At 42.6% G+C, this 60,948-nt stretch overlaps 1 long non-coding RNA gene across 1 annotated transcript; it reads right to left on the bottom strand.

Moving 5' to 3' along the window:
• Positions 1-29,938: 29,938 nt before the first annotated feature.
• LOC143411555 (uncharacterized) lies at positions 29,939-58,586 on the bottom strand. The gene is made up of 3 exons (XR_013092869.1): positions 58,536-58,586; positions 39,678-39,730; positions 29,939-30,002 (listed from the first exon to the last, which is right to left on the bottom strand). It is a non-coding gene; the product is annotated as an uncharacterized LOC143411555 (long non-coding RNA).
• Positions 58,587-60,948: the final 2,362 nt, after the last annotated feature.

Below are 60,948 nucleotides of genomic sequence, written 5' to 3' on the forward strand. Positions count from 1 at the left end.
AGTGCCTGGGAAAGGGCCACCCTCCTGTCCCAGGAGAGTGCTCAATGCCTTCTGGCTTAGCCACATCACCAGGCACAAGCCCTTAGCTTTTGAAATATTTAATAATATATTTGCATGGGAGAAGGAAATGTGTTGGAAAGGTGGTCTGAATAGGTATTGCTTCTCTCACGGACTTCTAGACTACAAACCATTCTGGCTAATGAATTTAGGGAAAAGAAGTAGAAAACAAAAACATTCTCATTGTGTTTTTCTCAGATGCTTGGAGGGAAGCTGTTTTCTTGGTTGGAGAGTTTTTCTTCCAATTAAGATGAATGCAGAGACTAATTATGAAGAATCCAGATAAACTAAGAATCTACTATAATGTCTTTTTAAAAATAAGGAAATCCATGTTGGAAGAAATAGGCTGTAGTTGGGGCTGAGGCTAGTGATCAAGTGTCTTGTGTCATTGACATTGAGATGTCAAGCTGCAGAACACATCGGCTTCCTATTGGGCATTCTTGGATGTGTGTGTGTATCTTCTATCAAAGACTGATATCTCCAAGAAGCCTGATATATCCAAGACTGATATCTCAGCAGGTATAACAATTATTCTACAAACGTACTAAGGATTGATGCTGTGTAGGTTTTTTTTCTTCAGACCTACCCTTCTGAATAACGTTCTCATCCTGAAAGCTTAACAACTTCTAATATTGGATTCTTGATTCAGGAAGCCTCTCTAAATACGAGTGTATCCTTTAAAAATAATGCTCACCAACTCATTTCTGCAGCTGGTGATATTAGCCAATGCAGGATATGAGAAGCATTAGGGAATTAACTAGCCCTGAACACCGAACACTTAGAACCAAGTCTTCAAATCCACACCAAAGCCTGGCTCAGGGGGAGGGAAACTTTTAGATAGACTCCTAACTGAATGTTGGGTTAACCTGCAACCACCCTGAGCGGCCAGGGCAAAGGTGTGTCTCAGTGCTTTGTGGTGTACCTGGAACTCCACAGCTGGAGGATTAGAAGTTGTTTGCTCACTTTGTACAAAACAAGAGGTGCAAAGGAAGTTCAGCTGCAACTGAAAGATGACTCTTCATTTGTAACCGGCTGGTTATGCTTGAGGAGCCCCGGTGTATTTATAGTTGCTCAGAGCCAAATGCAAATGTGCCTCAACCTCCTTGATCATCCACCGCCACATTCCTGTTTATCCAGGTGTTTGTCACCACGAAATCTAAACAAAAGTAAACTTTGCCTTCCTAAGTTTTTCCTGGTACAGAAAGAGCCACGCTTGAGCCTACCCGGGTGTTTCCCGTGGCTGGTGCCTGGGGGCTGTAATTGCAGAAGTGTAACCTGGCGGTTATACCACGTGGTGCCAGAAACTGCCAGCTTCCTGCCAGACGACCTCTGGCAGCTGGAGGCTCCGGTGCCCCATCTGCGGTCACTGGTCACCGTCTCTACAGGAGCAGTTCTCTGATAGTCCCAGGGCAAAAGAGAGGTGCATGTTGACAGGGTCAAGTCAAAGCTTGGAACCCTGAGTCCTGCCATTGTCCTGTCGCGGGAGTGGCTTCATCAGGCGTTAACTGGCAAGAGTTTGCTCTTGTTTTTTGTTTTTACGAAAAGAACTATTTGAAGGAGGGGCATTTCCTACCTTTAAGTTAGCTCAGAACATATTTCCTGCTTAAAAAAAAAAAATACAGCCACTGTCTAACCAAGGATGCAGAGCGTTTTGCCCAGGTCATGGTCTGCAAGAACTGTGGATACCTTTGCAGTGGTGACCTCAGAGAAAGGCCGGGACTTATGACCTAGCTTCTTGGCTGAGAGGACTTGGGTTGTGCAAGGGCCCTGTGGTTGAGGACATAGATGTTAGAGGTGCTCAGAGTGGGGCTGGTTCCTCTCTCCAGACTCAGTTTTCTCATCTGTAAAGTGGTTTCTCATCATAAGGTGGCTGTGAGGAGCCAATGTCCCTTGTTAATGATAACTATACTTTGTGCCGTCCTCACCAACCCAGGCCCCGTTCTTCCACGGACTCACTCTGCCTGAGAGCATTCCTGTAAGAAAGGTGCTACCGTGCTCCTCCCCGTCTCACAGAAGGAAAGCTGAGGCACCAAAAGACAGAAACTTGTCCAAGGCCCACACAATTCCTGAGTGGCAGACCTGGGATTTGAACCTCTGCGTGACTGTGGAGTTCTCATCCTTTCTCTTGACAAACTGCTTCCTGTAAGACAGACTGAAGGTGGAGTCACGTGGGAAGCAGTCAGTAAATATCAGAAAGGGGTGCAGAGCAGTTTGCCCAGTCCGGAAGCCGTGTTCTCACCTCCACTGGCTACGCTGGGCGGCACAGGTCTCCCTTTAAGGGTCCCTTGGTATCTGTGAACTCCATGGGGGTTGGTTCCAGGGTCCCCATGACTATAACAATGCACAAATAAATGCTCCAGTCCTCACATAAAATGGAAGAGTACTTGTGTAGAATCTACGCACATCCTTGAGTATGCTTCGCACATCTCTCGGTTATTCATCCTACCTGATCCAATGTAAATGCTATACAGGTAGATGTTATATTGCATTTTTTTTAGGGAAGAATGACAAGAAAAAAAAAGTCTGTATGTATTCATTGCAGATTTTTTTTCCCTGAGTATTTTAAGCCTGTGGTTGTTTGAAAACACAGATATGGAATAGGAGGATTTGGAAGTCCTAACTACTTATCAAAGGCTCAGCCTCTTCTCTGTGGTCATAGTAGGTTAGGACGACCAGAGTCTGGGAGGGTGTCAAGCTCAAAGTCAGCATGGGGATAGTTAAGTGGCCACCAGGCTGCAGTTACATTGGGCTAAGCCAATGTTAGGCTGTGGGGGGAGCCCTGTGGAGGGAGAGTGTGAATGGGGTTGTGGTTGTGACCGGGAGGAAGTGCTAGGCCTGTGTGCGTGTGTGTGTGCGTGTGTGTGTGTGTGTGTGTGTGTGTGTGTGTAGATATGAATGGGGGACTTTAGGTGACTCCAGGCCCTGGAAAAGAGAGCTGGTATCATCCTGGTTGGGTGTGTCAGAGACTCAGGAACTTTTGTATTTGGAGACTGAGAAGGAGAATCAGGTCCAAATCTGAGAAGGCAGTATGGTTCCTCCCATCCTCATGCCCCTGTTTTAGAGAGTCTGGGGATATTTTCAATAACAGACAGATGCCCCTGGGATGAGGAACCAGGCAGCGTTTGGGTGGTGATGATTTTGATGGGGCCTAGAACTGCAGGCAGGGAGAGGCAGAAGACACACGTGGGGAGGTTGCCCAGGTGTAATGCATCAAGGAGTTTGGGCTCTATTGTTCAGTCAGCAAGGAGGTGCCATGTCTGAGTTGCTTTATAAATTGACCCCCTGGATAGCAGTATGGAGGATGGAATTCCTGAGAGAATGCTGAATCATAGAGGCCTGTTACAGTGAATCTAGACAAGATGCTGAGGACTGAGATCCTAGGAAGCCACAAAATTCACTTTTGTGTTGCTGTAACAGAATACTGGAAACTAGGTAGTTTATGAAGAAGATACCTTTATTCCTCACTATTCTATAGGCTAAGAAATTACCAGCATATGGTGAGGGCTTTCACACTGCATTATCCCATGGTGGAAAACAGAAGGGAACAGGATTCTGAAGGTACACAAGCAAGAAGGCACCAAGGTCACTTTTAGAACAAGCCTACTCTTGTGATAATCAACCCACTCCCGTGATAATGACATCAGTCAGTGCCCGAGGGTGGAGCCATTAGACCCCACCTCCCAACACTGTTGCGCTGAGTACTAAGTTTCCATCGCATGGACCTTGGGGGACACATTCCCATTAAATACAATAAATGGGACTTGAAGTGCTACTGGTTACAGGGTGAGATATTGGAGGAGAAAAATTGAAAATGCAAGAATGTCTTCCAGATTCCTGGCTCAGGTGGCCAGGTGGATGGCGGTACCATCCACTGAGTTCAAAACAGGAGTGGGGTGCAGAAGGAAAGGGGGAAGGATGACTTCGAATGCCCTTTAGCCAAGGAGGATTGCCGCAGCTGATGGCTCCCAGCAGAGGATGGCTATGGTTGACAATTGATTGCGTATTTCAGAATAGCTAGTAAAGAAGATTTTGCATGTCCCCAATACAACGAAATGACGAATGTCTGAACAGTTACCCTGATCTGATCACTATTTACTCAGATCACATGGTACCCAGCAATATGTACAATCACTGTGCCTCAATCAAAAATAAGAAATAAATTGTGGGATGGAGAGCTGGGTAGCACCGGGAGATGACAAGGTCAGCCTGGAACATGCCGAGTTTGAGGTTGTTGCTGGATATTTAGGTGGAAGGTCGAGGAGGCAGTTCCAGAGGCCTTGGCTAATACTCCCAGTACCTAGTGTGTTGCTGAAACCATGGAGCAGAGATGGGCTCAGTGGAGGTGACAGTGTGGGTGGAGCAGACTCATGTCACAGGGGGACTCAAGCCTGGAGTGGCATCATCTCCTGGCAGCTAGCGCTGACCAGATCCAGTGAGCAGATGCTGTAGCCTTGACCAGCTTTGCAGAATGATTGGCAGCAAGGAGCCTCTTTTCAGGCCTGGAACATTGGGGTCCAGTGCTGGTTGTACTATAGGTCTGGGGAGAGAGATGGGCTTGGGGAGCAGGGAACAAGAGTCATTCTCTGCTAGCCACGGGGGTGCTTGAAAATAGAAACATGTAGTCGGACATGGTGGTGTGTACTCCTGTAGTCTCAGGAATCTGGAGGCTGAGGTAGGAGGATTGCAATTTTGAGGCTAGTCTGAGAAACTTAGTGAGATCCTCAGTAACTTGGTGAGACTCTGTCTCAAAATAAAAAGATAAAACGGATTGTAGATGTAGCTCAGTGGTAGAGCACCCCTGGGTTCAATGTTCAATCTTCAGTACCAAAAAAAAAAGAAAAAAGAAACATTTAAAATGTTGAAACATCTTTAGAGACCCTGTTCATGGGGGGTCCAGGCAGTCCTTCCTACACTGATAAGGAGTGGAAATCGTATCTATCAGGCCTTTTCAAATTGTGCCTGCTCTCCTCCTCCCTTGGGCCTCCCATGTCATAGGCCTGAGTCAGGCCTGGGAGCTGTTCCCAGGGGAGGCAGCAGAGGAGGTCCACTTGGTGAAGCCAAAATGCTTCCGATACATTTTCACCCGGCGGAGAACCAGTGCAAATGGCAGAGAAGGTGTGGGACCCTCCTTTGTATTTCGTTTCCCTAAATGGAGCCATTTTCCATCAGCACTTCCAAGTACCTTCTTCCAGTCCAGGAGCAGCACAATCCCACGACATGGAATTCCTACACTGTAGTCACATTGCAGTGAAATAATTACGTAATCACACTCAGTCACATGCATATGAGGAAGGCAAGGGATGTCACCTGAAGCCATGTGGATCTTCGGAGAACACCATGAGCTATTGAAGTATTTATTTCCATTAAATGATCTAAAAACAACTTGACATGCAAAAAGTATGTCTCTGTAACATATGTATGCAATTTTAAATTACCACCAACTGTTCATGAAAAAAAAAATCAAGTTGTCACACCGAGCCTAACTGGGTTATTTCTGTGGTTTTCTGCTAACATTAGTTAGCTACCCTCATTCATTTGTTTCATTGTATTAATGTTTTCAGCAGATAGCTGGAGCAGGTGCCAGAGTTTTAAGAAAAATTTTCAGAGAAAAAACTTACCGATGGAAGCTGAGAGGCCTGTAGGATATTCATATAAAGTTGGTAACAACGGCGATTTTTAAATTTTTACCATGGAACCTCCAAGTCCAGCTTGTGAGAGCTTATGAAATAAATTCAGGAGCATAGCTTGAGAACTTCTGTCTTGAAGGATCACCTTTCTCTCATCTTTCTCCAGCAAACACTGGCTGTGTTGAGGTGAGCCGAGCATCACTTAATGATTTGTTCCCAGAAATGCATCGTTAGGCAATCCCACCGTTGTGCCATCACCCCAGGGTGCACTGAACACGAACCCAGATGGTGTGGTCTACGGCACACCTAGGTTGTATGGTGTGGACTATTGCTCCTGGGCTACGAACCCGTACAGCTCTTCACTGCAGGCAACTGGGCTACCTAATGGTAAGTGTGGATCTAAACATAGAAAGGTACAGTGAAAATACTGGGCGATGGGAGTTTTTCAATAAAACCTTATGGGACACTGTTGTATGTGACGTCTATGTCATTCTGCAGCCCGTGGCTGTCTACATTCCAGATCCAAGTGGTGGGCGAGCTTTGTGGCCGAGATCGTCTCTGGTGCCCACTATGTGCTCAAGCTCTGGAAATTTGATTCCTGGCTTCTTTTTACCCCCAAACCTTCTCCCTTCGACCCCCACATCAAGAGGCATTCCTTCTAGGCTCTGCTCGAAGGCCACTGGTTAGAATCATCATTCCAGGTCCCAGGAGGTCTCTGGAGGCCTCCGCCCTGTGGGCACTAGCCCAGAGCCCCCGGAGAGCTCCAGTTTCTGCTTTAGGGCCAGGAACTCACAGCCTTCCAAAGGAGAGGTTCTTAGGATACCCCTTTGGTTCTCATTCCCATCCTCTTAGACCCTCCATCTCTTCATATCTGCTGTTTCTGCTATTCATACTCTCGCCCTTGTATTATTGTCATTTGGGCATTAAACAGTATCTCACAGTAGTAAGGGTCCAGGTTTCACAGGTTAGAATTCCGTTTCCATATTTATCTTCATTATTTACCAGCTGTGTGACCCTGGCAATTGACTTAACCTCTCTGAACCTCATTATCCCCTATTTCAAATGGAAATAACATTAGAGTCTATTTAAAGGATTATTCTTATGAATGGGTCTATTTGACAATTGGAAATCTATAAATAAGATATCATTATGATGCTCTTTCCTAGATGACAGAATCTCAGAGGGCAGAGGCCTCTTCTCAGGTAGCTCGGAACCCCTCCATAACAGCTGCAAGGTAAAGCACTGTCAGAAGAATTTAATGCACACATGACATGAAAAAGATTTTGTAGGACAAGAGGGACAGGAAGTTGGGATAACAATATATCTATAGTCATCAGGAGGCTTAAAAATGTAAAGCCACGGTTCCTGCAAAAGGAATGGGCAGAGTAGAAAACAAAACCCAGAGCAAGATGCAAAGAAGGACCGGCAATTCTGAAGAGGTAGGGACAAGTCACGCAGACTCATGGCTGGGCTGACCCGTCACAGGCACCTCGTAGAACAGACAGCCGTCTGTCTTTCCACCCCGTGGATGGTTTGATGAGCCCGCACACGTCATCTTTTCTCCTATTCTTGTGGCCCCTTGGTAGGGGTATAATATGGCAGCAGAGCGGCAGCCTGTCCTTATCTAAGGACTGGAGCTTGCTCCGGGCTCCCACGCTGTTTCCCTGAGCAGAGCCTCTTCCTGCCCCTCCATTCCTTCCCCGGCTGCACAGAGCTGTGGATGCTCATCCGGGAGCAGGAAATGAGGACATTCTTGTGTTTTTCTGCAATTAGTCTTCTGAAGGGAAAACAAAGCAAAACAAGAAAGCAAGCTGGATGTTTAGAGAGAGCCTCAAGAGTTTAAAGACGAGCTGTTTATGGAGGCCAAAGAAGAAAGGTGGAGGCTGGGCTGGTGACGTAGCTTAGCAGGAAAGCCTTGGCCTCCCATGTGCAAGACCCGGGGTTCCATCTTCAGGACCATAAAGAATAAAAAAAGGGGTTTGTGCTGGCAAGCTCGGATTCTGGATGGGGGGTGTGTGGGAATTCATGGCAGGCTAGCTTACGTGAATTCTGCACTTCAAAATGACTTGGAAAGTTTATTGAAGATTTCAACCAGAAAAAGAGCCCCTTGCAAACTGTTGCCTCAACAACAACCCGTCTTTTGGAGAGAAAACTGTTTTGGGAGAGCCTGGGCCAGCCGGCAGAAGGGATCCAGCCACTCAGGAATCACCCACCCTGGACATCACTGGTGTGCCCAGCCGTGACTGGCTCCTGTCTCCCTTCTCAGTTCTGCCCCTGGGGAAGCGGCGGGCTTGATAAACTTTAAGATTGTTAAATTGGAGGATGCTGAGCTGGTCTTGGAGGCAGACTGGGAGCCTGCCTTGGGTGACACCACAGAAATCTGCAAATACTACACATCAGGGCTCTTTCCAACTCCTGGAGAATCAGCTGTTAAACATTTACCAGCTGCCACTGTGTGTAAACAAGATCCGGGAGGAACCAGTTAACCTGCTGACTGACGCGGGGTTCAGCGGGAAGCTGAGCAGGCACTCAGATGAGGTGAATCCTTTCAGGGACCCCTTTGCCAGTGGAAACCGACCATGACTTAGCAGGTGGGCCTCTCGACCCTTACATCCATGAAATTAATAGATGGGATTCTATCATTTCTTGTCTCTTCTCCCCACATGGAGGCCTCCTGTTGCAAGGGTTCCAGTTGCCAGGTTACACGTGTGCGATGGGCATGGGAAATCCACAAAAGGGAATTTAGGGTGTTCTTGCAACTGGTGGCCTCAGAGCCCTGAGGTGAGGATTCACAGAAGGTGGGAAGGTTCCAGAAGTACAAGGCTGAAGTTTGGGGATCTTTACCCCAAAGTTGAACTCTAGCACCTCTCCTTTCCAACCTCATAGCAGTTTTCTTTTGGTAACGTGTCTACACGAGGTGTGACTCGGGGACTGAGGAACCAGGAGTCCCTCACAGTAGGGCTTTGTGTATTTGGAGACTGCTCTTTATATATTCCCCAAATTGTAGGCCTCGAGTTCCCCTTGACCAGCTGACCTACTTTTTCAGTGGAAAGACTATGGCTTGGTTTCCTAATGTCCAGTGTCTGTAGATTTTGCCCAGGTGGGACCCGGCTGCCAGTTTTGTTAATTCCAAAGACACGAGGTGGTATAAGGGAAAAAAGAAATGAATTTGGAATTCAGAAGTTTAGAGTCAGAGACTCAATTTCAAGCCAAAGCTAATCTATGGCGTAGGAGTCAGAAGGTGGTTGGAAGCTTAACTAAGAATCAAAAATGAGCCCCAGGAGAGTTTCTGAGTGATGGGACTGGCTTTATCTTCTGGGGTGATAGTCAGAAGGTGTATACAGGTTGGGCATAGCTCATCTGAAAATCTGACATCTTAAATGCTCCAAAATCTCAAGACTTTTGGAGTGCCCACACGACGTCACAAGTGGAAAATTCCACTCCTGATCTCACAAGACAGGCCACAGTCAAAATGCAGCCACGTAAAGACTATTGTACACAATGACCCTCCGGGCTGTGTCTCAGGTGCGTATCAGACTGAACACTGAAGACCTGTGCATCTTACTGAATGCAACTTGCGCAGCAGTTTCGTAAGCACAGGTTCAAGTTCTGGCCCTGTCTTTTCTTTAGCTGTAGGGAGTTCTTTACCTCTTGGGGCCTAGGTTTCTTTATCCATAAAATGGAAATAGCACATATACCTGAGCCGTGGGTTTGTTGTGAATACTGAATATGACCGGGTGGGTTAAAAACGTTTTTTAAATGATAAAAAAAAAAAAAAAAAACCCTGTACAAGTGGGTGATTATTATTGTGATTCTTTTTTATCCAGCTGCCTTCTGGAGCAGATTATTGAGCGGGTACAAATCTGTGGGCCCTGCCTTGCGACTTGCCTTGGAGATTAGTGTTTATCTATCTATTTTAAGGAGACTCTAGAGATATCAGAATGCTACAGAAAAGCAAATGGAATATGGATTTGCCAGAGGGAGGAGGGCCGGCTGCAAGGGAACAGCTGGGGAGAGAGCCATCAATCCAGCTCAGCAGCAGGGCCAGGCTGGTGCGGAGAGGGAGTCGCTAAATGCCTGGGAGAGAATCGTGACCAGTAAAAGCAGTGTGAGTTAAAAAAAAAAAAATCTCATCCTGCCAAACAAACTGGGTCACATTCGTGATGGAGTTAGTCACTGAGCAGAGCCGGGAAGGCCGTTTCAGGGCAGAAAGCAAAAGGTTTGGGGAGAGCGGTGACTCAGCTGAAGGTAGCAAAGGCCACTTGGGCCTCCTGATCCTTAAGTAAGGACTCTTCATGTGGCTCCTGCTCAGGGTCTTGTGGTATTTGGGGTTTGAACTTGACCTTTTCTCCTAAAGGTAACCACCAAGCAGCCTTTGCAATGAAATCAAGAGTACAACGCTTCTAAAAAGGAAAATCTTAGACAGGAGCCAAGTTAAACTCAGAGAACGCAGGAAGGCCATTCTGGAGTTCACCCTTGGAATTTGAGTGGGAGGTGGCAGCAGCCTGATCCCAGCCAAGCTCCGACCAGAGTGAATAGGCTGCAAAGTCCTTTCAATTTAGAAGCCTTTAACGTCAGAGCAAATATCCTTTGGCAACAAGATCCTCTAAGATGATTGAATGATGTTGAAATCAAATTTTAAATTGTGAGCCACTAAAATAAAGTTAAAGGAAGGGAAGATTGCACAGGAAGACATAATCTAAAAGAGAAATCTGATGTGCGAAATTTTGGATTTTTATCCTCATTATAAAAATTTTGGTACTTTCTGCTACATGTTTCTGCCAAGAAATGTGATATGTTGGAAAAGAAGAGGAAATGTACTTTATCTAGATGCTGTGACTATAAAAAGCTGTTTTAAATGATAGAAATCAGTTGAGATTCTCTCAATGACTAAGGCTATACAATTAGGATCTTATACTACCCAGTTAGGGTGAGAAAAAAAATCTTCAGCAAAAACACATCTGAATTTATCTTAATATAATTTCTTTGTCACACAATGCTTGTCTTTTCTCTGGGCACGTCAGATTTCTTATGTTGTTAATTCCCTTCTCTAAAAGCTGACCCTGACGGAGCGAAGCAGGGGATTGGGGAGGGGAAGAGCATCGTGAGAAGCAGGGACATCTTTCCTGCTACCTCTGTCTCTCAAAGAGGGCACCATGAGATGCCAATATCGACCCTTACAGCCATGAAATTAATGGATGGGACCATCAGCGTGCTGATACCACCATGCTGAATGAAGTCTGCGTTGGAGGAGGCTCCTCACCCAGGTCCTCTTCTCTCTTGCAATCTCCTGCCTTAAACCAAGTCTTCCATCTGTCACTCCTTTCCCCACCTCCCCACCCAGGGGTCCCAATGTCTAGCTCTAACACTCTGTTAGCGAGAAAATGGGGTCAGGCTGGGCCTTTTGCAGCCTGGTGCTGGCTCGAATGGCTTTCTCACTGCTGACCCTAATCTTTAGGTCTCCAGGAACAGTTGAAGATGCAGCCTGTCCCCCAAGTGTCTTGTGGACTGTAAGTTCTAAGGGGACCCAGCTTCCTGGTTTCAGTCTGACAGACTTGGGTTTGACCTCAGCTCCATCACGTATGAGGCAATTGGGTAATCTCTCTGACTATACAGATTTCCTGACCTTGAAAGGTGGTCACTGTAAGCTGTCCGTACACACAGGCTATGATGATGCATATTCTTTTACATTTTTGCCAGTGACTTAACTGGAAACTCTGATGGCAAGTTAGCCAAATCAGCAGGCAACAGCAAACAGGAACTAAGAAGAGGAAACCCATGATCTCCAAGGGCTGTGTTTTTGTCCCAAATCACCTTTCCAAGTGCAGAACTGTCAACATGCAATTTTTTTTTTTGTCCATTTGTAATTGAATTTATTTTAACTAGTTACATAAAAATTGTACATGTTAATGGAGTCACTTGATGTGATGTTTAAATCAGGTTTAATATCTCTCTCTTTTTTTTTTTTAAAGAGAGAGAGAGAGAGAGAGAGAGAGAGAGAGAGAGAGAGAACCTTATTATTTATTCTTTAGTATTCGGCGGACACAACATCTTTGTTTGTATGTGGTGCTGAAGATCGAACCCGGGCCGCACGCATGCCAGGCGAGCGCGATACCGTATGAGCCATAACCCCAGCCCCTAATATCTCTCTTTTCAAACACAGTTTTTTTGTAGTAAAAACTTCCAAATTTTTTTCTTCTAGTGTTCTAAAATCTACAGTACACTATTGTTTTCTACCATCTGTTGTGCACACCAGAACTTCTTGCTCCTAATTATAACTATGTACCCATCAATCAACCTTTCCCTATCTCTCCTATACTCCTATACTCCCCAGCCTCTGGTAACCACCATTCTTCTCTCAATTCTATGAGATTGACTTTTTTAGATCCTACATATAAGTGAAATCATTGTCTTTTAGCACTTAGCTTATTTCACTTAACATAATGCTCTCCAGTTCCATACTTGTTGTTGCAAATGACAGGATTTTGTGGGGTTTTTTGTCTGCTTTGTTTTGACAGGGTCTAGCTGGGATTACAAGTGTGTGCCACTGTTGGGATTTCATTTTTTTTTTTTTAAATCTCTGAATAGCATTTCAGAGATTAATGTATATTCAGAGATGTATATGTAATGTATATATAATGTATATTCAGAGATGTATATGTACTACATTTTCTTTATTCATTCACCCATTGATGGACACTTAGTTGTTTCTGTTTCTTGGCTATTTCGAATAGCGCTGCGATGAACATGGGAGTGCAGATGTTTCTTTGACGTGCTGATTTCATTTCTTTGGATGAGTGCATTTTTAGTCAGTAGATGGCTCACAGTTTCTGTATGTTGGGTTACCGTCCTTGAACTTGTTCAGAACACCTCTCTCTGGCCTTTTCTCTCATTATTTTTGGGATCAAAACATCTTTTTTTGACATGTCAGAGATGCTGCTCCTACAACTCAACAAACGCACTCCTCAGGATTTATCCTGAGGGGTTGGGCCCAGGTGGAGAAGGCAGCTGGTTAGAGGCTGTGGGCAGGCGTGGGGGAGAGCAACATGCAGTTTAATGGCAGCAACTGCAAAATGGACTTAGGGATCTCGAGCCCACGGGAAACTCTATTGGGGTTGGGACAGGACAGGGTCATCTGGGTCAGTGTTCTTTGCTTGTAAGCAAGTGACCCAGACTCTATATCAGAAAAGGAATTTTCTGGAAAAGGATGAAATAGTTGTTGGATGTTGAAGAACCATGCCTCTCTCAGGAAGAAGACCCTTGTCCTCCATTGGAATTTCTCTGTTCCACTCTTTTCTGTTACATCATTCTCCCAAAGGCTGAAAAGCCTGGAAGCCAGAGTCTGAATGGCTTAGCTGGGTTGGAGGTGCTACCATTTCCCCAAGGGAGGACACAGGGAGAAACAAGATTCCTTAGAAAAGGAAGAATAATTCCCAGCAGGACATCAGGGTGCTTTCACCCTGAGGCATGTTGTTAGGCCAAAGCAAGAGCTCTCTGGTATGCAGGTTTTAGAAAGGAGCACAGAAAAACAGAGGAGTGATTCCACCATACCCTTTCTTAGATCTGGCCAAATTCTGGGTAGCACTTCCAAGAGGGAGATGACTACTTGAGGGGGAAGGTGTTCAAAATCAGCAACTATGACGATGAACGTGACTCAGAAGGAACGGTCGAAAGAACAGAGGTTGAACCCAAAGGAGAGAGGACCAAGTGGGCATCTCATGGCTGTCCTTAGATACGGTAAGGCCTGGTATGTAGAAGCAAGAAAATGATGTATTTAATGGTTCTAAAAGGAAGAACTGAAATCAAGAAACAGACTTTAAAGGGAAACAGATTTCTGCCCAAGGATCTAAGAAAACTCCTTCCAAAAAATGAAATGTGTTGACTGTAAGGGAGAGAACTTCTTCCCCCTGGAAAACCTCCAGTGTTCAATTACCTATGGCGGTAGGAACACTCCACGCTCTGCGGTTGGGGATGCTGACCTAATGGCTACTGATGGCCAGAGAGCTCTGCCTTTGAGACACATTTGCCATCAGCATTTTTTCATATGTGGAATTCCAGATGTGGACAATGTGAGTGACAACAGAGAGGACAAGGAGGGGCTCCCTGCATACCCTCTGGACCATTATCCAGGCCTCACACAGTATAAGTGTACCACGGGCGGACTCTTTATACCAGAGCGTTGCTCTGCCCACTGGCCACTTTTGGAATGTGTTGCACTGCCCCGCCTCCTTCCTGTCCCTTCCAGTTTACCACTGAACAATGTTCAACAAAAATATGTTGAGCCTCTAGGGCTATACTTATTATTAGACAGCTAGAGAACACATATTTCAAAACATGTTGCACATAATAGATAATGATTTTTGTCAATTAAAATTTTAAAAATTAAAAAAGATATCTGAGTTCGAAGGGACTTTTGTCATCTGTGAGTTCACAGTGCTTACAACAGCTTCCTGACAAGTTGGTTTGTGGCCTGCTTTTGATTCCCTTCCGACACTCACAACTTCCTAAAGTGGTCCACACCATTTTGGGGCAGTTTTGGTTGCTAAAAATGTTTTCTTACTTAAAAGTAAAATCTTATTGTGGCTGTATCAATCAAAATTAAGAATGCACACACCCTTTGACCAGCAATTCTACCTGTAACAATTTATTGGACAGAAACAGTCCCCACGGGTTCAAAGACATGTGTGCAAAGACGTTCACTGCAGCCAAAGGCTGAGAATAATTTAAATGTTTAACCAGGGGACTGATAATATCTGTACTATGAAACTCCAGGTGGCTGTTAAAAAAAATTAAACCATTCTCACACATTGAGAGGGAAAAACCTCAAAAGCATGCCAATTTGTGAGAAAAGAAAATAGTGGCTCAATAAGATGTACAGAATAATTCCATTTAGGTGATAGAAGGATGTACATGACCCTATGTTTAGGTTTTATCCAAAAAGCTGTACAGAACCTCTCTTTTTTTTCTCTAAAAGGATGCATTAGAGATTGTCTACGATGGGCGCCTTAAACCGCCTCTTCCCCAGGTTAGACAAGCAGAGTTCCTTATTGCTTCTTCCTCCCCTGGCCATCTGGTTCCTCACCCCCTGCAGATCCAGGTTGTGGGTGGTACCACAGCAGAACTGGGGGTGTTCCTGGGCAAACTGAAGGCCACACACCACAGGAGGAGCAATGTGATGTGAGGGAGAGCGATGCCCACAGAGGCAGCCCTGCACAATGAGGCCCTGTCCCACAAAGCAGTGGGAGTGTAGCATGCTGGGCGTCCTGGAGCAGGTATAGGGAATGGGTGGGAAAGGAAGGGAGGCTGATTGTTAAGGGGCCAGCTTTGCTAAGCTGCTCCCTGCCTTTGCTGCATGAGTGTCCCTTAGTACAGACTAGTTTCCTAGAATAAAAGAGTATCAGAATCCCTTCCATGCATGTGTCTATACTTATTAAGGCATGTTACAAACTGGGTGAAATTTGCTACTCACCATAACCCGGGAGGCAGTGAAGCACTATTTTTATTTCAGGAAGAGATGGCTGGAGAGATTACAGGTTGACTCTGGTTTTCTGAGTCCTTTCTGGGTGGGCCCTTTCCACTATGCAGCCTGCCACTGATTTCACATAAAGACAAGCAAAATGAAACAAAATCAAGCCCCAAAGACCATTTACTACATTTGCTGAAGTCTCATAACTTGGAAACAGGACAATGTTTTCTGTGGCGATAGATGCAACAGATTGAATGGTTTTCCTTATCAGAAGTCTTCACAGAGTCCCAAAGGATGTCTTCCCCTCCCGCAACCCTATATTGCCCTAACCCAGCCAGGAGTGATTCCGATGGCCACATCTGGGCCTGCCTCCATCAAAGGGTAAGAGACCAGCCAAACTTCCCACTTAGGAGAAACAGGTCCTCTCTAGGGCTTCATGAGAGAAGCCCAGAATATCCTCAGGGCCTGTGCCTTGCACCTTGTGGGTCCCCCTCCTGCAGGGGCTGAAAATCCAGTGCGGCAGCTGAGAGGTGGGTAGGCTGAAGCAAAGAGGTCCTCTGGCAGTCGGGGTTAAAGAATTTGGATACCCAGAAGCCTTCAGCAAGCCTGGGCTGTGCATACATATCACCCAGGCCCTTCCTGTTCCCGGTCCCCTGGCGCATCCCTGGGGCTGCTTGCCCACCTCCAGTAACTTTGTTTTCCCCTTTTATGATGCAGTCCCTGGCTATTTGGGCCTAATTTCATCATGATAAACAAGTTATGACAGCAGAAGAAGAGCACAGAGGACAATTTCCTTGGAGTCTGGCGCACCAGCAGCCCCCTGGGAATAGGAAAAGGGCTTCTTTTCTCAGGCAAAGGAAAAGGCATTTTACTAGATAGAGACAGTCTGTCTGTCTGTCCCTCTCCCTCTCCCCCCCAATTGTTCTAAACTGGCAAACACTGAGCCACGGAGAAATGGAGGAGGGAGAGGGAGGTGGAGGAATTTCTGCAGGAAGTGGCCGCTCCGGCCTCTCACGGATCTGGCAGGGGGGAGCGATGTTTAAAATATTTAACAGGCGGCCTGACCAATCAGAGCTGTCACCGCTGGGCCTCTGCAGCCAGCTCCAGGAGGCCCCCTGCTGGGCCATATGTTTCCCCCTTTGGTCGGCGGGCGGGTGGGGAGGTGTGGGGCCCGGGGAGGGGCCGGGGCTGTTTACCATCGGGACAGTTTCCATCAGTCTGTGGTGTGGCTGCGGCATTCACAGCAGCTGAATCAGCCCTGCTGGGGGAAAGCCAGTGGTCCCGTCCGCTTCTCAGGGTGCCTCGCACTCCCTGGGTGCGTATTCCCCATCTCTGCCCCGCCAGATTCCTGGGAGCGTCTGCAGATGGCTGTTCTGCACCAGCCGGCCGTGCCAGAATGTCCTGGCGCACAGCTGGGTGGCCTCTCTGCCTGCAGAAGCTCATGTGCAACCCTGCCATCTGAGGAACGAGCACTTTCTGCTTTATCAGGAGGAATCTTCCTCTCGCTCTATCACCCTCCTGTTCCGGACGCCGGTGTCAATCTTCCCGGCTGGGCGCAGCCGGAGCGGATGCCTCTCTGCGTCAGGCATCCAGGGCTCTTCCTCTGCAAAACAGGAGGGGCCTGGGTTTCCCGAACCACGAACAGATGTCGACGTGAAGGAGGCTCCCCACCTGCCAAGCCAACGGCCCGCTTCCTTTCTCATCCTTCAGGGCTCTGAGTAACAAGACCTTTAGAAAAGCGTGGCATGCGCGCTGCGGTTACCACTTTCTCCCAACACCAGCTCCATGAACTCCGGAGCGTGAGAAATCAGGCGGCGGTGGCGTGTTCTAAGATGAGAGGCAGAGGTGACAGGGAACCAACGTGCACATCGCTCTGGAGGCCTGGCTTCCTGCAACCGGCTCAGAAGGACAGTGGGGATGGGTTGGGCGCCTGTCTTGATGGAGAAACCCTTAGAAATTCCTCTTGCCTTTCACAGCCTGACACCTGTTCAGGTGAGGCTCGAGATGGCAGAGCTTCAGTACGTTTATATATATATTTATTCATAATATTTTTACTTCTAATACATATGTCTGGCTTCAAATCAGATACCTTCAGCCCTCCTAGAACCATTGCAACCTAGGAGCTTCCTGGCCCAATCATGCTGTGAAGAGTCACCCGCCCTCTGATTTTAGTTGTTCTGCAGAAATTAGCAGTAATCACTCTAAATAATAATTGTAGAGATAATCTGCTGACTTCTTGTTATGGAAATGAGGGGTTAGCTTTCTCTTCCTGTCTCCAGGCCCGCTTGTCCCTCTCTTTACAGGCGAGTTCTTGTATTTCTTCCTATCTTAGCTGCGAATGTTGATGAAATTTACCATTATTTTATTAGGTGCCACAATAGAAGAAGAATGCTTCCAATTACACCATGATATGATGCTTTTTTATCATAACGACATCAAGATGTGTTCTGATTTTCAAGACCTTACAATGGGGAAAACATGGTTTTCAGAATGTTTATTATGAGTCAGAACATCACATCTAAGGAAATCATTGGGTCAGTATTTGCAAGTATTAACATTATTTTGACCATGTAAATATTGTTGACAGTGAACTGTGATTACATTTCTCATGTACATCTTTTGCTCTCTGGAGTTAATAATTGCTTTATCTTCTTATTTTATGTATATATATATATATATATATATATATATACTTTATACATATATATGCATATATATGTAAGCATGTGTGTGTATGTGTGTGTATATATATATATATATATTTCATCCCTGAGCTTCCCTTTGTGTGATGAACACACTGGTCATCTCTCTGTGGCCTTTCGCTCCATGTGAGGACATCTTCCTGGAACTATCATCATGCTCCAAACTCAGACAGGCTTCTCCTCAGGCCCACTGTTGTGACCCCAGAGCTTCCTTGAACCCCCTCTTGGGAATCTTCTTTCCTTGTATCTTGTGTTGGATCCTCTGTTTCTTGGAGCTTGTATCTTCTTTCTTGGCCAATTCTTCCTTTTGTTGGAGCATATCCTCCAGTGGCTTTGGGAGAAAGGGTTCATGGCAGGTAAATATTTGGAGACATTGCAATAATGTCTCTGCTCTCCCTTTGCACCTGATGGCTTATTCAGCATAGAACTATACTTTGAAAAAAAAAAAAAAAAATATATATATATATATATATATATATATTTTGTGTGTGTGTGTGTGTGTGTGTGTGTGTTAGAGTCTTCCCTGAAATGTCTGGTGATTGCTGCACTCAAGTAATGTGTACGTGGGTGAAGTTTGTCAACTAAGGGTCTCACTGTGGGGTGATTCTGCAGACACTTAAATGTTTCACTAAGGCATCTTGCTAGATTATTCTCTGTAGTCTTTCTGGCCAGTTTCCCCAGCAGTGAATCCTCTAATCTTCTGCCTGTGGAGTTAAAGCCTCATTGCCAGCATTTTGGGAGCAGAGAAGGGGGAAGGGGACTGTGGAATCTCACAATTCAGAGCACATACTTTTTTAAAAAAATTATTTTAATTTGTTATGTATGACAGCAGAACACATTACAATTCATATTACAAATATAGAGCACAATTTTTCATGTCTCTGGTTGTACACAAAGTAGAGTCACACCTCTTGTGTTCAGAGCACAGACTTTTAGTTCTCTGTTTCCATAGTGTATGGCAAGCAAGTTCTCAGCTGTGCCCAGTGTCCTCCAGTCCAGTCCGTCTCTGATTCAGCCTTTCCTCATAGGTGCACACAGGGGTGAGAAGAAACAACGGGAGTCAGAGTGTTCAACACGTTTATTTTCAGCACATCTGTACCCAAGTTCTACAGAGGGGACCAGCATCTGTTTTTTCTAAGGTTTTGTGGTATAGCTGGTTTGTTTCTTTGGGTTCCCCTTTTGGGAGTTTAGATTTCAGTTTTATAGTCTGTATTAAATTCATCACTTTTCATTCACCAGCTTTTTTATTTCCTTCTCTAGTCTCTGGTCCTGTTCTCTCTTTGTCTACAGTGGTGTGCTGGTAAACAGTCCACAAATGACTCTTGGATAAAGTGAGGTACCTGATTTGCAGCAGTCTGACTGCCGAGGTATAAATACTTCTACTGTGACCAATTTGAAGGCACGGAAAGGACATCTCTGGATATGCAGTTGGAAAGAAATGCAAAGTGGCACCTCAGTATGTGAGATTTCTACTAACCCAGGAAAACTGATGTGAGCAGTGCTGGTTAGTAACCTCTAGAGAAAACATAGTTATAAAAGTATTAGAAAATTGTAAGTTTTGAGAATTTATTAGTTTTGCTTTTAATGTATTTTAAAAATTGTAAGCATTTATCATTTAGTTTTTTTGATTTGTTGTGTACTGGGGATTGAACTCGGGGTCACTCGACCACTGAGCCACATCCCCAGCCCTATTTTGTATTTTATTTAGAGATAGGGTCTCACTGAGTTGCTTAGCACCTTGCTTTTGCTGAGGCTGGCTTTGAACTTAAGATTCTTCTGTCTCAGCCTCCTGAGAGGCTGGGATTATAGGTGGGCGCCACTGAGCCTGGCCTTGTTTAGTTTTTAAAATGACTGTTTCACATCCAGCTAGAAAAATTCCTAAAAAAATCTTACAATCGGCTGGCATAAGTCAATATCTGCTGGGCCTAACCTACATTGGGTTTATGCCTTTGTAATGATTTTATTGTCTTTTTAGTGTATTATTAATAAACTTTTTTTTTTTTTTCAATCCACTGCTCTACAGCATGCAATTACTTGGCCTCCTATTGTTAACAGAATAGTAATCCAGCCAAAGTTCACTTGGTCTAATTGCAGTTCTCAAACCATGACGAGGAACGGTGTCAATGATTGGGCATGAGGTCTCACAGGTCAAGGCAGTGACTGCACCAACTCCCAATGTGATCTCAGTTTTGAAAAAGAACATTTACTGTGTCTGTCTCTTAGCAACTCTCTGAAGTGGCGCCAAGCAGCTCCTCACTCTAAACCTGACAACCAGGAAGAGTTTAACAAAGCCAAGCACCTGCATAGAGCCTTTTATTAGAGGAGCCCACAGCAGTTCACCAACGGTGCCTCATTTAGTCTCCTCCCAGGGGGAGGAGGAGAGGAATCTCATCAGCCCCATTTTACAGATGGTCAAGAAGAGGCCTGACAGCAGGTCAACACCAGCTCAGGCAAGATCCACAGAGTTTTCTGGTTGCCTGAAAATCTAGCATGCCCTCTCTCCATGGCAACAGAATCTTGTGCCCTCAGTTATGATTCCTGACTCTAGGCAGGTGGACGGTACAGTTTTACTATCTGAACTATCAAGGAGTTCTTTCTTTGTTGTAACAGGATTGAACCCGTGGGTGCTTAACCACTGAGCTAAGTCCCCAGCCCTTTTTACTTTTAATTTTGAGAAAGTCTTGATAAGTTGCTGAGGACCTCCCTGAGTTGCTGAGGCTGGCTTTGAAATTGTGATCCTCCTACCTCAGCCTCCAGAGCTGCTAGGATTACTGGTGTGTGCTACCACGCCTGGCTTCAAGTAGTTCTTTTAAATCCTAAATTGGATGATTCTGATTCTGACCATTGTGAACCCTCCCACACCTTCTGTTGTGTGTGATTTGTAGTATTTTATGGTATGTTACCCAACATCATCTGTCTGAAGAAGTAGGGCATTGTTGGCGGGTACACAAAGCCATCCTTTGGGTGCAAATTAGGGGTCCAGGTACTATAGTTTGGTTTCTCTGTTGAGCAGATAGCAAAGCATTAATAATGGCCAAAATAGAAAATAGACTTTCTAAACATTTGCTATGTGCCAGATGTGGAATTTAGTATATATATGCATCATTGCATTTAAATCTTTATAACAGAATTGTGGCTGGTATTAATATATCCCTATTTTGAAGATGATGAGAGTAAAGGTTAGATTTAGAACACAGCCAGGGAGTGGGTTGGAAGCAAAACACCGTCCCAGCCCAGACCCACATGCTTGTAGGGGCTATTGTCAGCCCTTCTGCTCCATCTTTTGCTAACTCAGCTGGCCTCTTGGCTAAAGGGACTAGTGTGGAGGTGAACCTGGCACCTAAGAGAGTCCTACCCCAGAACTTCCCACTGGACCTCTCAGAAGAGCCCTTTGTTCTGTGGCCACAGAGTCCTGTGACTGTGACTCGGGGAGATGGACTTCCATGTTCACGGCTGTGTGAAGGTCACTTTCTATAGGAAGAGAAGACAAAATCTACACACAGAGAGAAAAACAGAGATAAGGATGGGGGTTGAGGGTGAAGAATTCTCACAGCATCCAAATCTTTCCTTTAAGTTCCTGCCTCCATTGTCCAGCTAGTTTGAATTCAAGTTTAAAAAAAATGTTCTTTTTTGGTTATAGATGACAGTAGAGTGTATTTTGACATATCATATATACATGGAGTGTACTTCCCATTCTTGTGGTTGTGCATGCGGAGTCCCTCTGGTTGTGTATTCATATGTGCACACAGGAGAGCTATGTCTGATTCATCCCACTGTCTTTCCTATTCCCATTCAAACTCCCTTCCCTTCATTCCCTTTTTTCTAATCCAAAGTACTCCAATTCTCCTTCCCCACTTATTATGTGTTAGCATTCACATATCAGAGAGAACATTCAGCCTTTGGTTTTTTGAGATTGGCTTATTTCACTTAGAAAGATAGTTTCCAGTTCCATCCATTTACTGGCAAATGGCATAATTTCATTCTCCTTTATGGCTGAGTAATATTCCATTGTATAGACGTTCCACTTGAATTCAGCCTTTGTCACTTGGCCACTGGGAGAGTCCCAACCAATACAGAATTAACACACCTGCTATGCTGCTGCTGGTACCATATTTACCAGGACAGGAGAGCCACCACTGGGTCTCTTGGATTCACTCCAACCTGTCTCTCTGAAATCTGTAAGCAGGTCAACTATGCACACACTACACCCCTTTCTTCCCCTCTAAATATATTCTGTATCTCCTCTGGAAGATTTTTCTTCCTGTCTTGTTACCCGATCCAAGCCTCCTAATGCAGATGTGGTTTGTAGTGATAAGAAGACATCTGAGTTGAGATGCATTATTAGGTCTTCTGATGCCAAGAGGCACACAATTGAACAATAGGATGACAGTCTTGACCTCAGCTGTGGGTCCCCTTACTGTACAGTTCCATTGGCCAATTTTTTGGGGGGTCATGGGGCAAAAGCGGGGATGGGGACATCATGGCATTGCCAGTTTCATTTTAGCAAACTGGGCTAGTAGGCTTAAAGTTACACTTACCTCGCTCTTCATGCATTTATTTAACAAGTCTAATAAACAGTCTTCTGTAAACCCTGGGGTTATAAAGCAATCTTACAGTCCAATGCTTAGAAGACTATAAAAGGTCACATTGATTCTTCCTTTCATTGTAATTGATACCTTAGATTACCTTCTAGAATGTAGGGGGCAGTGTGTGGAAGTGGGAACTACCTTGCTAGTGATACTTTTCAAAATGAATTACAAGCTAGAAAGGGCCAAGGGAGGAGAGGAGGTGGCCCTGGCAGTAGAGCTTAATATAGTGTGGCCTTGGGGCAGGTGTAGGGACCCAGAGCAGGCAAAAGGTCCAGCCTTCCCTGCAGGGGCCAGCAGGCCAGGTGCTGAGGAGGGCACGGGGCTCTGTGGAACCCAGGGCCTGGGGTTGCTGTGCTCTGACGTGCTTTGGAACCAAGTAGACAAGAGCCACTCTGAGGCTTTAAACTCCTTGATGACAGGCTGTGAGGGATTGCAGTTCCCTTCACCTCTCTGCTTAACTGACTAGCAAATTGCCTTTGGGAAAAGTCGTGCCTTTAGGACAATAGCCAGGGCAAGTCTTGGAGCACATTAACCAGAGTGGCTGTCACATCGCACACAGGGCTAGACACAGAGAAGGAGCCTCTTTGGTATCCACAGTACTTGCACTTAAGCAATATAAATTTATAAGAATCTCTTCTTTCTTGCTTACTTTCTCCCTTTCTTTTCTTTTCGTGGTGCTGGGGACAGAACCCAGGGGGCCTCTTGCATGCTGGGTATGTACTCTACCTCTGAGCTACACCCCAGCCCCAATTTACAAGAATCTGAAAACTGCTGGCTAGGTGGTCTGAAAAGTCTCCAGTAAGCAAAGCATAATGAATGGAAATGGAGTGTACAGGACCCGTTACCTTTAACTTACCGTGTCATTGTTGGGCTCTTCACTTACTGTTGTTTTATTTAAATGATAACAAAAATGGCTCATCAGAGGTTTGTGGATTCAGTGCTTTCTCTTGCAATCATGTTGTCCTAACTTTATATCTTTAAGATGACTTTTAGCTCCTGAGGCCCCAGGTTTCCTGCAGAGGTGATGGTGATGGGTGTTCCAGCCAGGTGGTCAGGCCTTTGGTGGTCAAAGTGGTCAGCAGCCTCCAAGCTGGTCCTGGACCCTCCATGCCTCCCAGGGAGCACCCCTTTTTGCAGTACCTGCCCGTATCAGGACAGGAGCAGTTGGGGCAACCGGTACAGTGAAACCAGAGTGAAGTTCATTTGCAAGATTAAGTCTTAAAAGACACTGCAGGTCTCATGTTCAGTGCTTTCTCTTGGATCTCTCATTCAGGATGCCAGCTGTCACATCACAAGGACAGGCAGACTGTGAGTGGAGAGGCCATGAGGTAAGGAACTAAGACCTGTAGCCAGACAGTGAGGGCCTAAGCCCACCAATAACCATGCAGGTGCACTTGCGGGTGGAGTCAACCTCATGAGAGACCCTGAGTCAGGACCACTGAGCTAGATCACTCCCAGACGTCTGGCCCTTGGAAACTGTGAGACACCATGCAGGTGTGCTGTTGTAACCTACTGTACTGGGGGAAATTTGTTACACAGCAACAAAAATGATTACAGGGAGGAGAGATGGTATTTCTTCCCTACTAGCCCTCCTCTCTCAAGAGGAGGCCCCCATGACTTTTATGGGGGGAGCTGTGCATGCCCACTATTAGAGGGGTTGGGGCATACTCTCTTCCTTTGCTAGGCTGGAGGTACCACATTTTGAATTAAATTTAGAAAGTGATTTCCCTTATGTTCTTTGCTACACTCTGATGACCCCTTTTATTTGGAGGTGTGGATGAAGGAGCACTCATGGAATCTAGAAGATGATAGACAGCCATTATTCTTGTCCCCATTTCATTTTGGTGGAGTAAGGGAAACATCTTTTTTTGTGCACACAAAAGTTTTAGAAACTGGTCTCAAATAAGAAAAAAAAACTTTAATATTTGTTTCTTATTATAAAAGCAGTAATACAAGTAGAGAAAAAAGTTTAAAAAGCAAAACCATTAAACACCAATAATGACATCATCCAGATGTAAATACTGTTAACAATTAGAGTATATCCTCAACCACTTGCACCTATGTATACAGTTATCCTTCGCTATCCATGGGGGATTGGGTCTAGGATCCCTGAAGATACCAAAGTCTGAGGATGCTCAAGTTTCTTATGTAAGAAGTGAAGTATTTGCATACAATAAATGCACATCCCACTGACACTTTCAGTTATCTCTAGATTGCTTATGATACCCAATATAATATAAATATTATGTAAATAGTTATGCCATATTGTTCAGGGAATCATGACTGGAAAAAGATGGTACATGCTGTACAGACACAAATTTTCTATGAAAATATCTTTGATCCATGGTTGGTTTAATCTGTGGATGCAGAACTCTCAGGTATGCAAGGCTGATTATATATTTTACACAAGTAGACAACATAAGTATTATTTTGTGACTTTGTTTTTCATTAGATATATAAACTTGTGTTTAGGTTGTTATGGTATCATGTCATTTACAGTTATATTTTTAAATGGTTGTATAGTATCCTATCATATATTGTATCATATGTATTCTATCATTCAGATGTGTTATTTATCATACCAATTCCCTTCTACTGGTTATAAATTTATTTCTAATTTTGCTATTTTAAGTTAAGCTGTAAAGAATATGCTTGTAGCTAAATGGCTACCTCCTTTAGAATAAGTAATAAAAAGAAAATGATTGAATTAAAGGTGCACAGTTTTTCAAGTTTTATTTTCTTTTTTAAGTGACACTTAGTAAATATACTACATACACATTTTAATGCCTTTCCTACATGTGGCCAAATTACCTTTCACAGAGGTACCAGTCTATACCCAGTGAAATTAATTAGGATGCGTGTTGCCTTATACCCCTGCCAGCACTGATAGCTATTATTACTATTATAATCTTTCTGGCCTGCTACTTAAATGGGATACACAGGATTTTTCAACAAGTCTAACTTATGTTCAGAAATTGGTAGCAGCTTGGTAAGCAAGCTCCAGTATAACCTAATACCAGTCAAGTAGGAGGGAAAGCAAGTGACTGACTCCCAGGTCATGCTTAGGAGTTGAGAGGAAGAATGTCAAAAATTATAGATAAGTATTCAGGATGCAAGAAAGAGAGACAAGCATAAAATACTCAGATGCTTTGGCTCTATAATTATGCTTTTGGGAATTTGGCCTAAAGAAAAATCTCAGTGAGGGGCTGGAGGTATGGCTCAGTGGTGGAGTGCTTGCCTCATATGCACAGGGACCTGGGTTCTATCCCCAGCACCAAAAGAAAAAAGAAAAAGAAAAATCTTAGTGAATGGAGAAAGGGTATAGACTGGAAAAAAAGCTTATATAATGCCACAGTCTGGGCACAAATAACTGAGCCCCCAAGAGGCACTTGTAGGTTCAAACAGGAACTCCTTTATTGCACGCACTTCCCGGGAACTCTCTCACCCTCCACCCGGCTCCTCGAGAACTCAACACTCAACGGGAACTCCAGAACTCCGGGAGAACTCAAAAGTAGCAGCGCCCGCAGCAGGAGCCGCCCTATTGCCGGACAGCAGGGGTCTATATACAACTGAATACACAGCCTGTTTCAATCCAGCATCATCCAGTCACAGCAATTATACACAGCTTAACTTAATTATCATCATCTTAATGGCTCGCTGGCATCACCTCTCAACCACTCCTTCTGGCAAAATGCTAGGTGCCATCCTGACTCGGCTGTGGCTCTCAACAATATAACATTAGTCATATCAGGGAAACATGATAAACAATTCAAAAGAAGAGAAATAGTTTAAGAAATGGGACTATATTAAGTTGATGAATTCTATACAGTTGTTGAACGAATAATTATAAAGTATGTGTGGAAATAGAAATGTGCTCATGATATTAAGTTAAACACACAAAGAAGGACATATAATTTTTGACATTTAAAAACATGTGCTACAGTATTTCATCACATAATCATCACTACAACACAATTGCCGCATTCTGTTTTTTCAGTCCAAAACTGGTTTATGACCTTTCATTGCTCACATGTGCTAGGCAGGCACTGTACCACTGAGTCACAACCCCAGCCTCTTTTCCCCATGTTTTTTTTTTTCTTTAAAAATTTTTATTATTTATTTATTTTTAAAGAGAGAGTTGTTAGGTTGGTGGCGGCGACTTGGTGGTGACTTAGTGCAACTTAGAACAAAGCAGCCCAGCAGGAAAAGAACATTAATCAGATGCTGGCGGGAATGCCTGTCAATCAGCCAGATCTCCTGACTAATGCCTGTCAATCAACAGGACCCCCTGGCCAATCCTGGAGTTCAGCCAACTCTCCTAACCAACTCCAAGGGGGCAAGGGACCCTAGAAACACCTTTTCCTGTCCCAAGCCCTTCCCTTCCTACTGTAAGCCCCATAAAAGTCCAGTCCGGTTGAGCTTCCACAGTTTCTCCTCAGACCCTTCCCCTGTCCCCTCTGTGGGTCTGATCCAGTTCCGGCCAGGAGTGATATCTCAATAAAGCCTGTTCAGCGGCCCTTTTAAATCTGCCTCCTTTGACCATTCCCTGCCCCGACTGATCTGACAAGAGTGAGAGAGAGAATTTTTTAATATATATATATTTTTTTTAGTTTTCGGCAGACACAACATCTTTGTTTGTATGTGGTGCTGAGGATCGAACCTGGGCCGCACGCATGCCAGGCGAGCGCGCTACCGCTTGAGCCACATCCCCAGCCCTCCCCACATTTTTAAATTGGTGCATTATATTTGTACATAGCGACGGGGTTTGTAGTTACACATTTGAACACAAATGGCCAATATCACTCCCCAGCACTTCCCTGCTCCCTCCCAATCTCCCACCCCTTGATCCCTTTCCTTTATTGATCTCCCTTTGATTTTTATGAGATCTGCCCCCATCTTTCTTTCCTCTTTCCACTCTAGCTTCTGCATATGAGAGAAAACATATGACCTTGACCTTCTAGTTTGACTTATTTTGCTTAGTATAATTGTTATGCTTTAGATGTAGTGTCCTCCAAAAGCTCCAATGTGAGACAATGCAAGAAGATCTGGAGGAGAAATGACTGGGTTATAGCCTTAAGCTATTTAGTGAACTGATCCCTGATGGGATTAATTGAGTGGTAACTGGAGGCAGGTGGGGCGTGGCTGGAGGAAGTGGTTAATTGGGGGTGTAGCTTTGAGGTATATATTTCGTATCTGGAGAGTGGAGTCTCTTTCTAGGCTTTCTGATCATCATGTGAGCTGCTTCCCTCTACCACACTCTTCCGCCATGATGTTCTGCCTCACCTAGAGCCCTGAGGAATGCGCTGGCCTTCTATTGACTAAGACCTCTGAAACTGTGAGTCCTCAAATAATCTTTTCCTCCTCTACAGTTGTTCTGGTTGGGCGCTTTAGTCACAGAAGAAAAAAAAAAAAACTAAAACAATAATCTTCTCTAGTTTTATTCATTTTCCTGCAAATAATATAATTTCCTTTTTCTTTATGGCTGAAGAAAACTCAACTGTGTACATATACCACATTTTCCTTATCCATTCATGTGTTAATGGACATGTAGACTGGTTCCATAGTTTGGCTCTTGTGAATTTTGCTGTAGTAAAAGACTTTAGTTCTTCAGGATAAATACTGAACAGTGATATAGCTGGGTCCTATGGTGATTCCATGCCTACTCTTTGGGGAACCTCCATACTGATTTCTATAGTGGTTGTATTAATTTACAATCACACCAACACTGTACAAATGTTCCTTTTACTCTACATCCTATCCAGCTTTTATTATTATTTGTATTCTTGATGAGTGCAATTCTTATTGGTGTGAGATGAAGTCTGTGTGGTTTTAATTTGCATTTCCCTAATTGCTGATGATGTTGAACATTTTTACATATATTTATTGGCCATTTGTAGTCCTTCTTTTGAGAAGTATCTTTTAATTCATTTGCCCATTTATTAAGTTATTTGATTTTTTTTAGTGTAAAGTTTTGTGAGTTCTTTATATTGTAGATATTTATCATCTGTTAGAAGAGTAACTAGCAAAGATTTTCTCCCATTCTGTAGGCTCTCTCTGCACATTTCTAATTGTTTCTTTGATGTGCAGAAGCTTTTTAATTGATGCCATTCCATCTATTAACTCTTGGCATTATTTCCTGAGCTTTGGGGTTCCTATTGAGTAAACAGTTGCCTGTGCCCATATGCTGGAATATTGACCCTACATTTTCTTCTAGGAGTTGCATAGTTTCTGGTCTAAATTCCTAGGATTTTGATCCATTTTGAGTTGATTTTTGTGCAGAATGAGAGATGGGTTCTAGTTTCATCCTTTTACATATGAATAACTAGTTTTCCTAGCACCATTTTCTCTAATGTATGTTTTTGGTGCTTTTGTCAAGGGTCATATGACTGTAAACATGTGTGTTTGTCTCTGTGTCTTCTATGCTGTACCATTGGTCCATGTGTCTGTTTTTATGCCAGTACTGTGAAGTTTTTGTTGCTGTAGCTCTGTAGTATAATTTGAGGTCAGATACTGGGATGCCTCCGGCATACCTTTTTTGGCTTAGAATTTGAATGGTCTTATTCTGTTTCTCAGGCCACTTAAAAAGTAAACAGAGCAGTGATGTATTCATCATGGCACATGTGCATTTGTCTTCTCCAGCACTGGTAGGGGGAACCTGGAATGCTCAGCACATGCGCATTGTCAGTACATTTGAAAAAGCCCACCAGCCCGTTTAGGAGTTGAGTGGCCCTGAGGATGTCTGTCTCATCGATAACGAGATCGTGGTGTGGCAGAATCTTCAGACACAGAAGATTAAATTTTTATGTTCATACTTTGCAACCCTGTAGTAGTTTTCTCAAGATTAATATTTTGATTATACTGAACAAATTAATAACAACCAATGTGGTTATTTTTTTCACACTGGGAAAATGTTCTCTAAACTGCCACAAAGAAATAATGTGTGTTCATTTGGACTATTCAATTTTAACATATATTCACAAGTATTCCACGCATCCTAATCTTGCATCAGAGACAGTTTAATAATAAATTACTTTTTAAAAAAATATATGAATATTTTTAGTTGTAGATGGACATAGTACCTTTATTTATTTTTTATGTGGTGTTGAGGATCAAACTCAGTGCCTCACATGTGCAAGGCACACACTCTACCACTGGGCCACAACTCCAAACCCAATAAATGATCTTTAATACTGGCACCTTTTTAAAAAAAAGTTTCAGATAATAGCCACACCCCATGTTTTTGCAAAAAAAAAAAAAAAAAATTGGCATAAAATTCTGTAATGATTATGTGGTGAAATACAGTAAACCCACATAAAGGAAAACTGGAAGGAAATAAAAAAACTGCCAACAGTTAGGAGAGTGAGAGACATCCTCTCTTAGTCTGTTTTCTGTTGCTATAACAGAATACCTGATGCCGGTTAATTATAGAAAAGTAGTTTATTTAGCTTACAGTTCTGGTTGAAGGCTGGAAAGTCCAAGGACATAGTGCTGGTATCTTCTCAGCTTTTGGTGAGGATCTCATTGTTCCATGCAGGGTGGCAAAGCAGATGGACAAGCAGGTCTGGCACAGAGAGAAAAAAGGGTTGAACTTCTGCAATATCTCACCTATTTGACCAGAGAGATATTAACCCGTTCTTGAGGTTTCTGCCTCCAAGATCCAAACATCTCCCACGAGGCCCCACCTCCCAATACTGCCACAGAGGAATCAGGACTCCAGTGAGTTGTGGTGGGGACAAGCTATATTGAAACAATAGCACATCTTACGTTTGAAAATCCTCTGTAAGGTCATTCATCATGGTACAATTATAGTGAAGAGTAGTATTGTTTTTTTTTTTTTTTTTTTTTTTTAAGTGGGAAGAGGTTTATGTAGGAAGGCAAATGAATGCGCTACCAGGACAGTCATGGAAAATGCTTGGCCAACGCTGGGCATGTTCTTAGCCAGGCAGCTGAACAGTGGCTAGCACGAGGCCTGGAGGCAGAGAGCTGGGCTGGAAGCCAGGCTCCACTTCATACCAGAAGTATGAGTCCAGACAAGTGACTTAACTTCCTCCAGTTTAGTGTACACAGCTGTAGAAAGGGATGAAGAATGCCTACTTGGAAGTGGGCATTGGAAGTGGGAACTAGGCATGCTCAGAGGCAGGGATGTCCTGGATGATCAATGAATACCAATGATTATAAAAAGTAATGCTTCTCTTTTTCTCTCTTCATCTTTTCATAATTATCCATGCTACAATGAAGAGAAGGAAATCCAGCAAAAAAAAAAAAAAAAACCAAAACCAAAACAAAACAAAACAAAAACATTTGCACAACGGCTTCAGATCAATGGACATGAGAGCAACTGTAGACCACACAATTCTGTCTGCCAGGAAAGAAAAGAGTAGACAGAAGCTCTTCTCAGCTGGGTGGTTGCATGAGCAGCTCTCTATTGCCTCTCTGTTAAGTAATTTATCTGGGTGTCTTGATTGATAATGACATAGCATAAAAAGTATCACAGAGCTGCAAATAAAATCAGCTATGAAAAGGTAATAGCTAGTAATTTTTTCTCCTTTTTGAAATAGGAAATTTTATATAATACCTATCCCTGTGTTATTTTTAACAATCTATTATGTGGTCTATTTTTTATAGCAAAAGCTGAAGTTTAGCTCTTGTCAATCAGTGGTTTGAAGTCAGCCCAAGAGAGCAAACCACACTGCATTTTGCTATCTGTGACATCCATGACATTTGTCAATTACATTTGAATTTGCAGGGATTTTTAGTGCCAGGGAAAACTTGTCAACCAGAGAGAAAATGGCTCAACTTAGCGACAATGAGCTGAGACTCTGGGGCCACCTGATGCAGAGCAACCTATGACCCAAGAAAATCTCTCTGTATCTCCTCAAGGCTAAGAAGACAAGCACAATTTCCCAACTCTGCCTACCCCTTTTATAGGGAAAAAATATTGTTTTGTTTGTACCAATCCCTTTCTGACAAATTCCTTGTTATATTAGGATGTCTTTTCTTTTTCATCTTCAAAAATCTTGTTTTGTTTTATTTTTGGTACTGAGGGTTTGACCCAGGAGTGCTTTATCATTGATTTATATCCCAGGTCCTTTTTATTTTTAAATTTTGGCTAAGTTTCCCAGTCTGTCCTTGCACTTAGGATCCTCCTGCCTCGGCCTCCAAAGTTGCTGGGATTACAGGCATGTTCTATGGTGCCTGGCTCCTCTTTAAAAATCTTTTAGCAATCAAAGAGACTCAAATAATTGGAGTTATTTCCATATTCAAATGAGGCTTTGCACATCTCTTATGCAGGCAGATGCAATTTCAAAGGAAACTTCTTTGGCTGGGTTTTCAGTGTTACACAGGGATTTAGGGAGTTAATCTTTACCATGTCTGTTGTCAGAGAAAAGGAATCCACCCTTCCCTATGCACATCTATCTCCTTTGTGTCCTGTAATGACAGACAGTGGAAACTGCAGCTGGGATCTATCCAGCTCCTCCTGGGAGGCTGGGCTCACCTCAAAACCTCCAAAACAGATGGCCGTAGCTCATAGTTTTAAAGATCCCAAGATAGACATTCTGCAGCCTCCCTTGTTGGCCAGTATCAGTGCTCAATCTTCTGTTATCTGAATAACTTTTTTTTTCCATTACGCCAACAATAGTGGACATTTTAAAAGGAACACCCACACATAAGCTTGCCACCCCTAATACATCCCTGCAACTATGTTGCTACAGTTCAAGTTTATTGCAGAGAGAGCAGGTATGTAGAAGACACAGGGTATTTTGATGTCAAAGACTCTGGGTTCAATCCCCAGCACAACCACCGCCCTGCACCAAAAGTATTTTGGAGAGATTGAATGCCGATGAGTCCTGTTCCTCTTGCTGCAAGGGTTTGCTTCCCCCAAAGTCATCCTGCCTTTAGAAACTTCCAGTAAAGAAGCAGGCCCTGTCCTGCTGTTCATGTGTGTCTGCAGCCTCCAAAGGACAAACACCCACACACTGTTCTCACCACCCTTGACTACTCCAGGGTGGGCCTGAAGCCCTACGGCTTGTTAGGCACCTACTAGGGAACGAGGTGTCACGGTCCCTTTCTACCAGGTCCCTGTAGTGTCAGCAAGTGGCCCTCTTGGATTAAGACTTGGTGAACTACAGCCCAGAGGCCAATCTGGTTGACTCCCTGTTTTTGTGTATAGCTCAGTTCTTAACCTTTTTTAAGTGGTTGAAAAAAAAAAATCGAAAGAAAAAAATGCTATTTTGTGACATGTGAAAAATCATTCGAAATTCAAGCTTAAGTGCCCATAAATAAAGTCTTACTGGAACACAGCCTTGCTCGCTTATTCACGTCCCATTCATTACTGTCTACAGCTGCCTTCACACCACAACGACGGTATTGGGCGGTTGTGGTGGACACTGTATGGCTGACAGATCCTAAAAAGTGTTGGCCTCTGGCCTCTCCAGAATGAGGCTGCTGCCCACTGCCCCAGAGCCTCCCTGTCACTGTGGAATTGATCTCTTCCCCTCAGCCAGGGAGGCAGGCTCCACTGCCAAGGCACAAGGCCCCCAAGGCCATCTCTCCTTCCCCAGTCTGCTCCTTAGGTTGGTGGTGGCAGGGCTAGTTTGACTAAGGTCACAGCTGGGGACAAGGAGGGAGTTGTCTACTCTGGTTCTAGTTGTTTTCAGCGATCTTTAGAATGGGAGACCATTAGGACTTGCGTTCTCAGGCTGTGCCGTGGGATTCTGACTCCTGGAGGACTGAAGCAACAGGACATGGATGAAGGAATCGAGGACAGTGCCTCCCTTTTGGCCATGTTTGGAGCCGTGAGTAGGGATGAAAAAGACCAGGAAAGGAGCCGGTTTGAGCAGGGAGAGGGAAGAATTGATGGACTGAGTTTGTGTTTTATTGAGTGGACAAAGAGAAAACCGGGCACACGAGTCTGGGATGGAAGTCTGAACTTGCGAGTTACCGGCAGATGGATGGAAAGTCTTGGCAGTGAATTAAGTTGGCCAGAGAGTAAGTACAGATGGGCACAAGAAGCAGCAGAAGGCCCAGAACAAGGCCTTCAACATTAAGAGGCTGGGTCAAGGGAGAAGAACCTGGGAAGGCAGGATTCTCAATGTCTCATTCATTGCTCCCCCGCTAGCCTGCATACAGAGCCTGGCATATACGACATGCTCAGCAAATTCTTTGTTAACTGTAAAGTGACCTTGAATTCCAATGAACCCGCTCCCACTCTGAACATATTCCAGAACTTTGTGGTATCACGCTGACCTACCCATTCTCCATCTTCTAGGCCTGTCTCCCCGCCCCTTTTCTTCGGCATCCTTGTCTTTTTCTCTAATATATTTTAAAACATTTTTATTAGTACAGAATAGCTATACATAATAGTGGGGTGCAATGTGACATAATCACACATGCATGGAATATAATTTGCTCCATTTCAGCATCCAGGATCGCCAACATACGTTAGACCCATCAGGGCACCCGGCACCCTGTCTTGAGCCTTGCCTGGGCAGCAACTATGGGTGACCCTGGCTGCTAGTCCAGTGAATGAGCCAATGCTGACCCTTCTTTTTGTATACATAGATTGTTTTTTTTTTAAATCACATCCTCATTCCTCTGAACCTTACCTTGTTTAGGAACCACTTCTTCAGTCAGTTAATGCTATTTTGATTTCTATGTCTACCTTCATAGACTAATACCTTACAACTGGGAGTCCTCCGTGATCTTAATCGGGAAGTTCTCAGTTACACCACTGGGGCAAAGACAGAGATGTTCCTCCTGGGTCTGCTCTGACATGAGTGACGTCAGGCAGGATGCTTCCAGGTTGAAGCTGAATCACTGATTGGCCACCTATCGGGGATATTATTTGCTCTTAGTACTTGCACTGAAGAGAGAAAATAGTCTCACTTATTTCCTTGTATCTATTGATGAAAAAAAAAATCACTTGAGATGGAGTCTCAGGTGATGCTCCCACCTAGAGAGATCGCTTCTCTTGCTCATTCCTCATCTATATAATTGTGTTCAATTCCTACTACGCAAAAATAAATAATTAAGTTTAAAAAATTAATTAAATTGGTCTGCCAAGATTTGATCTGCACATACCATTTGGGCAAGTACCAATTGCTTGCTTGTTGCTAGACTCACTTTTTTTTTTTTTTTTTGGTACCAGGGTTTGCTTAACCACTGAGCAACATCCCCAGTCCCTTTTTCATATTTTATTTAGAGACAGGGTCTCACTGAGTTACCTAAGTGCCTTGCTAAGATGCTGAGGCTGGCTTTGAACTCACGATCCTCCTGCCTCAGGCTCCTGAGCCTCTGGGATTATAGGCAGGCCCAGTGGCTCCCGGCTGTCTAGACTCACTCCTGACACTGGAGACAGTGCACTTGAGTTATGATCTGCTTGGGAGTTAAGTGGAGCAGGACAAGGGAAATCAGAGAGACCTAAGTAGAATCAAGGTTCTACTTAGCCCCAGGCATTAGCTGACACTTGGTGTAGCTTTTCTCATTTAAGGTTCATTATAGCCCAGAGATGTTGGTATGATTATTTGTTTTCCAGTTATGGAAACTGAGGCTCAGACAGTAGAGTCTCTTGTGCCAGGTCTCACAGCTGATAAATAGCACTAATCAACTAAAGAAATAGTTCTTAAAGGTGAGGTTCACTAGGAACAACTGTAATGTTTTAAAAAACAATCTAGATAAAAAAAAGGGTCTATCTTGTCTGATTCACTGGATAGGCATCACCCAGAGTTGCTGCCAGATAGGCAAGGCTCAAGATGGGGTGCTGGGTATGCTGATGGGTTTAACATACGTGAGAGAAGAAGGCAGAAGAAACAGGAGGGAGAGGCAGAACAGGAAAGAGAGAGGGTGGGCAGTCCTTCACACTGACTGCAGCCCTTGTAAATGTGTGGTTTCCTGAAAAGTACTTGATTATGGAAAAGATGATCTTTTGACTTCTGAGGCTTCAAATATCAGTAGGGAACAAATGACCTCAAAATGCATAACTCTATCCTCTAAAACCCGTCCCCATCTCCAACTGCCTCCTGGACATTTCCACTTGGACGTCCATCTGAGAGCTCAAGTTCAACCTATAAACTCTAGTAACTGTCTTCCCTCCAAAACCCAGGGCTCCTCCCGCTCACCATCCTAGCTTTTTCAGAGATACCTCATTCTTTCAAACTTCTCAACCCTGAATTATCTTTTTAAACTCCTCACTGGGAATTCTGTCTCCAAAATATCTCTTGCCTCCATCTCCTGATTTCCATCTCCACTATCACTTGTGGTTTTGATTACTATAACAGCAAAATGAAGCTTTCCCCAACTGGCACAGCTGAAACCCTGCTTACTGCAGCCAGTTCCTCCAAACTGTGGTCTTCAACTGTGCATACTAGAATCACCCCTGGGGAATTTATAAAGCACTAAGAATTACCTAGCAGCTTGGGTCTTCCCTCTTTTGGTATTTTACAGGCGCCACATCAGGTGTGTTTATATTTCTGAGACCAACGGTGTTATAAGGTTCTGGGGATTAGACGTAGTCACCAGGCATTAGGAGGTGCGACCCTCACATACCCTGTATCTCTTTGGACGGGATGTAGGCAAATCGGCTAGGTTTTCAATAAAAATAGCAAAATAGGTGAAATTTAGAACCATTGCACTTTCCACTTTCTGAGATCTCCCCTAAAAGTATCTGTTCTGTTTTCCAATAACTTACTCAGTTCAATGGTGCCTCTGTGAAGCCTTTGACCTTTCCAATGCAAGGCCATGTTTCAGGGCTGCCAACTTCACTGTTCATGTATTTTCTGACCAGCTTTCTCAGACTTCTTTTCCAGAAGATAGTCCAGAGGTCAGGCAAACCTGCGTCAACTATCCCAGAATGTAATGATGGTGTTTCCTAATTTATGTTTCATATAACTCTAGAACCAGAAGGTGCTCTACCAAAAAGGAGAATTCTATGACCAAGTGATTTTAGCTAATCCCTTGGAGATGTGCTTTAGATGTTAAAAGTTCTGAGAAGGTCTGCATTAAAAACTTTGTTTAATTATATGTATGCCATTATTTCCCAAACTTATCTGACCATAGACTCCTTTTGCTTTTAAGCACCATATTCCAATAAAACCATCTGTGCCCATCAGATGCATCATGACTTTAGAGAGGGGTAGGCCTAAGAAAAATGACCCACGATGATTATAAGAATCGCCAATTGTTGACAAACATTCTGATTTCAGAGATGTGAAAATGTAAAAGGTTGTACATCTTAGGCTTAATTAAAGTTCGTGATGCAGAACTTCCCTTGGGATTGGGGTTTTGTGAATTCCTGGGGGGGAACTGCTGAGCAAGATGGCTCTATTTTAAGAGGGAAGTTCTGGGTGTGGTTGGACGTGGGCTGACATGGCGAGCATGGGCACCACAGTAGAAAGGCAGGTAAGGGGACATGCCAGGAGAGGAGGGGTTTCCAGGAGGACTGGTCTGGCAAGGAGGGGACGATGTCTTCATTTCCCGCAGTGCACGCTCTGGCTAGCAGAAGAGTGCGAAGACCCTCGCCTTGGAGAGATGACCGTGGAGAAGGGTAGATCGCCCACCCAGCCTGGCTGTCAAACACAGGGACAGGGCCTTCTGGCTTGTCCAGGAGAGGTCTCGGGGAGTCCAGAGAGGTTCATGCATTTTGTAGTTGTGTGTCAGGGGAGGGGTGGGGAAGAGGCAGTGGACAGGAAGAGGCATTGAACACCAGCTAGTTTCTCAACTTGCCTAAACTTGAGCATCTTAATACATAAGTAGAATTGCAGTGATAATTTAGGTTGAGCATCTCTAACATGAAAATACAAAATGCCCCCAAATCTGAAACTTTTTGAGTGCTGACATGATGCCACTGGTGGAAAGTTCCATACCAGGAGATTTTGTTTCATGCACAAAAATATCGAAATGTTGTATAATATTACCTTCAGGCTATGTGTATAAGTATATGCTAGACATAAATGATGTCTAGCCTTTGGTCCCATCCCAGAGAGATCTCATTATGTATATGCAAATATTCTAAAAATATTCAAAATTCAAAATATTTCTGATCCCAAGTATTTTGGATAAGAGAAACTCAATCTTCAATTATCAGATAGTAAGTATACAGTAGAAAGCTGACTCTGGTGCTTTAATCAAGCAAAGCTTTCTTTTTCTCCCACTTCCAGGCAATCCAGAGGTGGCATTCTGAAGAGTTGGGGACATCTATATCCAAGATTGCTTCTTTCCATCTGCCTTGTGATCCTCTTTGGGAGCCTTTTCCTTCACGTCAGTCTCCTCATGGTCATAAGATGGCTGCTTTATTTCCTAACTAACTCTGTATTCCAGGCAGGGTGATAAAAGAAAGGGAAGAGAGAGAAGTCCCTATATTAGGAAAGTGAAACCTCTCCCAGAACCTCTTAGCAGACTGGTAAGCATCAGGTCACACAACCTCTCCTACCCCAAGGGACATGTCTCAGCAGGGAAGTGTTAGTGTGAACTTTGCCACCATGAACAGAATTGGGATTCTGTTAGAAAAGAAAGAAGGTGGAGGTGGAGACTGGGTAAGTGTTCACCAACGCTGACCATAACTGCTGTCCTCTCTGGGTTGTGGGAGGTATGAATGTTATAACACATATGAAGGAGCCCAGTACTGTGCCTGACAGAATACACACGCACCAATTTTTTTTTTCAAAATTGGTAGAAGACAGAAAATATTTAATATCAGCACAAAGTTAATGAAGTTGAGAATTAAAAAAAAATACAAAGGATCAACGCCACACAATATTGGTTCTTTGAAAGAAAACAATATTAATGAACCCTCTAATCATACTAACAAAAAAAAGAGAAGCCCAAATCAATTTTTTTTTATAATTGTGTGATTATATTTTCATTTATGTCTCTGCTAATCTGTCTTTTCTTCTTTCCCATGGTCTGTTTTTTGAACATTATAACTTTTTTCCTTTCTTTTTTATCTCTCTTTTTACTTCTTGCCCTATGTCTCTCAACTGAAAATGAACTAGAATACTGCTTGTGTGTTATTTTTATTTTACAAAAGTATGTTTATTATTTCATTATAAAGTGATTATAAACTCAATTTTCCCATTAAAGCAGAGCAAATGAAAATGAAACCAAAGCCATGTAAAGTGGTACATGCCTATAATCACAGCAGCTTGGGAGGCTAAGGCAGGAGGATTGCAAGTTCAAAGCCAGCCTCAGCAATTGAGGCCTATAGACAACTATAAAAGCTTATGAAGTTTTGGTATAGTTCTTCTTAGAGAAAACAACTTCTTGGTAAAATTGGCCAGTTCCTCAGGGGAAGGTCACCTCCTAAACAGGACATGTAAAATGTATCTTGATCTCAGTAATGATAGGTTTTTTTAACTTTTCTCTGATTAACTAAAATAAGAATTAAGGCCACTTATTTTTTTTCATTAAAATTATTAATAAAAAATTAATTGAAGGTCACAAAAATTAAGTATGGCTTAACTTTTTTTTTTTTTTTAGCTTTTCCAGTTCTATTATTTATTTATTTATTTGTTACTGGATATTGAGCCCAAGGGTGCTTAACCCCCGAGCCACATCACAGCCTTTTAAAAATTTTTTATGTTGAGACCAGATACTCTTTCTGCACCTGCGGCAGCTGAGGGTTTGATGGCTTCCCCTTCCTTCAAGGTTGGAAAATGTGTTGTAACTTGTGGTTATTCCACAAGGTGGCATGTGATCAAGAGGGAGCCAGAATCATGACAATGAAACCTTTGGTCCAACGTGCACCGTGGAGGAGAACAGACAGGACATTTTGTAATAGGAAGCCAAGGATAGAAGTCAACTAGTGACTAGGACAACAGAGCAGTAATCAATAGGACATTCTACTCCTGTTGCAGCAAGTCAGTGTTTGGGTCAAAGTCCTTCCCTGACTACCAAAGTGGATTGTTCTCTAGTCCTCTGTACTCCTAGAGGAGTGAGTTACTTATACTACTTAGGACACCTCTTTAATTGTCATTCTCAGGTGTTTAATCTGTGTCATCATCCATGCTATAAAGTCCATCAGGACCAGGCTCCCTGTTCACTTCCTTGTCGTCCCCATTCCAAATCCTACCAATAGCTCAGTGCCTTTGAGAGTCAGCCAGGTAACCCTGTGAGGTAGGTCTGGAGCTAATGGAAGGCAGTACCCGGAAATGTGCACCAGCCCTGCCTAAAGGCACTCTAGCAAACAAAGGAAAACACTGAGAAATAAGGAGTTCAGAGATGATAAGCAATGGCTACTTACCTGACCAAGGAAGGACAGTAATGCATCCTCTGCCTTCTGTAAGAAGCACACACCTATGAAGAATTAGTCAAAAAATCAAACCCCAATTCCAACAAGCTTCTAGATATAACTAGAAGATTTACAGGACATCAGTGAGACAGGGAACCTGGCAAGCAATGCCACAGAAAGGCGATTAGTAGGATCCAGACTGTGGGACGCCCTACGGGGCAAAATGACCCAGCCCCCCCACCCCAAAGAAATAAGTTGCAAAAAAAAACAAGAAATGTAGAAGCCAAGCCTATAGATTAAAAAAAGACTTAAGAGATGTATCAACCAGGTCTGATGGATACCTTCTTTGGTTCCTGATCTGAACCAACTGTAAAAATAATACTTGAGACAATTAGAGAAATTTAAACACTGACCTGCTTAAGGAATTTTTTTTTAGGTATGATAATAATATTTCCTATATTTTTGAAAGAGTCCCTAACATTGAGAGATGCATATTGGAATATATTAGAGAGAAGATCATATTAGGGACTTGCTTAAAAATCATGCAGTATGTGTGGACAGGAATGGGTGGTTGATCCATCACAGTGAGCTAAGATGCCAATGATGGCTGTGGTAGCTGGTTGACAGATGCGCAGAACATCATAGTGGTTTTTTTTGGGTGTGTGTGGGGGTACCAGGGATTAAACTCGGGGGCACTCAACCACTGAGCCACATCCCCAGACCTTTTTGAATTTCATTTAGAGACAGGGTCTCACTGAGTTGCTGAATACCTCTCTGTTGCAGAGGCTGGCTTTGAACTTCTGATCCTCCGGCCTCAGCCTCCCGAGCCGTTGGGATTACAGGTGTGCAACACTGTACCTGGCTACAGAACATCATAGTCCTAATCTCTCCAATCTTTGGTTATGTATGAAACATTCATTTAAAAAAAAAAAAAAAAAAAGACTAAAGTGGGAAGTATCACTAGGCCAGCCAGAGCACACCCATGGCGGACAGAGGTGGGTTTACCAAGAAGCAGAGGCTTCAGAACCTCTCATCAGCACAGGGCTCTCCCCAAGAGCATTTTGTATTCTTGATTTTTCTTAAAGAAGGCTCCCCAACTGCAGAAACTTCAGGCCTCCCAAACCTTGGATCTATTACTAATGGCAGACAACCAATTGACTCCTATTTCAGGTATTCAATAAATGTTTGTGTTAGCATGCATTTTAAAAAACACCTTTTAAATGAAGATTTTTCACATTTACACCAAAGTAGACACATTATACAAATGAGCCTCTTGTACCCTTCCCCCATTTGAAGTGTCAAAATTTTCTTGCCTCTTCCTTCTTTTCCTCTTTCTTTTTCTCCAGTCAATAGTTCTATGTTGCCCTATTTTCTTTCAAAACCATAAAATCATTATCAGACCTGACAAAATTAACAATAATTCTTTAATACTCTTTGATATCCACCTAGGTTCAAATTCTCCTAATCTCAAAATGGTTCTTTTCTTTTTGTTTTTAGTACTGGGGATTGAACCCAGGGGTGCTCACCACTGAGCCACACACACCCCCAACCCCCCCCCCTTTTTTTTTTTTTTTGTATTTTTATTTAGAGACAGGTCCGTTAATTTGCTGAGGCTGGCTTTGAACTTGTGGTCCTCCTGTCTTAGCTTCCCAAGCTGTTGGGATTACAGGCATGCGCCACCACACTTGGCCAAATGGTTGTTTCTTAAGCAAATATCTCCAATTAATGTCCAAAAAAATGAAACAAGAGTCATTGATGAATTGTCCCCATTTTTGCATTTGATGGTTCCAGTCACACTTTCCTCCTCCATCAGAGGAAGATCCATATAAAAATATTGACTAAGTTTGACCTTTTTGTGAAATTTGCCTGCAAAGTTAAAATAGTTGCATTTACCAATGGCCACTAAAGGTGAATAAATAAGATATAACCAAGTTAGCTAAAAGAAGAGCTTATCTGAGATATAAAGAAGATAGTGTTTGCATTTGCTTTCTGTTCCATTTTGCTTATGGAAAAGAGCTAGTATTCTGCTTTTAGCTGTGACCTTTACTTCTAGCCCTACTATTCTGTAGTGACCCAATGCTTCATGTGTGCATTGCAAACTAGGCAGACTATACTTTGTAGAACAGAATGCATATTCTATGGAGTATGCTAAGAATACTACATTTTGTGTTTGCTGGGCATAACAAGGTTAAGACCTTGGTTGCCATAACAAACTGTTAAGAACTGGGGGGCTTAAAAACAACAGAAATTCATTTTCTCAAGGCTGAAAGTTCAAAATCAAGGTGCTGACAAATTTTGTTTCTGGTGACACCTCTCTTCCTGGCTTGCAGACTGTGCCTTCTTGCTGTGCCTTTATGTGGCTTTTTCTCTCTGTGTGTACACACATGTAATGAGAAAAACTGAGAGCACCCTGGTGTCACATCTTCTTCTTATAAGGACACCAGTCCTACAGGATTAGGACCCCAATCTTATGATTTCATTTAACCTTAATTCCCTCCTTAAAAGCCCTATCTCCAAATACAGGAACACCAACCATTAAAGCTTCAACCTGTGAATTCTGGGGGGACCCAATTCGGTACATAATGTATGCATGCACATGCACACACACATACACCCTTAGGATAAAGGGCAATGAGGAGAGAGGGGAAATGCTCGTCAGATTTGAAATAAGTGGGTCTTTAGGGATCTCATTAAGCATACTGCCTATGTAGCATACACAGAGTAAAGTATATATTAGAAATTATCCAGTGGTGAATTGACTTTAAAGTAGGTATTTAGGAACTGGTATTTGAAGAGGAGGGAAGATATATAGCATTAATGCCCATCCTCCCCTCCCCTCCTCTGGTTATGTATGTATTTTAAGGACAGTGAATGAGTTGGGGAACGTCAGATGACAGATACTAGATCTGGAAGGAATCTCGATAAACCATCTGGTTCAATGGTTGGAGAGAAGCCTAAGTGTTAACTAAGAAGAGGAACACCCAATTTCAAAGTAGAGAGGGAGGTGCCTCCTGGGGACTAGTCAGATGCTGGCACTCAGGGAATGGGGTTAGGGACGGTCATGATTTCAGAGGGGGACAGTAGTGATGTGAAGATGGCAATGGTTGGGGAGCATCCATGTGACCTAGGTCATTTGCAAAAGATAGTTTCAATGAAGAAGTGAAAAAAAATTTACAAAGGGGATGATCCAAGTGCTGTGGGGGTGGGGACTAGTCTTCCTGAACCCTTTGACTTGGATAACTGTGCTAATGGATGTAGATTTATTGTCCAAATGGGAACAGCAAGAACCTGGACTGTTCCTGGCAAGTCGGAGGTACAGGCATCCTGCCAGTAACCCTCTCCTTTCTTGCTGGAGATTTGTTTAAGGGTTTCCCAGCTGTTTGGGATGTGGATGGACATTTGTCCTTTGACTTTCAGAAACCATGTGAGATGTGCCCTCTCGGGGTTTCCTTGAGGGGAAGTTAGGGCAGAGAGCCTGCTAAACTCTAAAACTATAAAGCAGAAGAGCCTCACCCTGGGACAACACTGATTTCAACATGAAGGCTGGGTCTGATTCTTTTTGTGCTCCAGGATCCAAGAGATAAATTTTATAAAATTAGTTCCTGGAACAAAAGAAGGTTTTTTCCCAACTAGTACAAGCACAACAACTTTCCAAAAAGTGCAGCAAAGTGCTTGCCCAGAGCCCCGAGGTTTAGAAATTTAACAATGTATTCAGAAATTTTTGATTTTTTGAACTCCTATTTTATTAAAAAACAAACAAACAAACAAACAAACAAAAAACCAACTCTTGATTTTAGATTAAATCATCCTGGTTGACCAAAAAGACTTTGGAAATGTGTAGAGAAAAAAAGTTTGCTATTATTCAAGAAATCTCTTATAATTGGCAAGAAATTTGAAGTGACTAAGATTTTATCTCAGTCAAATGAATTATCTTGCTATCGTTTGGTGGGTGCTGGGAAAACACACAAGACTTCTTTGTCAGAGAAGATAGTCTATAATTTACAGTCCGAGCAGTAGACAGATCCCCAGAATGTTTTTAGAATTTATACTGGTTTCCCAGGTATAAAGGTATTTAAAAAAAAAAAGGTTGAAGAGGGCCAAATTCTTCCTGAACATGAAGTGGGTTGCATTTCAGGTGAGGAATTTTGAGTTTAGGGGACCTGAATCTTTCATAAAGGGCAGTAAGCAGAAGTAGATGGTTATCTCTGTCTTCCAAGGACCTAGGCAAATCCATTTTTTGCTCTAGAGGTAGATGTGGTTATTTTTCCAAGGTGTTCACTATAGAATCTTTCTTCAAAAGATAGTCTAGAACAGAGGGCAGCCAGTGTGTCTTCTCAAGATGCGTAGATATGCAAGAGATCCACACAGAATTGTAACTACCAGTGATAGGAACTCAAACTCTCTCTCTCTCTCTCTCTCTCTCTCTCTCTCTCTCTCTGGTCCTGTTTTGATCCTCCCTGGTATTGGGGATTCAACTTGGGGGTGTTCTGCCACGGAGCTTCATCTCCAGACTTTTTCATTTTTTTATTAGAGGAAGGTCTTGCTAAATTGCCCAGGCTGGCCTTGAACTTGCAATCCTTCTGCCCTGGCCTCCTGAGTTGCTGGGATTATAGGTGTGCTCCAGCATGCTTAGCTTGAGATTAACTTCTTTTTTTAAAAAAAAAAAATTATTTTTTAGGTGTAGATGGACACAACACAATGCCTTTATTTTTATGTGGTGCTAAGGATCAAACCCAGGTCCTGCCCGTGCTAGGAGAGCTCTCTACTGCTGAGCCACAATCCCAGCCGGAGATTAACTTCTTAATAAGTGAAACTAGAATGTAAAGTAAAATTTTACCATACCTTATTTTTACCTTTACTCCAAACCTTTTATCCAATTCCCCCCTTTAAAAAAATGGTACTTTTTAAGTTAATTTTAAGTGTTTTCTGATGATCTTATCGTTATTGATGTCCCTAAACCAAGGAAACTTCCTCAACTCTACAGGAGCCTTCTCTCTGCTTTATTCATTTCCCTCTTTGGTAACAGGTTTCCTCTGTTGAGATGCATGTCTCTGCCACATGCATCTCCTCTGGACTATGGCCTATCAGGGTCTTTGTCTTCCTACTCTTTACCTTTTAAAGCTTTTTTGTTCATTTGGGATTCACTTAATTTGCCTTTACCTATAAGATTTGTAAAAGAACTTGAATAATTCTACTTCGGAATACCTTGACATATTTCATTGGGTAAAACACAGAAGGGACTTGAGGATACTCAGGGCAACTTATTTTTCAGATGTGTGTGAATGATCAGATAAATATGGCAACATGAAGTTTGTTTATTTACTTATTTAGTTTTGACAGTGCTGGGGATTGAACTAGGGTCTTGAGAATCCTAGGCAAGTACTCTGCCATCCTAGGTAAGTACTCTGCTATTCTGTCATCCTAGGTAAGTACTCTGCTGTAATTACTCCTAGGAAAGTATTTGAGCTACATCCCCAGCCTAGGAAATATGAAGTTTAAAGAGTTAAACAAAGTCTTCTTAATTTTTTACCCAGTAAAAATGAAAACATATGCACAAAAACACTCACATGAGAATGTTTACATAAGACTTATCCATAATAGTCAAAACCTAGAAACAAGTCAAATGTCTATCAACCCAAGAATGGATAATCTAAAGCATGGTTTTATGGTCATTCACCACATAATAATGTTTCAGCCAAGGATGGACCACATATATGAAGGTGGCCCCATAAGGTTAGGTTACCTAGTGATACTGTAGCTGGCTCAGTATGTGTGACAACCCTCTGTGATGTTCACAGGATGACAAAATCATCTAATGGCATGTTTATCAGAGTATATCCTTGTCATTAAGCAATGCAAGGCTGTGTGTGTGTCATACGAATTTGTTTATACAGACACAGTGGAATACAGCTCAGCAATTAAAAAAAAAAAACTGAACTCTGGATATAAACAGCAGCATTGGTGAAACTGAAAAACCTGTGAGCAAAAGAAGTCAGACACACAAAAACATGTGGAACTTACTAGTCTGAGAACTAGCAAAACCAGGCTCAAGTGAACTCAGTACTTTTCTGTGAGTGTGGATAGGGATTGACTGGAACAGGGCTTAGAACCTTCTGTGTTGATGGACATGTCCACTACCTTGTTTTGGCTGGTGGTAAATTGAACATGAAACTCTCAAAATTCATTGAACTGAATACTTGAGATCTGTGCATATGTTAATTGTCCCTCGGTTATACCCATTTTAAAAGCATATTTCTTCACTGTGAAACTTTGTAGAGAAGATTTAATAAATAGAAATGTATTGTGCATCTTTAAGAAGGAGACAGAACATGAAGTGTTTCTTGAATATTTTCCAGGACATAGCACCACTTGAAGGAACATCTCATGGAATAGAAACCCTTTCAGGGAGTGATGCGTGGCTCACATGTTAACCTCAGTGCATTCTCTGTGATTATCATTTTTCTGCTGCTGATTCCTTCCTTCTGCTCATCACAGAGATGGGCTGCTCATGCCAATCCATGGGACAGAGGGATGAGTCAGTCACCCACTGTGGTAAATTCTCCTGCCTTCCCATTACCAGATGGGTCTCCTTGATTGAAATCCTCGTCTCTAGAGGTCACAGGTCACCTTCATTGTCAAGAGACACAATTTGGTGAGGGGAGCCTACTGCATTTGCTGAACTTTGCCTTTATCAGTCACACAGTTCATTTATTCAGCCATGAATGCTTTCCTTCACTCCTTTACAACTGACACTTATGTGAAACCCTTTACCTGTCTGTCATTGTCACTCTGGAATTATCTGGAGACACAAACTGAGTTAAGACACAATTCTTGCCTTAAGGGAGAGAAAGTCATGGTGACACAGCTTTTAAACAAAGCAGAACTGCAGTATTAGAGCAGTGCTAAAGGTCTTGCTATTTTTTCTCTTGTAAACACGATTCCCTTTTGCTCCTATGGGTTTGCCAAAGGCAAAAATAATAATAGCCACCATTCGACACAAAAGATTTGTTACTGTGTTAGTCAGCTTCCTGTCATTGTGACAAAAAAACTGAGGTAAAAAAACTTAAAAGAGGAAAGGTCTACTTTGGCTCATGGTTTCAGTCCATGATTGGTTCGCTCCATTTCTTTTGGACCTGTAGTGAGGCAGAACTCATGGTGGGAGCATGTGATGGAGGAAGCTGCTCACCTCATGGCATCCTTGAAGTAGAGACAGAGATGAAGGAGCTGGAATTTCAAAATTCTCTCCAAATGCATGCCCCCATACCTTACTTCCTCCAAATAGGCCCCACCTCCTAGAGGTTCCACTGCCTCCTGATGGTGCCATAGGCTGGGGACCAAGCCTTTAACACAGTTTTCAGACTTTATTTTTCAAGGTCTTTGGAGGATATTTCAACTCCAAACTATAGGAATTACTTTAACCAAAAGGGTGTCTGTTGCAACATAAATATTCTATATGCAGCAAAGTGGTAGGGTGGTGCAGTGGGTAAGGGCTCCAGGGTTGGCTGGGGTTGGCTGCGCATTTGTGGGTATGGCAGATACTGTGGTTCGGATAAGAGGTGTCCTCCCAAAAGCTCTTGTGTTTGAAAATGCAGGAATGGTCAGAGGTGAAATGATTAGTTTATGAGAGCTATAACTTTATCAGGGGATAATCCATTTGATGTATTAGTAATTTGAACATATTACTGGGTGGCAGCTGAGGGCAGGAGGTTGTGACTGGAGGAATTAGGTCATTGTGGGCATACCTGTAGGGATTATATTTTGTCCCTGGCTCTTCACACCCTCTCTCGGCTTCCTGGCTGCCGTGAGCTGAGCATCTTTCCTCTACCCTGTCCTTCCATCGAGATGTCTGGCCTCACTTTAGGCCTATAACAACAGAGTCAACTAACCATGAACTGAACCTCTGAAACCGTGTGCCCAACACAAACTTTCTCTCCTTTAGATGGTTCTTGTCAGGTATTTGGTCACAGCAATGAAAAACAATAAACACAGCAAGCTAGGGAGGGAACTCAGAAGCTGGTGCTCCAGCGAGGAGGTGACATATGGTGCGCTAAATCTTTTTTTTTTTTAATTTTTCTTTTTTTTTATTGTTGGTTGTTCAAAACATTACATAGTTCTTGATATATCATATTTCACACTTTGATTCAAGTGGGTTATGAACTCCCATTTTTACCCCGTATACAGATTGCAGAATCACATCAGTTACACTTCCATTGATTTATATATTGCCATACTAGTGTCTTGTATTCTGCTGCCTTTCCTATCCTCTACTATCCCCCCTCCCCTCCCCTCCCCTCTTCTCTCTCTACCCCCTCTACTGTAGTTCATATCTCCCCCTTGTATTATTTTTCCTTTTCCCCTCGCTTCCTCTTGTATGTAATTTTGTATAACCCTGAGGGTCTCCTTCCATTTCCATGCAATTTCCCTTCTCCCTCCCATTCCCTCCCACCTCTCATGCCTGTTTAATGTTAATCTTCTTCTCATGCTCTTCGTCCCTACTCTGTTCTTAGTTACTCTCCTTATATCAAAGAAGACATTTGGCATTTGTTTTTTAGGGATTGGCTGGCCTCACTTAGCATAATCTGCTCTAATGCCATCCATTTCCCTCCAAATTCAATGATTTTGTCATTTTTTAATGCAGAGTAATACTCCATTGTGTATAAATGCCACATTTTTTTTTTATCCATTCGTCTATTGAAGGGCATCTAGGTTGGTTCCACAGTCTTGCTATTGTGAATTGTGCTGCTATGAACATCGATGTAGCAGTGTCTCTGTAGCATGCTCTTTTTAGGTCTTTAGGGAATAGACCGAGAAGGAGAATAGCTGGGTCAAATGGTGGTTCCATTCCCAGCTTTCCAAGAAATCTCCATACTGCTTTCCAGATTGGCTGCACCAATTTGCAGTCCCACCAACAATGAACAAGTGTACCCTTTTCCCCACATCCTCGCCAGCACTTGTTGTTTGACTTCATAATGGCTGCCAATCTTACTGGAGTGAGATGGTATCTTAGGGTGGTTTTGATTTGCATTTCTCTGACTGCTAGAGATGGTGAGCATTTTTTCATGTACTTGTTGATTGATTGTATGTCCTCCTCTGAGAAGTGTCTGTTCAGGTCCTTGGCCCATTTGTTGATTGGGTTATTTGTTATCTTGTTGTCTAATTTTTTGAGTTCTTTGTATACGCTGGATATCAGGGCTCTATCTGAAGTGTGAGGAGTAAATATTTGTTCCCAGGACGTAGGCTCCCTATTTATCTCTCTTATTGTTTCTTTTGCTGAGAAAAAACTTTTTAGTTTGAGTAAGTCCCATTTGTTGATTCTAGTTATTAACTCTTGTGCTATGGGTGTCCTATTGAGGAATTTGGAGCCCGACCCCACAGTATGTAGATCGTAGCCAACTTTTTCTTCTATCAGAAGCCGTGTCTCTGATTTGATATCAAGCTCCTTCATCCATTCTGAGTTAACTTTTGTGCATGGAGAGAGAAAGGGATTCAGTTTCATTTTGTTGCATATGGATTTCCAATTTTCCCAGCACCATTTGTTGAAGATGCTATCCTTCCTCCATTGCATGCTTTTAGCCCCTTTATCAAATATAAGATAGTTGTAGTTTTGTGGATTGGTTTCTGTGTCCTCTATTCTGTACCATTGGTCCACCCGCCTGTTTTGGTACCAGTACCATGCTGTTTTTGTTCTATTGCTCTGTAGTATAGTTTGAAGTCTGGTATCACTATACCGCCTGATTCACACTTCCTGCTTAGCATTGTTTTTGCTATTCTGGGTCTTTTATTTTTCCATATGAATTCCATGATTGCTTTCTCTATAAGAAATGCCATTGGGATTTTGATTGGCATTGCATTAGTGCTCTAAATCTTGATCCTCATGAGTCTAGAGGTTTTTTCTTGTTTGGGGTGAGGAGTGAAGGGAGGTGACCTTGGAGTTATTTTGTAGAGAAAGCACTAATTCAGAAAATGCATCTGATTTCTTATTCGTACTTTAAGTCAAAACATGACATTTTTGCTTGAACTGGCAATCGGGCAGGTGGGGAGGGCAAATATGGCTATGAGTTGTACCAGAAACAGCCTGGTATTGACCTTACTGATTACCTTCACAAGCAGGTATCAAAGGGAGGTGGTGAAGTTCCAGACATTGTTCAAAGACTAGAAATTTCTTAAGGAAAAAAAATATCATTGTTTATTGGCTTAATAGATTAGCATGCAGTAAGACTGACTTTGTGTGTGTGTAATGTAGAGTCCTATGCATTTTTTAAAAAGGTTTGTTTATTTATTTAGGTGGTACTGGGGATTGAACCCAGGACCTTGTGCATGCAAGGCAAGCACTCTACCAACTGAGGTGTATTCCCAGCCCCAAGTCCTATGCATTTTAATATGTGTGGAGAATCAGGATACGTAGCGACTCCATCATTCCCAAATCCCCCATGCTATCCCACTTAATTCGTATACATCCCACCCCTGACCCCTGGCAACCACTGATCTGTTCTCTGCTGCCATAGTGTTAGCTTTTTGAGAGTGCCATAGAAATGGAATCATTATTGTATGTAGCCTTTAACAGCTAGCTGGTTTCTTTCACATCTATAGATGTTTCTTTTGCAGTTCTTCTAGTGCCTGTCTGCAGTCAACCAATTCTTATTTTTCATTCATCTGAATTTATTTCACCTTTATTCCTGAAGGATATTTTCTTGGAATATAGAATTCTGGGATGACATTTTGTTTTCTTGCAGCACTTTAACCTCATTGTTCATCTGCCTTTGGGGTGTGTTTCTTTCACCAATTGCTTTCATGATTTTTGTGTTTAATTTTTTAGTAATTTGATTAGGATGTGTTTGGGCGTGTATTTTTTTGGGTTTGTCCTGTTTGGGGTTCACTGAACTTCTTCAATGTACAGGTTTGTAGTTTTGGCTAAAATTGGGGAGTTGTCAGTCTTTATTTTTCAAGTATTTTTCTCCACCACACTCCTTTTTCCTGTCCTTCTAGGACTCTGATGATACAAATATTAGACTTTTGGGGAATTGTTTTGTAGGATCTTGAAGTGCTGTTAATTGTTTTTTAATTTTTATTAAAATATTGGATAATTTCTGTTGCTGTTTTCTAGTTGCTTGACTCTTACCTCTGTCATCTCTCTTTTGTTGAACCTATTTAGTGAATTCTAAAATATGAATTTGATTGTTTTATGTTTTATTTATTCATTTATTTAGCTTATGCTTTTTAGAGTGTTTACTCTTACTTCTTAAAGCATTTTTCTACTAGTTGCTTTAAATTCCTTGACAAATAACTTTCACATCTATGTCATCTTGGCATTGACATCTGTGACTGTATTCTTCTCTGTGGGTTAAGATTTTCCTGGTGCATATGCCAAGTAACTTTGAATCATATTAGGGACATTTTGAATATTGTATTATGAGATAATGGATCTTATTTAAAACCTGTAGATAATCTTTGTTTGTTTGCCTACTGCTTAGCAGGCAATTGACTTAGTTGATTTGGATTACAAGTTCTCATTAGCTTTCTGAGATTGTGGTTGAAATGTCAGTTCTGTTTTCGAAGTCTTGGCAGTGCTGTTTAGATTTCTCTTGGACCACGATTCTCTTCTGGTCAGGCTGAGACCTAGATGTGTTAATCAGCTTGTTGTTGAGATAATTAACTTTTAAAAGGAGGAAAGATATGGCTCAGTCCCTGTTCTCTTGGTCCCATTGCTCTGGGCCAATGGGGAATAGGAACATAATCATGGGAGGGGCTGGTCTCCTGATATCCCTTTTAAGGACACCCTCTCAGTATCTCAGCGATCTAACTTCTGCCACAGGGCCTCACCTCTTGAAGATTCCACCACCTCCCAACATTGCCTCAGACTGGGGACCAAGACTTCAGTACACAGGCCTTTGGGGGATATTTACAGTCCAAACCATACAGTGATATAACTGTTAATTCAGTTCTTACATTCTTTGTTATGCAGTTTTTGATCAAATCTAAGCATTCATAGCTTGGGGATAAGCCCCAAAGCCTACAAATAACTTTTTTGCGTTTTGTGTTTCCCATGCTGCTTCCCCACCATAATCTCTCCAGAACTTTCCACTTTCCTAAGATTCACCTAGTTGGTTAATCATGCAAAAAGCTGCAGCTTTATGGACCCTGCTCTTCTGTGCACTTATTGTGTCTGTGCCCCTGTTTAGGATCAAGTGGTGGGGGCACATGAAGTAAAAGATGCTCGTGAGACCACTGTCCTCTGGTTGGAGAGGAAGTTTTCCCTTCCTCAGCATTTTCCACGTTGGGGGCCTTCCATGCTGTGGCTGTATCTGTAGGAAGACTCCTTTCTCTCATCTTGAACCTGACTATGAGACTTTAACAGAATAGCTCTCTGATGCCCACTTCATGCTACCTTGAGTCCTACCAGAGGTAAATGCAGTTAGTTTGGTGGTCCTTTGAATTCTTGTTTTCTTCCCCAATCTACCTGCTCTTTTAAGAGTCCTCACATAGCTGTCCCTTGCATTCTGTCCACATATTATAGTATATCCAATAGGAGAAGCAAAACAGAACCTTGACTTTTGCTAAGCCATTTCTCCAAAATCCCTTTGGTTTGAGAACTGTGAAGTTTCTTGACTACAAGGGTAGAATGGACACATCATGCTAAGGGTATATGGTGGCAGTTGTCAATTATATGAATTTGCATAGTTGTATATGAGTCCTTATGAGGCATGGAGAATAGATGCTGTGAGCTGTTACAGGCAATGTAATAGCTACAAGAGAGACCAAGCCCTTGTCACAGACTGAAATGGTAGTCATCTTCTCCTCTTCCTAGCCACTACTCACAGGAAGAAAAGCAATTATGGGCAACGGTCGGCCTGCAGCTCCATCGTTAAGGTCGACTAGGCACATATGATATTTAAGATATGGAGCAGATAGCCCTGCATCTCTTTCCAGGTCCTGTCTGAAACTTCTTCTTTAATCTGTTTTTTTTTTTTTTCCGCCAGCCACTTGTTATGGAGTAATGTAACATTAGGATAGAATGACAGATCCAACTCGGAGAAGGAGTGGGTGGAGGGCGTATGTGAAGAAATGAGGCTCTTACATGTTGTAAATATTGTTATCTAGCCTGGAGCCGTCTGTGGGGGGAAAGCTGCAGTGCAGAAAGCCCTTTATTGATAAAGATAGAGTTGCTCTTGCCAATGTCACCCAGGGAATAAACAGCTTGCCTGCCATAAAATCTCATTAGTCCTGCCAGGTGAATGAAGAAATGTGGCCCCATGCTAACTAAAGGCATTATCTCCAGACCTTCTCAGCAATGTGTTATGGGCCTATTTGAAGATTTCAATTTACCTGTAGTAGGTTTGCTTCTTTCATTCCAATGGCGGAAAATATTCTGCTTGTCTTATTGTTTTGGATTCATTTTCAGAGAACTGAAACTACCATAGGCTTCTCTCCAAAAAAGAAAAAAAAATAAAAAAGTTAAAACACCAACCACTTGGCCTTTGTTCCCCAGCACACACAAGCTTAAAGGAGATTTCAGTTTATGCAGTGACGGGCCAGTTGGGTGGGTATACAAGCTGAATAACGTGGTTGACATACTCCTGAGTCTATTTGGGGTTGAAAAACATGGCGAGAGTCTAAAAAATGCCTCCTGAGAGCCTCTGAAAAAGACATTATAAAGTACAGTAATGTTTTCCTCTTTTATATATTTGGTTATGTAAAAAACATTAATTCTTTCAACAAACGTTTACTGAGTATGTCTGAAGGCATGGCTGGTGTTAGGAGTCGCAGAAGCTGCAGAGAATACCTGCTTTGCTTTCTCAGGGCTTGCAGTCTGCTTGTGAAGACAAGCTACACTCGTAGGTGTGGCCTGAGCATTTGCAGTCACTGGGTCAGAAAGCCCTGCCAAGCTTCAACTTCCCTGGGTCCTCACTTCCCATGTTCAACTGGTTGCCAAATTCTCTAGATCCTATTTCCAAAACTCTGAAACTGGGTTAGTTTTCCTCATCTCACGGCTGCTAGGTTCTACAAAGCTATTACTGATTATAACTGTCTGGACTCTAGCAATCTCCTCCTGATCAATCTCCAGTCAAGTCACGGATCTGATCACATCTCTCCCCTCCGCTAGAAATTCCTTCGTGGTTCTTCATTTATGTCCAGGTAGGCCCAGATCCTTAGCACTCTATCCTGGCCCTAACTTCCTCCTTCATGGCTGTCTTCCCCTGAACCTGTGATGTAGTGGCTCTCAGAAGGCCATATATTTGCACACTCCCGTGCCTTTGTTCTTGATATTTTTTTGTTGTTGTTGTTGTTTATAATCCCCACCCCTTTTTGTTGCCCTGACAAGTAAATAAAATTTGACCTTCAATACCAAGGTCAAATGCCACCTCTTCACTGTGGCTGATTAGTGGTTATAGCTCCCATTTCTAGGATGCAGAATTTTGTTTAGGTATCACCCATTCCAATATATTCATTAAACAATACTTTATTATTGGGCAAGAGCAGATGATCAGCTGCTGAGAGAACTAAGGTAATCAAGGCACTAGTGCAGTGGAGAGATGAACTTTAGGATAAACCCATGCAATGGCAGATGTAATGGCTGAGACTCCAGAAGGCAAAACTGAGGACTCCCAGGGCGAAGTCACACTATTGCAGTCTGGCATTGGAAGCTCTCAGCCGTGTGGCCTATGCCTGGAATTCCTTCACCAAAGGATTTCACCCAATTTTAAACAGAAAACTACACACTCCAGATGAATGATTCCATTCTTCGCCGTCCCCTTCACATCTCCCTCCCTGCTGCAAAATCTCCTTCTTTTCCCTGCCTATATTTCATTGTCCAAATGTACTTCTTCATCACCTTTAGGTACACAATGAAGCCGGATTCCCTCAGAGTTCCTTCTCTGCATTTTTGTAGCTCTTATGGTCTGAACTACTCACTTTATATGTAATCATGAAGTGTTTTGGATTTTTGTTTAACATTTCATGGGCATATGCTCTGTTTCTCAAGTGGAATACAAACTGCTTGAGGTCAGGGACCACGCTGTGGAATAATTTTTAGATTTTAGGGTGGTATATAATTAAAAAATGATGCCTTACACGTGTAACTAAATATCTTGTTGAGACTTTGCACATAAATAAATCCATGAATCTGAAAATAATCTTTTATTAGACCATGTGTCTTGTTTTATAACTTTAAAATATGCTAGCTATTTTTATAGGTGCTAAAGAATCACGAAATGTGGTGGCAATAATAGCAAACATTTATAGACTTCTTACTGTGCTTTGCGTACTTTCCCTACTTCTTTTCTGGATAATAACTGCCTAATTCTCCTGACAACCCAAAGACGCTGCTACTCTGGTTTCTCCCATCCTACAGCCAAGGAAACCAAGGCACAAAGAGGTGAAGTCATTGCCAAGGTCAGGAAGCTGGGCCTGGTGTCCAAGCGCTTAACCACAGAACACACTGCATCTCATTCATATAAGGACATGAAATGTAGGCCCTGTTAAGGAGTAAATTACAGAATTGTAATTAGAGGCCAGAGGAGAAACTATGAAGACCTTGTCAGGATTTATGTCTCAGAGGTGGTGAGACGGAATGCGTCCTCTGGGTCATGAAGGTGTTGCGTTCTAACAAACTCAGGAGAAAGAAGAGTTCATTATCTGTAGGGTCTATTTTTAGATTCTTCTTCTTAAGACATTATAAAGAAAAAGATCGTCTTCAATTAGATTACTCTGTAAATGATACGTCTGATCTTGTTATTGTTATTTTTTAAAATGTTCTACCCAAACTCTGGTGAACTTTGTTGAGTTTTTCATTAAGAAAAACCCTGGGCCAGGGTTGTGGCTCAGTGATAGAGCACTTGCCTAGTATGCACGAGGCACTGGGCTCAATCCCTGGTACCACATAAAAATAAAGAGATAAAGGTAGTGTGTACGTCTACAACTAAAAAAAAGAAATCTCTTTTCAAACCTATAAAATGTTTCATCTCTTTCATTTCAATAGCTGGAAATTCTCTCTTCGGGGCCTTAGTTTCTTTAAATATTTTTAGGTTTCCAGATTCTTCTGTCAGCTCTGGAGGAAGCCAATTTTGTCCCTACACCTCTGAGAGTAGTCCAGTCCCATCTTTTGCCTAATCACTTTTGCATCACAGTGAAATGTTGCCTAATTACCACTTTTGTGGGATCCCAGAAGTGTAGGTATTTGTCTCCAAGCTATTGCTCTGCACTATAAAATCTCAGATGAGAGACAACCCTCTTCATTATTTAAACCTCTAGGACCTCTAGGTCTTATAATAGGAGTTTACCCCAATCCAAATTATTTGAAGTCTTGTGAAAGAAGTGATCAAATGAGACAGTGAAACTCATCCCAAGAGCACTTCTAAACTATCAGTGGAAGGGACTATCTCATTTGGGTGGTTCCCAATTCCAAAGGGAACTTCCCCCAAAGTCAAATCCTTTTATTATTTTGTTTCTTCATTTGGGGGATGAGAAGCAAATTCAAAGGTTAATAGATGGTGAAATGCTACTTCCTCTCCAGTGGAGACACAAAATCAAACTCTAATGATAGCAACACTTGGAATTTTACTGGTTTCTTCCTTCTGATATTGGCTTCTTTAGGGACTTTAAGATAAGTAGCTGAACCAATCTTTTTACTAGAAACTACTTTTGTGTGGATTAAAAAAAATCACACTTTTATTTATAAGGTAAATTTATGCTTATTTGTGTTAACCCGAAAATGAAACATTATACATGTACAATTTACAAATACATTGGAATTCAAAGGAAGGAATTAATATCAAATGTTGTGTGATTATTTCCTTATTATCAGTAGGGAAAATTGTAGAATTGGCCACTAGTTGGTTATGTATTATCCTTCAAGATCTTTTTTTTTTTTTAAGTATACAATTTTCTATTCACTCTGGCATAGGGAAGGTATGGTGGAATGCTTTCGAGAAGAGGATTTTGGTGGAGGAACAGCAATGGGGAAGAGATTCTCTGCCCAGGATGCTCTGATGTGTTTACTGCCTTATCCACCCTTGCTTCCCTCCAACAGTGGCAGTTTAGAAATGGATCTTGAAATGTCCCCTAAAGGCCTGTGTATTAACAACTTCGTGACCAGCCTGTGGCACTATTAGGAAGTGGTAGAACTTTGGGAGGCAGGCTCTAGTGGAAGTATGTCAGGTCATAGGGGTGCGCCCTTAAAGGGGATATGGGGATCCCAGCCCTTCCCTCTTTCTCTCTTTGCTTCCCTGGTGAGGTGAACAGGCCTCCTCTGACATGTGCTCCCATCATAATGTATTGTGCTGCCACAGGCCCAAGGCAATAGGGCACAGCAACCATGAACTGAAATCCTGAAACCATAGCCCAAAACAACCTTTCCTCCTTTTAATTTGATTATATCAGATATTTTGTCACAGCCATGGAAAGCTGACTAACACAATAGGCTTGCTGTATATGTGTTGGTGGTTCTTTAGGATGATTATGGTTTGAGTTCAGTGTTCAGATCCTGGATTTCTTTCCCAAGAAACCTCAGATCTTCTTGACTTACATACTTCCATCTTTGTAACAAAGGGATGGGTATTTACAGAACCAGAAGCTGTGTCCATTTAAAACTGAGATCCCTTTCAGTAGCCATGAAGATGATAAATAGTCTCAGTAGCAGTAGTTTCCAATCTTATCTGCATATTAGAATAGACTTGGAGACTTAAAAAAAAAAATTGGTGCTCAGTTCCTTCCCTGCCCCAAGATTAAAGTGGTAAATGGTCAGTGTGGGGCTTGGAAACCTGTCTGTCTAAAGCTCCTCAATGAATTCCAGTGGACACAACACTGAGAATCCCTGCTCTGAAGTTATGCCAGGAAGAAGAGCCCCCTCCTTCACTGATCTGTAGCTGATTCACCTTGAGATATGGTACCCACAGGGGTGCTTTATAGATGACAATAAGCTGAGAAATTACTGAACGGTTGTGATGAAAGTTACTGCCAAAGTAAAAAGATTATAATAATTATGACTCTGGTTATTGTTAGAAAGATTGCTAGTATCTGACATCTGTGGATTACCATGTGGGTTACAGAGCAGTTCCACAATACCCGCTGTATTGTGCTCTTAAGCACCTGGGAGGCAGATAGGGGTGGCATCATTGCGTATAGTTTTTATAAATGAGGAAAGGAAGCCTGGAAGGTTGAATGGTTAGTCCAAGATCACACAGCTGCACAGGTTTCTGACTGTTATCCCATTGTAACAAATTGGTACTATGATAAATTAGAAACCCAGACAGTTCTATTCATTTACAAGCTGTGTAACCCATGGGCCATGGTTTAACCTCTCTAAATCTGTTTCCTTGCCTACAAAAGGAAGCTAATACTTGTACCTATCTCACAGGACTGCTGTGAGGATAAAATGAGATGAAACACCTCACAGAGTATAAAATTCAGAACAAATATAAACAGTTGCTAGTGTTATTAACTAGAGGGAGAACGCAGTAGTTTGTGGGGTCAGGATATTTATGATGCTGCTATTGTGCTCTTGGGATTTTCAGTGAAGCCCAAAGCTTGAGTTGTTACCTTACAATATCTCATTCTTTTTAATATGATCTGCTTCTGTTTTTAATTTGGTCCATTTGTTAATGTATCAGATTGGGTTGCAGAATTGCCCTCAGCACACTGGGCTTCCTGGGGTCAAAGGAGTATCTGAAGGTGAGACACTGAGTCTGTTTGGGGATTCACTCTGCTCTCCTCTGCTGCATTCCTGAACGTTCTGGCTCACCCTGGCATCTGGAGCAGCTGCAGGACATGTCCTTAACTACCCTCCCATAACCTGCCGCATTACCTCACTTTGGCTCCCTGGTGCTATTTTGGAGGGCCTGGATTAGTCATGTGGGGTACTTGATCAAAACTCACTTGAACAGCTCTTTTTTTGCTGCACACCGGGCTTCGCTGTTGGAGAGCAGACCAGGGTTGGGAGAGCAGTGTCTGAGGGATGTCTGAGGTTTCTCACCTAAGAGATGAAAGTTGTGAAACTGTTAAGAAGAGGGATGAAAGAGCTGAGACCTTTGATAGTACTTAGTTGTATGTATAAAGACGGTTCTTATTTATAAATATAGGTCATTTTATACCTATTTTTTGTTTAGCTCCAGGAAATTCCACTATATTTTTTTTCATAATTCTCTCCAACACAATGCTCTACATACAACAGATTTTCACTAACTGCTGTCAGGAACATCTTTGTAACATTCACTCATTTCCTTATTCATGTAACAAACATTTATGTCAGGCAACGTGAGAGGGCTGGAGATACAAAACCAAAGCCCTAGACCCCATTCTCAGGAATATATTGCTTAGTGGGAAAACAGAGAAGTGAACAGATGGTTAGAATCAGCACAACCGCTGTGATGGTGGGGGGCGTGGGTTCTATGGGGCACACAGAAAGAGGACTGGGGTGAGGGAATGCCATACCTGGGCTGATTCTTGCAGGGCACAGAGGAGCTGGGAAGGTGAAAGGCAGAGTGGGGGAACTGCGGTGGTCAGGAGAGGAGGTGTGTGGGCACCAACGCCAGGGACTGTGAGGAGGGCAGACTGCAGACAGCAAGGAAGAGTGGGCAGGGCCAAGCCACTTGTAAGTTGTGCCTTCTCACATCCAACTAGTTCATGAATTAAATGTGAATGAAATGCAATAGACACTATCAGAGCACAAGATCTGCAACAAGGATAAATGCTAGTTTGTAGGGCTTATGTTTCCTTTATAGACATATGGTTGAGTGTGGGTGTGTATAAATAAAAAATTAATAAATGTACATATGTCTGTATGTACATTTGAGCATAGGGGTTAATGGTACAAATGGTTTGGGATACTCTTTTGTAGCCTAGAACTGCCACTGATAGGTTTTGACCAGAGAAGAGAGATAATCGTATTTGTGCTTTAGTACAATTATTCGGCCCACAGTATGTGGGTTGGACCTGAGGAGTTGGAATGCAGCAAGCCCTATGGCAGCTATCTTGCACAATGAGAAGCCACGTGTTGGGATGGCAGGTCGATGAGATAGAAGGAACATGGGCCCCTGATGATTATGGAGCTGTCATACCAACTTACACTGCCTATTCAGATTTTTAAATGAACGAGAAGTAAATCTTCAGACTTGCTAAAGCCTTCAGATCTATAACCATGGGATATCCACTATCTTTCATTGTTATTCCTGGGGGGGGGCGTGGTTAGAATGTAAGATGGTATGCAATAAACCCCAACTCCTGTTATTCATATTTCTGCATAATCCCTGCTTTTTGTGTATGACTGGGACCTGTGTCTACTCTCTAACCAATAGAATTTGCAAACACTGACAACTGCATGAACAGATTATTTAAGATCCTGAATTCTGTCTTGTTAGTGAGTGTTATTCCTTGTGGCTTTGGTAAAGCAAGTTAGCATCTTATAAAATGCCCTCTGCAGAGGCTCCTTTAGCAAAGAACTGAATTCAACCTCTGGTCAATAGCTAGCATGGAGCAAGTCAAATATCCATCAATAGGAAATGGGGTGAGTTTTTGAAGCTACAGGCAAGAATGCTAACAAGTAACATGAAAACATCTGAAACTCGCTGATGAAAGTAAGTACACACTCAAATTGGATTACTCTAATACTGTAGTGGTGGTGTGTAAATCACTTTTAACTTCAGTATGAAGGCTGAAAGTCAAAGTTATTAAATATAATAACCTCATGGTAAGCGCAAGGCAAAAACTTATGACATGTAGACACACACACACACACACACACACACACAAAATGCACAGGAAGAAAGTAATAAAGGATCTGCAAGACAATTAAAAAACAATTTTAAAAAATGGCAGCAGTCCTTACCTATCTATAATAACCTTGAACATAAATGGAAATTAATGGATCCTATTATATGGTTCCAGAAATTAAAATTAATGTGTTAAATCTGCATTTACAATATGGATAAGTCTCAGAAACACAATGTTCAACAACAAAAAGGCAATCTTGAGAAGGCATAGTATAGCTGGCTCGGTGGCGCATGCCTAGAGGTGAAGGCAGGGGGATTGTGAGTTTAGAGTCAGCCTCAGCAAGAGAGAGGTGCTAAGCAACTCTGTGAAACGCTCTCTCTAAATAAAATAAGAAATAGGGCTGGGGATGTAGCTCAGTGATTGAGTTCAGTCCCCCGTATCACCCCCACCCCCACCCAAAAAAGCACAGTATAATAACATTTATATAAAGCTTGAAAACACACAATATTATTTGATGCTTATAATATAGCAGATACATAATAATAATAATAAAATGCATTCCCCAAATAACATCAAAATC

This window comes from Callospermophilus lateralis, chromosome 12, assembly GCF_048772815.1.
Source record: "Callospermophilus lateralis isolate mCalLat2 chromosome 12, mCalLat2.hap1, whole genome shotgun sequence".
NCBI classification, from domain to species: Eukaryota; Metazoa; Chordata; class Mammalia; order Rodentia; family Sciuridae; genus Callospermophilus; species Callospermophilus lateralis.